This window comes from Amborella trichopoda, chromosome 7 (assembly GCF_054954075.1).
Source record: "Amborella trichopoda isolate Santa Cruz 75 chromosome 7, AtrichopodaSantaCruz75HAP2 v2.0, whole genome shotgun sequence".
Classification (NCBI taxonomy): Eukaryota; Viridiplantae; Streptophyta; class Magnoliopsida; order Amborellales; family Amborellaceae; genus Amborella; species Amborella trichopoda.
The window spans coordinates 30151034-30210711 of NC_142342.1; the positions used below are offsets into that span (position 1 = coordinate 30151034).

The 59678-nt window shown below is 37.6% G+C and overlaps 1 protein-coding gene and 2 long non-coding RNA genes across 6 annotated transcripts; all 3 read left to right on the forward strand.

The window, feature by feature from the left end:
- The first annotated feature begins 12549 nt into the window (after positions 1-12549).
- Positions 12550-51627, forward strand: LOC18438653 (transcription factor-like protein DPB). 4 transcript variants are annotated; one of them, XM_006848837.4, is made up of 10 exons: positions 12550-12757; positions 26254-26509; positions 26662-26741; positions 30544-30587; positions 36544-36606; positions 36739-36885; positions 37068-37136; positions 37306-37404; positions 50759-50829; positions 50953-51627. In XM_006848837.4, the coding sequence occupies exons 2-10, from the start codon at positions 26256-26258 to the stop codon at positions 51209-51211; spliced, it is 1086 nt and encodes a 361-aa protein (XP_006848900.1). In that variant the 5' UTR covers positions 12550-12757; positions 26254-26255; the 3' UTR covers positions 51212-51627. The 4 variants fall into 4 exon arrangements, with proteins under 4 accessions (XP_006848900.1, XP_088728353.1, XP_088728354.1 ...); XM_088872228.1 differs by having other exon boundaries at positions 12683-12757; positions 36441-36606; XM_088872227.1 differs by lacking the exon at positions 36544-36606 and having other exon boundaries at positions 12551-12757.
- Positions 34028-34246, forward strand: LOC148781324 (uncharacterized). The gene is made up of 2 exons (XR_016059404.1): positions 34028-34126; positions 34210-34246. It is a non-coding gene; the product is annotated as an uncharacterized LOC148781324 (long non-coding RNA).
- LOC148781325 (uncharacterized) lies at positions 40802-41588 on the forward strand. The gene is made up of 2 exons (XR_016059403.1): positions 40802-40920; positions 41014-41588. It is a non-coding gene; the product is annotated as an uncharacterized LOC148781325 (long non-coding RNA).
- Positions 51628-59678: the final 8051 nt, after the last annotated feature.

Below are 59678 nucleotides of genomic sequence, written 5' to 3' on the forward strand. Positions count from 1 at the left end.
TTTTTTCAGGTTCTGGAACGGGATCTAACCCAAATATCTCTTTACAATATCTAAAAACAATTTCTTTTTTATCAAAATAACCAAGTTCTATAAAAAATGACGTCATTTATTGAGAAAGAGATATTTAAAGGAGATATATCTCATAAAATTGACAAAGATGATATGGAAAAGAGATAAAATTGAGAGAAAATCAAAAGGGGAATTGAGATAATATGAAAATTGAGATATTTTAGGAGAAAAACGAGAGGGAGCTCACATATGAAATAGACATACTCAGAAAATTTCAAATAGTTATCTTAGAGAAAATCAATGGCATATCACAGTTGAGATTGAGAAGTTTTAGAAAACCTGATTTCTCTCTCTCTTACCTCTCTCTTTACAAAATCATCTCTCTCTCTTTCTCTGTCTCTTCTCCACCGACCTCCCACCTTAAAAAAATATTTAATTTTTATTTCTCTCCCTAGTTTAAGATAATAATAGGGCCCTAATATTTATTTGAACTACTATATATCTCTATTACTCTAAATCTTATTCCATCATATAGAGGGTTGTATGAAACAAGCAGTGGAAGATACATCTCTGTCCCAACCCACCCAAACAACCATCTTCAACCTTTTCTCTTCTGTCTTCTATACTTTCTCCCCAACTGCACCCCACCACCTTCCTCGAATCCTTTATCTCTCATCGCTATTTTAAATTCCTCACCAAATCCGACCTGCTCTTGATTCCTCAATTCCTTAACCAAACACCATAGCACACACGTTGGCCACAAACACCTACCCATGGATGCACCCATAAAAGCATGGTCTTGGCGAGTTAGATCAATCAAGATATATTATAGCTTTTTCTTTAGTTTTTTGTTTTTTCTTTAGTTTTTTTTCTAAGGTATCTAATCCGCATGCAAGGGTGAATAAAGTTTTTCATAAGAATGCGCTAGGGGGTACTTGGAACATGCAATGCCTGTATATAGAATGATAGACATTGTCATCTCTCAATTGATCAAACTTTTAAATTCCTTGCAAGAGACATATGTCTCGAGAAAGGCGGGTGATGAGGTGGTCTGGGAGGAGGAAAGTGATGGAGTCTTTTCGGTTAAATGAGTATATAGACCGTTATTCTATGATCGGTTAAGATGGAATGAAAGGAGACTTCATAAGATTTGGAGATAGGCTATTCCTAATAAGGTCAAGATTTTTCTTTGCATCTTATGTCAAGGCAAAACTCTTACTATGGATAATCTACGAAGAAGGGGTAAAATTGTGAGGAATATTTGCTTGTTGTGCAAAAATAATGTGGAAATTAGGGATTATCTTTTCCTACATTGACCTCTCACTAGTAGACTATGGACATGGGCTTTTTCTTTAATAGGACATCATTTGATTTTACCACAAGGCTATATGCTTATCCTAGAACATCTGTGTATTTCAAGAGTTCCAAAGAGCTGGCAAGTTATTTGGAAACTTTTTGGAGGAGCCTTGCTTTGGGAGGTATGGTTGGATTGAAATAGAACTTTTAAAGGAAAAGCATTACCTATTCAACAAATCCAAGATAATATTATGCATTTAGTGTGGTCATGATTCTCAATAACAAAGGAGGATGATGGAGTGTCAAAGGTTGATTAATAGAAACCAGAGGTTTAAAAAACGGATCGGTGCCCTAGATAGGGCACCTCAAATACCCATCCGGATCAGTGAATCAGCGATTGAGATCGGGAATCAGTCGAATTTAGCCTTAAAAAAATTCAAAAAAAATTATTAAAATTCATTCTAATTGTTGTTTTTCATAATCTAATAAGAAATTGGGGTACTCCATTAAGAACTTTCATTTTTTTGCATCAATATGCGAATATTGAGATGTTATTTCCATGTATGAACTACTGTTAACCATTAAAGTTACATCACACAAAAGGAGAAGGCATAGAATTATCATGAATGAAGTATATCATCATACATGGACAAAAGTATACAATTCGTAAAATACAACCTAATATCAAATGAAAGACGATGTCGTTCTTCATCTTGCTTATGCTGGTGCCATTAATTAAATTCGCATGACAATTCATTGATTCGTTCGATGAACGACTCATCCAAATTAATGGGTACCTGACATATCCAAATCCCTTAGTGTTAGTGTTTTGTTGTGCTCCTAATCCATAATCCCCAAAGCTTGTCCATTCTTCATGTTCACCTACACTGTCGTGCTCGCCCTTACCCTCTTGTTGTTAGCTTGCTGTTGGGACTCGGTATGTGAATAATTTGGTTAGGATATGGTGGCCTTAGAATCATCATCTCTCTTATTTTCCCTCATACCCCCTTCTTACTCTCCCTCATTAGGTACAACACCACCGACATCTTTAACGAATTGTGGATATGTTGGCAGGCTGCTTCTTCTTTCATGCTGCTCATCACATTATTCACAACCTTCCTCATTGATAGCCTCAATGAACGCTCTTTTATGCAATACTGGCTCACCTTCCTCTACTACCCATTGTTCTGTTGTATTTGTGACAAATACTATGTCCAAGTCTATTGACTCATAATCTTCAAGCTTCATTCTTATTTGTCCCTTTCGGAGGTCTAAGTTGTAATGAACATAGATTATCTTATGACGCCTCTCCAAAACGAGTCGATTCCTCCTAATCGTATGCAACTATTGGAACATATTCCAGTTTTGTTCACACCCAGTAGCAGAACATGTTTGGAAGTGCACTTTGATTACTATCCTCCTTAGGTGAGATACATCAAAACCATATATCTCCCACCATTTTGCTGGATTAAATGCAAAAAACATTGTAAGGGCAAGAATAATTAATAAGATTAAAGATATGAAAGAACCAAATATTAATTAGGGGTTAACCTGGATCCATCATAGTTTGAGAATTCCTAGCAAATCTAGTTTCGAAGGGTCCTATAATATCCCTATACATAGAAAGCTAAAACAAAATATTTCATTTTAGTGCATTAGTTCATCATAAATATAGCAACTCAATGAAGATCTTACCCAAATATTAAATCTTACCTCATGTATTGTCGCTACCTTGTTTCGATGGCTTCTCTCCAGCCTAGCAATAATGTATATGGCCCTTTCCAAAACAAAATATTTCATTTTAGTGCATTAGTTCATCATAAATATAGCAACTCAATGAAGATCTTACCCAAATATTAAATCTTACCTCATGTATTGTCGCTACCTTGTTTCGATGGCTTCTCTCCAGCCTAGCAATAATGTATATGGCCCTTTCCATAATCTTATTGGGATGTTCAAGTGTCAAATAGAAAAAATTTGGATTTAAATAGTAACCTAGAAAATACATAGATAGAGAAAGGTCATTTATATACACATTAAACATATATTTTGGAATTAAACATTCTAAAGATATAAATATATATGTGCCTGCATAATGAATTGGGCGGGCCAATTTGGTGTTCCACCTTCTTTCTATAATTTCGATCACTTTACTAGCCAAACTACACTTCTCGCCTATAGCTGATTTGACCCTCTCAATACCTTTGTAAAAGATGCCCATAATAGCTTTCTTATCAACATCCATTATTCTTAACACTATAACCAAAAGGGCAGTGACCTCTATGCCCTCTACTTTTAGCCCATTTTTGGACTTCGAAAGGCGATCTTTTGACCACTTTTCGTTGGTAAACAATCTTTTCAATACAGCTTGAGATTCCCAAATGGAATCCACAACCAAGTAATCTATCGCAAAGTGGGTTATAGCAGGCCTAATTATCTTTTTTTTTTTTATATATAAAATTGTTCCCTTAACAAAAATAAGATTAAATATTCACATGAACCTCACTGCCTCCAAAGTCTTCTTCACAATTTTGATTTCGTTGATCTCCTCTAACATAACATCGATGCTATGTGCAGGACACGGGATCCATACTAGATGCTTCATCTTATCCATCAAGTTGCCGCCCGTAGAAACACAAGCACTCACATTGTCTATAATAAACTAGACCATATGCTTATCGCCTGCCTCCTCCACTATCTGGTCATATAGTCACCAAGAAGTTTGCATCCTTCTTTTACCTTGAAATATCTCTACTTAGACAAAAAGGCTATACCTTTTGGGTAATAGGCCAAGAAATTAAGATATTCCTTTTTGCTAACTTTATTCAACCAAACATCTCTCATGAGAGTAATGCTTATTCTTGGCCAATCATGTTTACATTATTCAATTCACTTCCTAACTTCTTCCACCTCTTTATCCAATATCGACCCGTTAAGCTCATATGCAGTCATGGGCTTTACCTCGGGCTCGGCTTTCTGGATTGTATTGACCATAGGCGGGAAATATAGGCTATTGGATACATCAAATGGGATCTTTTTATCATAGAACTATTTACCAATATATATGGCCAACATGTTCCTTGTACATTTCACCATGTATTTTAGGGTCATTTGTTGTGACTTGGGCTTTGAGAGAAATGAGTCTATGTGACCATGACCTGCAATACTAGTGCTTCTATATAAACCATAAATAATTTTCTCAATGTCAGGTGCCTCTAGATACATATGACCACCAACCCCTCCATACATATTCGAGCTGGGCTCATCTTGTATGCTCGAGCTAGACCTGCCATGCATGCTCATGCTGGACTAGCCATGCATGTTCAAGCTGAGCTTGCCATGCATGCCCATGCCCTAACCACTAGGCATTTGAACCCACTTTCTCTCTGGTACTTTTCGTGCAAGTTTATTCTTGTGGCCATCTCCAAGTCATGATTATATTGCTCTTCTGAATCCATCCCGCTCGATGGCATATATATGCTAGTTATCTCTTCATTCAACATCTACTTTGCGACTTTTTTACCCTTTATAGCCTTGAGAATGACAGTCATCTGCTTCTTACATTGCTAGGGACACTATTGCATATAAAAACATCTCCCATAAGCCCTGTCACATGTTGCTTAAACTTATATACCCCACTACTAATCACTTTTTTGCAGTAATTACAAATAATTTTATCTTTTTTGTTGGAATCAAGTCTCACCCCATATTGCCATGCATAGTCTTCCCTGGAATTTGTCATGGTTCAACTGTTTTATGATGTAAATGGTTAAAAAGGAACCTCACAATTCAACATGAAAAATAATCACCATATGTAGTGATATGTGTAGGGGTAGTTCATAAAGTTATATTTGTTGTTCATGCAAAATATTTCCACTGACAAAAATATTTTAGTTCCTATTGGTAAAAATATTTTATTTATGCAACATTATTGATAAAAATAGTCTATATCTGCCAAACCTAGAATCAAGAAATATTTTTTTTTACAATGATATAGTCATTTATAATGCCACTACATGTAGACTCGCCACATATCTTCTTATTAACGATAATATTAAAACATACAAGTTTTTATTGCGTGATAATTATACATTCATGACATACAATTGAATCATAGATTATAATTAGAAGAAAATAGAAAAAAAATATTCTTATACTGAGAGAAAACAAGAACATACAATCATTTGATGTATCAATCAAAATTTAATACATATATAGATTCAAGAAGATACGTTTTAGTGCATAAAAAAAAAAAAACTGACGGTAAAATTAAAAACAAAAAGTTTTTATTGCATGATAAAAATATATTTGATGTATGATAAAAATACATTCATGACATAGAATTGGATCATTTGATTATAATTACAAGAAAATAGAGAAAGAAAAAACCTATTCTTATACTGAGAGAAATAAGAACATATATACATTTGATATATTAAGGAAATTTAATTATGATTATAATCACAAGAAAATAGAAAAAAATCTATTCTTATACTGAGAGAATTAAGAACATACATGAATTTGATATATCAGGGAAATTTAATTACGTACCTAGATTCAAGAAAATTCATACACAGAGCATTTTCAACAAGGAAATATATTTTTACATATAACATTTTCAACAAGGAAATTCATATAAAAAAAAAAAACCAAACGATAAATCATGATGCTAATAAATATCCACATTGAAATAATGAGGATCATAACAAATATCTCGATTTGAATCGATTTATATTAATTGAAATTTTTGATTCAAAATTTAGGGTTCTTCGGGTATGCTTTAATCAATCACGATTTCTTCAAATATTGATGAACAAAACTTTCTTAATAAAGTAAATAACTCACACAATAATTTGAAGAACATCATGAGCTTAAAAAACCCTTTAATTTCATCTAAAATGGTGCCCAATTTGTGCTGAAATCAACACTTCGACAGATCAAAATTTTTAAAACTTGTTATCAAAGCACGATTTCATCAAAAATCGAGCAAAGTAGGTGCTTAATCACAAAAAATATAACTACAATAATCTGAATAACATTTTAATCTTCAAGACCTCTCTAATTTTGACCACAAAAACTAGTTTGTTTGCCTAAAATTAATCAAATGGCGGAAATTATCTGAAAATTAGGGTTCTTCATTAATCAGTCACGATTTCTTTATAAATTGATGAACAAAAATTTGTTAATAACAAAAATAACTTATACAATGACCTGAAGAACATGAAGAGCTTCAAAAACCCTAAGATATCACGCAATATGGTGTCTAATTTAAGCAGAAATCATCACTTTGGCGGATTGTACTCAGAAACATTACCGGAGCTTGATTTCTTCAAAAATCAAGCAAAATAATTGTTGAATCAGAAAAAATCCTCTGAATACCACTTAAAGCTTCAAAACCCCTCTGAAAACTAGTTATTTCGCTTAAAATTAATCAAATAATAGAAATTATGAAAATTAGGGTTATTCATGAATCAGTCACGATTTCTTCATAAAGTGATGAACAAAAATTTGTTAATAACAAAAATAGTTTACACAATGACCTGAAGAGCATCAAGAGCTTCAAAAACCTAAGATATCACCCAATATGGTGCCCAATTTCAGCAGAAATCATCACTTTGGTGGATCGAACTCCGAAAGGTTGCTGGAGCTCGATTTATTTAAAAATCGAGCAAAATAATTGTTGAATCAACAAAAATATGTCTATAATCCTCTCAATAACACTTTGAACTTTAAAAACTCTTTGGATTTGATCCAAAAAACTCTCTAATTCACCTGTAACTCATCAAAAGGCATAAACTTTTAGAACTCAATTTTTTTTTTTCAAAACCGTGAATCCAATCCACTATTTTATAACATTTTGATGCATTATTGTGAGCAATAATGCTCTACAAAGCCTGTCATGGTTCAATAATGCAATAAAAGTGAAAATCTCGTGATTTTTTCACTGTTCATGTAAGGAATCGGTGAGACTCACCCCAAAAGACTCGATGATTTTTTCGTCTGACTCGGACGAATCCCCTTTTTTTTTACAGAATCCGAAACATTATCAACGATTCCCAATCTGGATTGCTTGGTTCTGGATAGGATCTCCTATTTTTTTTATCCCTGATAGAAACACAATCCAACAATAGGAAAGTGTATATTACAATATAAGAAAGAGATATTGCTCTTTCCTTTTGAGAGGAGAATGTAACATGATAGGAAAGTGTATATTGTATGTAACAAAATAAGAAAATAACAATTATATATTCAATGAAAGAACCACCACAATAGAGTTGGGGTTGTGGTGGTAGCACTATTTAGTTCCCCCGCTAAAGTCTAAGCTTTCATTCTCACCTAATGTATTAAAAAGGCACTAATGATTTCAAAAAATGGGCAGGGGCTCGTCATTCCCATTGAACTACCCAAAAAAGAAAGAAGGAAAGAACCACCACAAGAAAATTATGGGGCATAAATATTTTCTCAAATAGTTCTTCTCTCTCTCTCTAAGTTTTTCTTCATGGTATCAGCGCAAACATTAATCCTAATCTTAATTTTTAAGTTGTTCGTCAATCCAAAGTAAGTTTCTCATTCTCCTTTCATTACATGTTTAGTTTTGGAAATTGTCTTGAAAAATTTCGTTCAAAAGTTTTTCTCTACAGTTGGATTTGATCTTGCATCTTTACATCCATAGCTCATCGTTTTGCATCCCTTTCCCTCACTACTTTGCCTTTTGCATCATCCTTTTGTGCATCCTTGCATCCATCGTTAGCTCGCTTTTCTTTTTCCACTTTACCAATGTCTTCATGTCACTCATCCATGACATCTATATAATCCCAATTCGTATACATCCATGTCATAAACCCATTGTCTATATCTTCTTACACCATAACATCATTCCACAAGCATCCTCTCTCTAAATTTAAGCATTGAATCTCATTCGCAAGTTTTCTTTTTTCAAAATGTCCAACACCCTCTTCTTTACCTTTTTGGCTATCTTCTCTTCACAAATATTTTTCCAAACCCCAACTCACATATTTCATTATGCCACATTATTTCTCACGTTTATTTAAACCAACCCTTTCTCAGTCAATCCATCTTTCCTCAAACTACATTTTTATTCTAATGAATAGTTCATCCTCACCAAACAAATATCCCTATCCCTCCATCCTTGATATATGAAACTTAGTGTCTATTAAGTTACCATAGAACAACTATCTATTATGAGAAATTCAAATGCCATATCTCACTGAGAGTTAGGAACCTGTTGGATTCATTAATGGTGATTACCCTGCACCAAGTCAAAAGATTTCTTCTCCTGATTGTAAGAGTGAAATCGAAAACCCATACTACAAATCATGGCTAAAGTCTGACTGGCTTCTTAAAGGCTGGATCACAGGGACATTATCAGAAGAGTATCTTAGCCTCGTTGTTAGCCTTAAGACATCTGCAGAAGTTTGGAAATGTCTGAAGAATGCCTATACAGATAATTTTTAAGCTAAAGAGTTTCAACTTACCCATCAACTCCAACTCTGCAAGAAAGGGAATTCAACCCTATCAAAATATATATGTAAACAAGAGTATTTGTGATGATTTGGCAGCTATTGGAAAACTTGTACCTGATGAAAATAAAAGGTTTTTGGCTCTTTAATGGACTTGATCCAAAATATAAGAGTTTTTCCACCACTATGCTTAATCTCCTATTCCTTCATATTTTGAAATTATACCTCTTCTTTAAGCCATGAGATTAGAAATTAGCCTCATGTTTCTAAAGAATACTCATATCCAAATAAAAATATGGCATTTGTTAGAATAATTGTTCATTTCCCAACTTGAAAGGGAATTTGTAATGAAACATCTTGGACCCCTTCACTACTTTCTTGGCATAGAGGTATCTTATTTTTCAGGTGGGATTTTTCTCTCACAAAATAAATATGCTCGGTACCTTCTTGATCGTGCTTAGATGCTCGGTGCCAAACCTATTTCAACACCAATGACAATGAAGAATAATATTTATGGGAATTCTGATCCATCTCTTTATTGGAGCATTGCTAATGCGTTCCAATACATTACCATAACACGGCCTGACCTTTCCCATATTGTTAAAACAATGTGCCAATTCATGTATGCCCCTACTATTGCACATTTTTAGGCAGTTAAGCAGATTCTTTGCTGTCTCAATGGTACACAATCTTGGGGTATAAGAATGTTATCTTTTAGTTTGCTTGAGTTATATGTCTTCTCTGATGCAGACTGGGCTGGGTGTTCAACCACTCGTCATTCCACCACTAGCTTTTGCACCTTTATTGGTTCCAATTTTATATTTTAGAGTGCTAAGAAAAAGTCGACTGTGGCTCATTCCAATGCTGAAGCAGAATAATGATCTATGGCATCTATTGCTGTAGAATTGACATGGCTTTCTTTTATTTTTCGAAGCATAGGGTTGCCACTTCCTCAACCACCAACACTTTTTTATGACAATATTAGTGCTATCTACATGGCTGTTAATCTTGTTTTTCATGCATGGACAAAGCATATTGAGTTAGACTATTATTTTGTGCGTGAAAAATGTTGCTCTTAGATTGCTTGTCACTCGTTTTGTTTCTTCTCGCAATTAAGTAACTGATATTTTCACCAAGCCTTTGCCACGAGATGTTTTCGAGATCTTTGCTTCAAACTTGGGTTTCAAATGCCTCCCCTGCCGAGTTTGAGGGGGAGTAATAGAAACACAATCCAATAATAGGAATGTGTATATTGCAAGATAGGAAAGAGATATCGCTTTTTCCTTTTGAGAGAGAATGTAACATGGTAGGAAATTGTATTTTATATGTAACAAAATAAGAAAGTGACAATTATATATACAATGAAAGGACTACCACAATAAAATTGTAAGGAATAATTATTTTATCAAAGAGTTCCTCTCTCGTTCTCTAAATTTTTCTTCAAATATTATCTTAAATGTGAAAGAGATTATATGGCAATCTAACTCTTTTCCTACCATATGGGATTCAAAAAACAGATATTGCTCTTATGCTTGGAAGGAGATTTAAATAAGATAATCTTATCTCAGACACAATATCATAGGGAATCGGACATTGGATTTCTAAGCAGATCCTACGTTATTAGAAAAGTCTATTTAGGAGTCATATGATGCATTGGTTCATGAAGATCTCGATGTTCTTATTGAACCTAAAGTTGCTGATTAGTTGCACAATTCCCCTTGGACATGGTCGCTCCCTTCTACTTCTGATCCTTTGATTAGAATTTGTACTTCTGGTCCTTTGATTAGAATTTGGAAGAAGATTGAAGCCTTTGTAACTCCGTTACAACCACAACGATACTTCCAGGTGTTGATCCGTTATTCTAATGGACCATTCTTTATTAAGGAGATGTGAAATTTTATTTGGAACAAATGCTCCATTCAACTAATTTTCAAAGCTTTATGTTATTGAAAGTGCCATCCCAAGGCCATCATCGACTTCCCACCTTCTCTCTTTTACAACAAAGAGGCTATCTATGGATTTTGTTGCCCCCTTTTGCCATTCTAATGATGGTAATATTTGCTATTTGCTTTTCCATTATGTTTTCTCACAGTGTATTTGGAGATTTGTTGCATAGAGACGCGGTAAAAGAATTATCTTAAGCACATGTATTTCAAACTTACTCATGACCTGTATTGCTTTCAGATTCAAGTCAGAAGATCTTTAGATGTTTGGCTATTGTTTTTTACCATATTCTGGATGTTATTAGAGAAATGAAATCATCGAGTTCTTCAAGGGCAGGTTTTTAAACGGGAGCACTTGCTAAGGAGGACTACCTCTCATGTTAGTGAATTGGCGGATGCTAAAGCCTGTTCCTTTCATTTATCAGATAAAGCAATCATTGATAACTTCCATATTACATGACGACAACATAAAATCAAGCAGTACATATCGATTGCATCTTTCCTTCTCCTAATCATTTCAAATGGAATTTTGATGGTGCTTCACTTCAAAACCCTGGGCTGGTGGAGGTGTTACTAGAAGTGATGATGGATCATTTATTACAATATTTGACAATGACTTAGTATTGCATCAAATAATTATATAGGGTTTCTAGCCTTGCAAGCTCGTGTTGACCTGGATATCTAGCTCAAATGTTTCCTCTTGCAGATCGAGAACGACTCCGAATCATTAGTTAATGCAATTTATGATCGATGCAAAGCTCCATGGGTGTTAAATATTGTTGCTGCTAACTGTTGATATAAGCTTTGTTGTCATGCTTTGGTCGCTTACGTACATTTATCATAAGGTTCACATAGTGGCTGATTTACTTGCCGAGAAAGCCACCGCTTTCTCAGATGCCACTGTTTAGTGATCTAGACCATTGGATTTTCTATCTTGCACTACTTCATGATATGGCATAACTTTGTTATTCTAGGGTTGTAAAATTATGAGCTATAATTTTCTTTATTATTAATGAAAATCGGGTAGGGGGCCTTCTCCTGTACAAACTTACCAAAAAAAAAAAAACTCTTTGTCTGGACCTAAGGGAAGATGGTAGCCACCACTACAATGTCCAAAGCTCAACTTTGATGGGAGTTCGATGGGGAACACTGGCCCAACAAGTTTTTGGGGAGTGTCAAGAGATCATGAAGGTAATATTCTGATGCGTTATTATGGCCCCTGTGGAGTAGCAACAACAAATAGCATTACACTTAATGTTTTATTTTATGGCATTCAGTTAGTGAAAGAGACATGTGCGGGCTTGTATTGTGTCGTTGAGGACAACTCCCTTTTGTTGTTATCTGGTGTAAAAAGATATGGAAACAACCATGGCACTTAAGGTCTCTATAGCTACATGTGGTGGATTAAGCTTATGGTTTAGATATAGATTTTTGCCATGTCAATAGGGAGGTGAATGATATTGCTGAGTTTTTGGCAAATATAGGTGTTAGTGCTTCTTGTAACTGGCAATTCCTTTCCCATATGACTGCTGTAATTTGTTACCTTATTAATGCAAGCTTATAACCTTGTCAAAATAAAAAACTAAAATAAAAAATCTGCCTTCAAATTTCACTAAAAAAAGCAATTTTTGCATTAGAAAACACCTAAATTGATTATGCCGATCTTAACAATTAGATGTGAAAAGAATTTGTAGTCCTAAATATTCATTTGAAAAGCAAAAACAGTCAAGCCATCGTAAAAATTTCCGACGGAAACAGACCCGAGAACTAGGGTCAATTTAGAGGTGCGGCTTTAAACTTTCTTAACGAGGCCTAAACCACATCATTTAAAAGACTTTTGCCAGAAGGTACAATAAATGACAAAAATATCCCCTGATCCCTGCACTGATTTGGCGGGGTATTTCCGTCCAAATTAACTGGCTCTTTTCTCCCTCATTACCACGCTCGTATACCAACCCCCCACGGTTACCTTCTCATTATTTCGTTCATTGCTCTCATGAATCACACAGCGTCCATTTTCGCTAAAAGGTATGAAAATCACTGTTTTATTAAGAAACTTGTCTCATCTGCATTTCTTTTTGTCTGTTTAGATCTTTCTTGCTCGTTTTATGGTAGTTTGGGTTCTCCCACTCTTGCTTTTTGAATCTGCATTTGTTTATGGTTTGCTGAAATTGGTTGTCTATGTCTCAGTATTTGTAGTTTGAAGAATTTTATGTGCTGTTTGAACTGCCATGGTTCTTCATTTTGGGGGTTATGTGAATTTGAGATTTCCATGCTTTAGTGTTTTGGTTTTATGGTACTTTACTGGTCTTCTCTCCCAGTATGCATCTAGGGCTTGTTGGTAGAGGACCGAGGAGGTTCTCTTGCATTTTTCGCTGTATATTTTGGATTTTACCTTTTGATTTTATTTTTCCACACTTTTGACTGTGGGGGGAGATTACAAAGGATTTGCATCGTTGATGACAGGTGCATTTAGAGTGAATTTGAAAGTTACAATATGTAGCCTTCTGGTGTACTTTTGGTATACGAATCAGTTGTAGGCAAATGAGAGATTCAATATTTATGATTACACTATTTATTGAGCGAGCCAATTTGAGATTTGTAGTGTGAAATTGATTGACAATGATAATCACAATAAAACTGAGGTGAAAGAGTAAATGTTTTTCTGGAGAGATCTCATAAGGTTCTTAGGTTGAAGGACTTGCATCATTTACATGTTTCTTCTAATCGTCATTCTGTTTATTGGGTTCATGAACCCATTAGTGTGGTTCTCCTGCTTGTCCACAGATATACTTCATATTGTGTGAAGTGATCATTTACTTTCTACAACTTTAAATTGCTACTTTATTTACTAGGGTCCTTAATTTGAAGGTTTTTGGTAATGTAGCTACGCTTCATGTTTGCATGTTTTTTAGAGAGAAGTGAAAGGGCATCAGACTTAATTTATGTAATTTTCATTTTATGGCCTGAGGATGAGTGTAGCATCATATGATTATTCAATTTATTGGTGTTGGGTCTCAGAGCTGTGAAGATATTCAAGCTAAGGCAGATTCACCATGTGAATTCATTCTCTTGGACGAGCATCTTGTGGCCTTATCATCTGATTGACATGTGGACTACTGGTGCATTGGAAAAGTGCATTTATTATAAACAAATTCAAAAGGAATATACATGATTATGATGTTTCAATTGATTCTTAGGAGTAGAAAGAGACTTATGACACATTATATGAATCATGAAACCTTAATGATGTGAACAATTGAGAGAAAAGCAAAGTTATTGCGCCTACTAAGGCTATTTATAATCAAGCCATTGAAGCCTGTTTGTCCTGGTGTCCTCAATGTTATAATATCAAATGGATTTATGATTAGTGCAGCTTTGGCATGCACCACATTACGCTTGGTCATAGGATTGATGACTTTGATGGTCATTTCTGTTCATTTCCAAGGTTATTATTTCTGAGGCTGAAATTGCCTTCAATATTCAAGGCCCACAAGATCCAAAGTTAAATGGACATTGGTAGGAGGATGATGTTTAATGTCTCTAAGGTGCTACTAATTGCCCTAAATATGCAATATGACGAGCTGTGTCCATACATTCTATTATTTGAAATAAAATATATATTTATACAGTAAATTCGCTTGATTTATTCATATACGAATGCTTGGTGTAATGGTAGAGTAGATGGCTTCTATGCAAAGTTCCCCAAGTTCACGCTCCACAAAGGGCATTTTTATTATTTTAATTCACAATAAGTCTCGACATGTTGAAATATGTCCAAGTGTCGATGCATGGTGCCAGCTCTTATTTGGAGTGTCGAGGTACCCTTGACAAGAGCGTGTAATGCTTCAATGTTTGCCAAGTATAGAGTGAATTAATAGGTGCGCGTGACTATTGTAATGCCTCAATGTTTGCCAAGTGTAGACTGAATTAATAGGTGCTTATGACTATTGAATGGTTCCTCACTTCATATTGCAAATGAAATTTGGTGCTTTGTGACCTCCATCGAATAATCCCTTAGGCTTCAGCTTAGTGGTAGACATATGGATTTGGGTGAGGGAGGTCAAGGGGTTGAACACTTGAAGTTTGTCCTAGTAAAGCCCAAACAATCTACTCTTAAGTCTCATATATTTGAAAGGCTTTTTTTTGCCTTTTTCTGGAGAACAATTTACTGTGTTGTAGTAATAAGGTATTACATGAGTGTGTCCCCTATAAAAATTAGGAGAGAATGTAAAAGAATATAAACCAAAGGTGTGCATCATAACAAAAACACTACTGAGTTTAAAACAAAATTTTGGGCTTCAACCCTTTTCTGGGCTAGCATATCTATAGTGGCATTAGCTTCCCTTCACACATGCTTACAATGGATTTCATAGAATTTGTCAATGCATTGTCTTGATTGAAGGTATGCTCAAGTCTCTGGGGATAGAAAAAGTTTCGTAAGCCCATGAGATGACATTCTATTAATCCCCCTCCACAAGGAGAGGGAGGCTCCAATCTTGGTCAAAGCATTTTATAAATTCTGGAGGGCCACAACTTCGGGCTGTAGCAGATTTCGTTGGTTTGGTTAGGCCCAAAAAAGGGAGTTTGAGAAAAACGATCTCAGAAAATGCTGCATTTGCAAGGGAAGATCAAGTTCAGTTTGATTAAACACGTTTGAAGGTTTTGGAGGGGCTCTAAAACTAGGATCTCAAGATTCTCAACACCATAAAATCAAGGATGACTAGTTAGTTCAACATGAGTCTTCTCCGGACCCACAACTAAACTCCTTGTGGTTTTATGCCCGAAAGTTCTTATTGGAAGTAATGCCATGTTCCACTTCAAAATGAAATTTATAAATCCCTTTACCAGGACATCTGAAATACATAAATATTGGATAAGGTGCTTTGATGATGGTAATCCTACCTAGTCTTCCAAGCAGCAAGGCGCTACTCAATTTGTTTGACCACCACATACCATTGTGCTTTGTGAGGCTTGTCTATGAGCAATGCCACTCCCAAGTACTTTGGTTGGCAAGGAATCAGTTCCACACTACAATTACTTAACCAGCTTTGAAACAACTTTGAGGTTCTAGTAAATCCCAAACAAAGAAATCTTTACCATGTTGATCTTGAAGCTCGATGCGACTTTGAAGCATCTGAAGAACAACCGAAGGGAGTCGACCTTTTGGAGATTGGCATTGCAAAAGATTAGCATGTCATTTGCATAATGTAATTAGGAGATGTACGGACCACTTTCAGAGGATCTAAAGCCCAGCAGTATATTATTAGCCTTGTAGTAAGTTATTTGGAAACAACTTTGAGATGGACTTACTAAACATTTCCTCCATGATGGTGAAAAGTATGAGGGACATGGATCTCCTTGACAAAGTCCTATAGATGCAAGGAAGAGGCCCTTTGGTGAGCCATTTAATATGACAAAAAACCAAGGGAGGCAGTGGGTCCCCTAATCTAGCTTCTTTCTATACTATCAATGCTCATTTAGAACATCATTTTACCTGTTATATCTCAGTACATGTGGTCATAAGCTTTATCCTAGTTAAGTTTGAGGACGATATCAGCAGACCCAGACTAATACCTATTGTGGATGCATTCATGAGCAATTAAAGCTCCATCTAGAAGTTGGTGACCTTGGACAAAAGCACTGTACAGTGGTGCAATACAAGCAATCGAAGGTGCAAAGGCAACACTTGTAGCATCTAGTTATCGGAACCGTCCACTATAAGTAGCGATTTTGGTTTAGAATTGCGATTTCACGTTTCCCTCAGGGGATCACCGCCAGATCTTGATTCCTAGAAGTTAAAATTTACAATTCCACATTTTTTAAATCTCGTTCTAATGCCTTTGGAATCTAAATTCTACTTCACCAATTTTTGTGTTATAAGTGCACAAGACAAGAAAGGATGGAGTTTGGAATGAATACATTCAAGGGAACTTAGGGGTATCTCCAACAGGCGATAAGATGAGGGAAAGTAGACCTAGGTGGTCCAACCATGAGCAACGTCGACCTAGAACAACACTCATTAGGAGGGTTGATTTGGTTCAAGTGGAAGGCTCTAAAAGGGCACGGAGAAGGCCCAAAAGGACATGGATGGAAGTAGTTAGAAGAGATATGGTGACTTATGATCTGACTGAGGGTATGACCCTTGATAGAGCGGATGGCAGAACATGATTCGTGAAGCTGACCCTACATAATTAGGATAAGTCTTGGATTATAATGATGAGGTGCATAAGCAATGTTGGAGAACAAGCTAGGCGGCGGCTAGGCGATGAGGGGCCTAGGCTCCCTAGGAGGCTCTAGGCGGGAGCCCAGAGACATGGGCACCCTAATGTCATAATTGTTTAAGGGTTTCATTAAATACCAAACCCCTTGGATAGTATATCAAAAAGTGCTAGGCGGGTCCTAGGCGGCTTGGAGGGTTTAGGCCGCCCAGCGCTTAGGCGGGCGCCTAGAACCTGGGTAGCTGCCCAGTTGAAAAAATATACCATTATACCATATTACCAATATACAATATTCCAAATCCAAGTTAAAAAAAAGAAAAGAAGATAAACGTCGAGAAGACAATTTTAATAATCCATATTGTTAAAATAGTGAACTATAAAACCATACAAGTGTGTAGGATATAAAAGTCAACACTCAACACAACAGAAATATACAGAAATTTAGAAAATATACAGTCTAACAAAAGTCAACACTCATGACTCAACACAGCAGTCAACAGTCAACACTCAGCACCAAGAGGCAAGAGTCTTCAGTCGTCATCATCATTCATCATCATCATCATCATCAGAAGGAATATCAATAGCGCAAGCCTCATCATATGCATCAGAGTCGAGACTATCATCATCAGAGTCATCTCCCTCTTCAATATAACGCTCGTCCTCCTCTGTTTCTTTTGAATGTGCCTGTTCCTCCTCGTCTTCTTCTACCTTCCTCTTACTAGTGTGTGCAGTCTGTGCAGATGAGGCCCTAGGAGTCTTGGCTGCTCTACCCTTTTCTTTGTGCTTCTTTGAACTCAAATATTGTATAATTTTCTCCCTGATAGCCTCTGGAACATTTTTACACGGGGCAACATCCCCTTTAATACCGGTAAGGTGTTTTTCTAAACTGGTAAATGTTGCCATTAGTATCTTTTTCACAATAATTACATTTAATACGATTTTTATCACGGGTTATAACCATACTTCCAACCCGGATTATCACTATGACTAGAACTCGGAGAAGATACTTCAATAGAATAAGGCTTATTTTCATCATTTTCTGGTTCTTCTAAATTCAAAGGATGTCTAATCTCATCCCCGAACTGCATCTGGAACCTTTGTACAGGAAGAAACATTACCTCTAACACCAGCAAGGTGTTTTTTGAATCGGCTAATACCCCCATTGGTATCTTTTTCACAAAAATTACTCCTTATACAATTTTTATCATTCGGTTTTGGGTTGTATCCATACTTCTAACCCGGATCACTTCTTCTAGACGTAGCAGAAATAGAGCTATGACAAGGATTTTGTTCTTGTTTTTGTTCTATAGAACTTATATATTGCTTAATCTTCTCTCTGATAGCTTCAGGAACATTTTTATAAGGGGCAACATCCCCTTTAATATCGGCAAGATGTTTCTTAAACCAGTTTATGACTCCCTTTGTATCTTTTTTACAAAAATTGCATCTAATGCAATTTTTGTCATTTGGATTCGGGTTGTATCCATATTTCCAACCCGGCTCTCCACTCTGACTAACTTCTGAAGAAGACATCTCAAAATAAAACGAGCAATCTAAAAAATAAAGCTTTGCACTTACTTTGGTTGCTCGAACTCCAAACTTTGAGAAGCACTTCAATCTAATGAAATGTAGTTTTTTGGATGTTTCAGTCTCTCTAAAAGGGGTTCTTGTGGGTTACGAGTAATCTAAAAAATAAAGCTTTGCACTTACTTTGGTTGCTCGAACTCCAAACTTTAAGAAACACTTCGGCCCAATGAAATGTAGTTTTTTGGAGGTTTCTTTCTATCTAAAAGGGGTTCTTGTGGATTTAGATTTCAAATGAACCTAAAACCCATCGTTCTAAACTTTTATATATTGGAAAAAACGAAAAACAAAAAAAAAAGAAAAAACGAAAACAACAAAAAAAATTTACTTTTTCGCCTCTGAGCGGCTGCTTAGGGCTGGGCGCTAGGTGGTCGTCTAGACGGGTTTCGTACCGCCTAGGTGGCCGCCCAGGGACCACTGCTCAGTTTGGCTGCCTAGGTCTGGGCGATGCGCCCACTTCTGGACCACCTAGGCGCTGGGTGGTTCGTTTTTTTGAACAATGTGAGCAAGAGAGGAGTAGAGAGAGAGAGGGTGGCGTGCCACCTATGAGAGGGATAGACAGAGAGAGCTCAAGACTATGGTGTGTAGAGATGACCCCCTATTAATATATTTTATAGTAGTGAGGCTAGAATTAGGGTTTAGCCATCCTTATGGAGATTCCATCTAGACCATTGATCATAGGTGACCTATGGGATGAGAGATCTTAGCCATATAATCCATAGATCAGCCATCATGATCTAATGAAAGGCGCTAGAACCTTATCCCTCAGCTTTCTTAACGTAAAATTTCATTACATGCTCTCATAAGGCCTTTAGATGGACACAGAATCCCAACAATAACATCCACCATGATTTAATAGAAAACCAACACAAACATCTTACAAAGGAATCACATAACTGGATATTTATGCAAACAAAAAACTAACTGCATGATATAATCAAATGAAACTTTATTCACCCTGTGAAAGACAACAAAATAACAAGATGCAGCAAGATGATTCAAGTGCAAACCAGGAATTAATCAAAATATACTTGGAACATACCAAAATAGTTCAAATATCATTAGATTGAAACAAATAAAATCAATCCCTAACATCCACAGATAAAATAAAGGCATACCCCAAATCAACTATATAAAATGCGGACATAAACTAACTAACGACATATCTTAACAAGAACGAGTAAAACCACCATGTAAAACCACCATCCAAATTAAATTTCACATTTACATAAATAACAAGAGAATTACATCAAGAAGGCACTAGCATTTGAAAATCCTTGGAACTTCATAAAGTACCTAGGGATGTAAAGAATAGACCATGGGTACTGGGATCTTCTGAGGGGTCGCTTCCTCTCCTGAATCTCATTCCAGTGTGCCAGAACACAAGATCTTGATTGCAAGCAATTCCTTGATATCAAGGATATCAATCGGGGAAATCAGCGATCTCAATCCTATCTTAATGGGACACATATCCCTATGCCAAAAATCATTGTTTCTTGAGTAAGCAGAACCGTGATTCCACCAACATGAAATTGAGATTCCTATTCTTTTTGGGTGTGAGTTTCAATGGTACATTTTTTTGGTTCATATACAATGCAGCATGGAACTCCACCTTGGCCGGCCCCATGCTGGTCATACCGGTGCTTGGGTAAAGGAGGAGGGTTATGCTAGGTAGGCAACCAACGAAACTTGGCTACATCTTTTTGTGAATCTTAAACCTATGTTATTGGCAGAACAAGATTCGTGTAGCCGATCCAAATAGTTGGGATAAGGGTCGGATGACGATGATGATCATAATACAATGGAGTGTGGATCTCAATTTTTTTATGACCTACAAACCTACAAACTTTCTAAATGTTATGATTTCCTATATATTTTACAGTTGACAACTTTACACACCTTGTGAATTGTGACTTGTGTCTAGTTTCAAAGAAGGCAACAAGAAAGGGCAAGGAGAGAGAAGGACGAAGTTGGGATGAGTTACAAAGCATAGTTGCGTTGTGGTTCTATTGAGGAATGAGGTCATGAAGAATAAGCTAAAACTTCCTTGGGGCTAGTTCATTGGGTCTGTCCAGCGTCAGAAGGGCTTGTAGCGCTTGATTGTTGGTTAACTAAATTGCTTCACACACGGTGTTGCCTTGTGGGTGATGGAATAACATGTATGCTTCGAAATGTGAGGCCTCTCTTGTGTATAGGTCATTGAGCCACTAGCAATCTTTGATAGAGAAGAGCTATTTGAAATTTTATTTGGCAAATGTCTTACCATTTTTCTTGTTTTGCAAAAGAGAAGTTAGCTATTGGCTACGTTTATTTTTTAGATATAATTTATGGCAACATTCTTAAATTACAAGGTTTTAGGACTAAATTGAAGTTCAATGTTCGAACCTATTCCCCCCCCCAAAAACAAAAAAAATTTAGTTCAGAACTCTAAGCTCCGATACAAGAGCATTTTGGAAAGAACAAATAAGTTCACAAAAGAGGGATAGTGGCGTAAAATACAAAACGTGAGACATTTTCTGATCACCTCATTAAAAAAAAAGATATTAATGAAAGTTTTCCAAATTCTAAATCAATTATTTAATTTCAAGTTGAAAAAGATTCCTTTGACTATATTTTTTGTTGGAGGGAGCAATAAATGGTAGTGTGCTACACAACAAAATTACTTAGTTCTTGTATTGTGCGCCATCAGATACACTCATACGTAAAGCATTTATAATCGAATTTGTTTTACCGGTCTTCTTTTCCCAACAAGAAATTCATCAAACTACACCTAAGATTTGAAAAGACTAGCACTTTACTCTTATTTGTTTTTTATAGGTCTTTTCTCAATGACATGATTCTAATTTACATTGATACTCGGGTTTATGAATTTGGAAAAAGTTAAAAATACTATTAAATGGAACTCACTCCTAGATTGCAAATATAGTGGATAATTGAATGTTGGGAACTTCAATCTTAACAATGTGAAACATGATCCCATCTTGTGAGCGATTCGCCTGTTTACAGATATGGAACTCGATCCCTAAATGTTAGGGATCTCGAAGGCTACATTTGCCCATGTACAGAACTTATTCCCTCAATCATGGAACTTCACAACTAGTATTTAAAAAAGCGTTAGGCGGTCCTAGGCGGCCTGGGGGGTACAAGCCTTCCAACACCTAGGCCGACGCCCAGTAGGAAGAAAAATATCTCTATTGTCTAACAATATAAGTATAAATGTGTAAAATATAAGAATTAGGGATTTAGGGCACATCACAAGTATAGTACACAACACATAGCACACACTCCTCCATACTCCATAAGACCATAACCATAAGTCCATATCCAATTATCCATAGTCTGATAGTCCACACTCCACAGTCCACACATAAAACTTAAAATTTACCAACCAAATTACCAAAGTTACCAAACCAGTGGAACCACAAATCCACAATGCACAACCAAGAGGAGGAAGACAAAAATGAAAGAAATACTTGAAGACTCAAAAGAATCTTCAATCATCATTCATCATAAAAAAAATAGGGTTAGCTGCATCTGCATCATATCCATTGGAGTCAATGGCATCATCATCTTCATGATCTCCCTCCTCGACGTAATGGTGGTTGTCCTCCTTTGTCTCTTCTGAATTTGCATTTGCTTCCTCCTCTTCCTCCTCCCTCATCCTCTGTGAAGAAGATCTAGTGGCCTTAGGAGGGTTTGCTGATAGCCCTGAAGCATCCATGACCATGTCCCATGTCAATCCTTCATGCCCCTCGACCTTATCATCATCAACTAACCACTCCATAACATTGTCCATATTTTTTGATCTGAGGGCGTCTCTCTTATCTCTCTTAACACACCTGTCTTTCAAGAATCGATTATACTTGACATAGACTAGGTCATTGAGCCTCTTTGATTCAAGCTTGTTCTTTTTCTTTGTATGAATCTAAACAAATCAAATGAAACTAATAAATATAAATAATTAAATATATAATAGTAATAGTACAAAACTAATAACTACTAAAGTACTAATACAAATGACCATCTCAAAAGTACTCCAATTTTGCTCACAACCGGACAAGGTAGTGGTTAGGTTTAAGTTCCAAATGGCGAACTTTTGTAAATTTGGAGCACTACACCCATGCTGCACTAATTGGCTGCAATGATATAGAATAAATAAATAATAGAATTATAGAAATGAAACTTGATTACTTGAACTTGATGAACTTAATAATATTATTACCTGGATCAATTTTGGTCCTTTGCCTCATTGCCATTGGACTCTCAAAAGACTTTAATGCGCACTTGTAATTTATCAGCTCATCAGCACATATAATATCCTGGATATCCGGATCAGGGCATCTACACACTTATTAAATCTAGTCATAATTGTGTCATCTGTGTGTATATCCTTATTAAAAGCTAGGTTCAAATAATAACGAATTACATGCAATTGTCGATGTAACTGCCTATCCCTCTTCTCATCAATAATCTCCCAAATAGGCTTATAGCGGCTCTCATCATCATCTAAATTTTGGGCTATCTCTCTCTTGCATCTCTCCATGTCTTCATATATGTAACCCATAGAAGCCTTGTCACTATCAACCATGCGAATGACTTTGACAAGAGGAAAAAATACCTTAAGAGCTCTCTTCACTCCTCGCCAAAAAGCCTTAGAAAGGATAATATCTCTCACCTTCTTCCCAACGTGGTCCTTGGACCACTTGATACTCTCCACTCATTCGAGGTAAACATCTACCTCAATTGGACTCTTCTTGAATGTATGCTATCTAAGCATAATTACCAAGTCGCAAATCTTGTGACCCCAGGCCTCACAATCTCTTTCTTCTTTGTAAATCTACGCATTATGCTGAGGGTGAGATGGTGGCTATAAATGAAATTTGTAACTGACTTTGCCTTCTTCACTGCACCTGATATCTCAGTTAAACCGCCAAGAGCCTCAAGCATGAGGTCTATATAATGTGCTGCACATGGTGTCTAAAAGATTCCTGGGTAATTTATGCATAACAAATTAGCAGCGACAACATTAGGAGCAGTATTATCGGTGACAACCTGTATAATAAACTGCTCCCCAACCTCATTGATTCCCTTCTGCATAATTAGGAATATGTAATGGGCGTCATGGCTATGATCAGAGGCATCAATAGACCTAAAAATAACAGCCCTTAAAGGACAATTCACCAGCAATTCATCTGACTTCTTCTCTTCCTATCACTCCAAGCATTAGTCATAATAGAAACTCCATACTGAGCCCATGCATCTTTCTGAACTTCATCAGCATCCTTCATGACACCGCTTTTTTCAAAAGAGGCTCTGAAAGCTCATATGGGGTTGGGGGTTTCATCCCAGGTCGAAATTGGCTAATTACCTCTACTAAGGCATAGAAGTTGTTTAGGCGAGCGATATTGAAAAGAATGCTCGTCTCATAAAACCATGTAGCAATATAAAAAACTGCTCTATCTTTCTCTTCCTTCTTGATTCTATTTTTAATGGTGGTTTGCTTCTTTGTTTTTTCTCTTGCAACCTCAGGGTCAGACCGGGGCAAAAAACTATCCATAGGGCCTCTAACCCGAGGCTTCTTAGGCCCTGAACTCCCAGAAGTGATTACAACTCCCTTTCCATTTCCCTTAATCATGGATTGTTGTTGTTTTACCTCTTGACATCCCTCCCTCTCCTAATCACTGTCATCATCATAACTGACCTGAACCCCAGACCTCATGTCTGCTATGGATGCATGTCTCTCATCTTTTTCATTTTTACAAGACTCAAAAAATTGTTTATTTCATCTTTAACAACATTAGGAGTTTTTTACATGGGGCAACATCCTCTCTGATACCTGTAAGATGTTTCTTGAATTGGTTTGTGTCCCCTTTTGTATCCTTTTCACAAAACTTGCATCTTATGCATATTTTATCCAAACGATTTGGGTTGTAGCTATATTTCCAATTTGGATCACCACTTCGATTAGATCCCGAAGAAGACATCTCAAAATAATACAACTTATACAAGCAATAAAAAAAATCACTAACTTTGATTGCTCGATCTCCAAACTTCCACCTCTAAGATGTTTCTAAGGACTCAAAATCTATTAAAAAACCCTCTAATAGGTTTATAAAACATCCAGAATTAAATCTAATATCAATAGGTGATGCTTAGATCAATTTTTCATAACTTTGAGAAACTCTTCAATCCTATGGAAATCACGAGAAACGAGTTTTTTGGGCCTTTTTTTTTCTCTCTAAAATAGGCTCTAATGGGTTTTAGGTTTTAAATGGAAAAACCCACAATTTTGCCCTTTAGTATTAAAAAAATACCCTCAACGAGTAGCATTTCCATCCCTTGGCGGGGTGTAGGTCCTGGGCGGTCGCCCAGGGTTGGCTACTGGGCACCCGCCTTGGCAGGTTCCCTGGCGCCTAGGAATATCCACCTATTTTGGCCGCCTAGGCTTGGGTGATGCGCCCAGGCCTTCTAGACCGCCTAGGCACTGGGCAATCCGCTTTTTAAAACACTGTTCGCAGCTACCTTGCTTCGCGCTTTCGCTGTCTATCCTGAAGCTTTTTTCGCTTTCACCCCAAGGAACTATTGACTGGGCCATTGAGACAAGAGAGCACAAACAATTGAATTGAAGAACCAATTAGAGCCTAATAAAGATTAATGCCATACAAATGGGGAAGATCTTTTGTCTCATATGAAAACAAAGTTGCTGTCCATCGGTCTAAAAGATGAAAACCTACATAGCAAGGCTAGATAAAGAGAAACTAGGATGGATCAAGCACATTAAGTGCAAGCTGCAAACCCCAAGACATCAACCATAAAACCCCAAACTATTCATGCAAATGCCATAGATAGAATACCTTAAAACTTGAGAGAAAATAGAATCCGAGCGAGAGAGAGAGAGAGAGAGAGAGAGAGAGAGAGAGAGAGAGAGAGGTGTGTGGGTTTTAGGGGGAGAAAAAGAGAGGAGAGAGACGATCCAGGCTAGGTATGAGGGAAGGGAGGGAGTGGGTAGAGAGTGTGTGGAAGTGTGAGGAGAGAAATGATAGGCTATTTTAGGCTTTCTCCGTCTTTCTTGAGAGTCACGGAGTGGTTTGTGACTTTCCCCATCTTTCCCTGTTGACAGGGAAAGATGGGGAAAATATTCACTTTAGCTTTTACTCAAACAAATTAGCAAAATAGATAAGAGATTAGGAAAGGAGGAAAAAGTATGAAGGTTTCCCCTCTTTTCCTGATTACCAAATAGGGCCTTATTTTCTTCTGCATTGGACTTCATAATTATATGAATGTGACTGTTCTATTTAGGGCACGCATTGGCTATGCAGAGTTTTACTTTCTTATCATGTTATTGGTTGCTTATTTTGATCGTATTTTATTCTTCCCAAACATTGCTATGATTTGAAATGATTATCACTTTTTTGCCATAAAGTGCTTATATTTTCTTTGCAATGTCTTTTAATGTTGGCTTAGCATTTCTGGTCTTCCACAGGAATCACTTTGCAGATTAGAAAAACCATTTTGCTTGAGCATCTGCTGATGCTTTGCTAACGTTTCATCAAATTGACTTTGTATTTGGATGATTCTAAATTGTGTCAAGTTTTCTTGAAATTTATGCCACTCTGTAAGGCAAATTTTTGTCTGATATACTTTGCTTGCCTCTATTCAATAAGAAAGAAAAGAAGAAAGAGAACTTGTTTTGATGTATTCAATTTCTCATGGTTGCAGGAATGGCAACTTGTGGCAACAATTCGTTGGATGAGGATAATATGGGGAAAGTCCCAGTTACATATCCAAGGGGATCTAGGTCTTGGGGATCAATTTCAGGTGGTCATGGCCAATCACTTTCAACCAGTGGTAGTGTAGGTTCTCCATCCAATCGAAGTGAACCAGCAACAACCACAGCTGCAACTGAAAGCACATTTGTTAGGTTAAACCATCTGGATTTTCATGATGATGATGCTGGGTCTCCTGTGCCCTCAGGGTTTGCTTATTTTACTGATCTTTTATTTTTTTGCTGTTTGTTACCTTCAAGTAGTTAATGGATTTTCATGAATAAATAAGCAAGCATCACAATGCTCACTATTGTATCTGCTATTCACTTTGGTGGTTAAGACACTATTTTCATATGAATAGGGGAAAGAAGAAAAAGCGAGGCATGAGACCTGTAGGTGCTGATAAAACTGGGAGGGGACTTCGCCAATTCAGCCTGAAAGGTAATGTGACCATTTAATTTCCGATTCTTGAGAGCATTGTCAGTGTCATCAACTACAGGATGCAGATTCGATGCGGTTGGGGGTCCGATGCAGGATGTGGCTTGAGGGGGCACATATAGGCGATGTAGTCATTGATTTAAAAAAAATTAGAAAAATTATAAAAATTATAAAAAATATAAGAATGGATAAAAAAACACAAATATGTCATTTATGTGATATAAGAAATTTTTAACTAGTAGTTTTCTCTAATAGACTAGCTGTCTGAGTCCCTTGATAGCCTGATAGTCTAATAAAGAGTAACATAGAAATGTAATCCATTCCATCCGAATAGACAATTAACACTTTAATATCACATCCAATACCAAAAATACTTCACAATCACAAGTTTACAATCACAACCTTGCATTCACAACCTAAACGTAACTTAAACTCCAATGGCCAAAAGTTCATAACATATGATATATAAAATATTAGAGATAGACACTCAACCTTAGTAAATCATTGTGCCAACTCTGAACTCTCAAGTTTCAGATAAGTCATGGGATCCATCATGTACATCTCCCCCATTCGAACCCTCCTCCACATACACTTCTTCCTCCAATGTTTCCTACGAGTCAACCTCCTCCTCCTCGATCTCTGGAACCAATGACGATGTGGATATTCTTCCTTGTGATCTAGTGCCAGGCCATACTTATTCAAATGCAATTGGGTGAACGGTCATGCACTTCAAATACCTCTCCCATAGGCGTTCAATGTATCGGACATAAACGAGATCATTCAAACTTTTGCTGCTCTGGCTGTTCCTTGGTTTGGGATGGAGTTGTGGCACAAAGCATGAATACAATCAATGAGTCAATGAAGAAAAGATGTTACTTAATCTTACCATTTCCTAATGCATTTCTATTTTATTACAATTAGATTCTATTAAATTTGAAACTAAGGAAAAAAAGTACTAACATGCTCCAATGCTCTCTAGTTGCACTTGCAACCAGATGAGCTACATGTGAGGCTCAACACTTGAATATTATACATTTGGATATTTGGTGTCTCGCTTCCATAAAAGGCCAACACTCAGCTGCATATTAGTTTAGATACTCGAGTTTAATACAACTATAACAAAGAAAAAAAGAGGCAATAAAAGTTAGCAAATTTTAGTGAAATTCAAAATTTCAAACTTCAAATTTTAAAGTTTGCATTTTTTTCGTTTACTTGGTTGTGTGGTATCCTTGTTCCGAATTGTGATATCGTGTCCAAAGTTCCCAAGTGCACACTTGAACTTGATCAACTCATAACTTTGGATTTCATCTTGTGTAGAAGGTCCAGGGACCAAATTCTTGAGTACAACTTAGAACCCTCCATTTATTTTAAGATTCGATTCAATGAAGGGTACTTGTAATGAAGAGATGGATTAAAAAAGAACCCAATTGCATGGAGGATCCAATCTCCTATCTACAATCTTAATTATGGGTTTGTATTTGGTCTCATAAATTTTCATTTTTATCTTTTCTTTCACCTAATCATGGCCTGATGTATGTAGCTTACTAGCTCGTGGCGGGCTTGCATCTCCATTCATCAATCGATCTGCTTTCACTAAAGGGTGAGAAATGTCCAAGGAATAGTAGCATTGGTTCTAAATGGATGTCCTAAGAACAATTTTGTTTTCTTTTCTCCCATCTTGATGCCTTGACCACTTATTTCTGTTGCACTTCTCTGAAGTGAACATGCTCCTCAGGCTATCTTTTTGCTTACATAGGCTCTAAAGGGTGAGAAATGTTGTGGTGAATCTAGTGACTCCTGTTTTCACTATCTCTCTCTTTTTTTGTAAACTCTCTCATCATGCTTAAGACTATGGTATGCTTATAATAAAACTAATGACAAACTTAGCTTTGGTGATTGGCCCTTTAACTATATACGTCTTCCCTATGTCCTCAAACATGAGATCAAGACAATGAGTTGCACAAGGAGTCCAAAACATATGCATAATCTTCAAAGTCAATAGATGCCTAACTGCGGAGTAATTGACAACATTGTTGGTGATAATTTATGTCACATTTTCTTCCCCAACAAAATCTAGAATTTCATCCATCGAACTGCATAAGTAAGCTGCATCATGTGACCTACCGATACATAAATAGACTTCTCATAAAGAGTACCTAAGGGACAATTGACCAAAAAGTTTATAAGTGTACGTGACTTTCCATCGGACCACCAATCACACATGATGGTCACCCCGTACTTCTCTTGCCCTTTTTTGAGAACTCAAAATGTTTTTCACATCGTTCACTGCATCCTTCAAGAGAGCCCCCTTGAGCTCATGAATGAAAGGGAATTTTGAGCCTGGGTCCATATTGCCCAATTGTCTTGACCATAACCTTGAAGAAAGTGAGGTGCACGATATTGAAAGGAATACCAGGTTAATAAAACCACTTGGCAATGTATTGACAAATATTATGCTTATGTTCTTTCTTGTATCTATTTTCAAGTGTGGTTTGTTTTGTTTTTTTCCTCTGATGCTCTACCACAACTTCGGGATTCGGAGTACAAAAGAATTCCTTGGCCCCTTAGTGAGAGGCCTTTCATACCCTACTTTTCCACCAATATTTATAACCATCTCGCTTATAATTCTATGTCCACTTCTAACTTCAGAGTCTTCATCTTCTTCATCATCATCGCACGTGAATTTCATCTGAAATTCTTCTTGTTTCATTGCTTTCTTTTCTTTTTATTTTTTGAGGTTATCCAAATATGCCTTAATCTCTCTTCTAGTCTCATTTGTTGCTTAAGGGCATGCCTTCACATTCTTGGTAATTCTGGCAGGATGTTTTTGCCAAAAAATACACGCCATATATGTTTTCTCACATAGCATACTGACAAAAAACACTATTTCAATCCTTTGGATTGTTTAATCTAAAATATTTCCATGGCGTCTCTTTGTTGCTTGATGAAGAAGAAGACATTGTCCCCCTAAATAAAGGTAATATAGGAAATAAAACTCACCGAAAATGATCATATGAGGTTCTAGAACATCTGATTCCAAAACCCAAATCAAAAGAAATTTTGATTTCTTGGATTTAATCTCCAAGGCCTTGAATCGTTTGAATACTCGTTGAATTTTCATTGTAAAACCTTCAAAATGAAGTCTTAAGATGATATCGAACAATCCACCCTAGAGTCAAGAAGAAACCCCAATTTGTTTTTCAAAAGTTTTGGGAGCACACAAATTTTTACCCCTTTTTTTCTTTCAATCCCCTTAGAACCATGGAGGCATGGTCTTAATGGTTTTTGGGGATTTTATATAGGGTTTATATACAACACCCCTCCCCCAAACAACACAACCCCATCCTCTCAAAACAAAAAAAAAAAAAATCCCTTTTCGGTTGGAAATTATTGTTCTGCTCCTGCTCATGGGCAAAATTTCTGCTCATGAGTAGGGGTGCATATGCGGCACATTGGCCCTTGTGCGATGTGGCCACATTATGCAGTCGATGAGCCACATCTTGATATACTGCATATGTGGCCGCATTTGATAACACTGGCACTTATTATATTTTGCTTTCTTGGTACAAAGTTATTTCTAGAATGGTTGGCTGATCGTTACCTAATAGTCACCTTGTTTATATATTAATACCGGATAGGGTGCTGTCTGGCAGGTGCATACTATTCATTGATGAATTATTTAAAAGTGAAGTCTCATGCTCAATAATGTTGTATAGTCTGTTAATTGTTTTTGTTTTTCTTCTCCATTTAACAATGAGTCTAATCTTTTCATTATCGCACCATTTCCTTTTTTTTTTTTTCTTAGTTTGTGAGAAGGTAGAGAGCAAAGGCAGAACCACCTACAATGAGGTAAAATATTTTACTGTTTTTTACTCTAATGGTGTTCTGTATTTCATTCAAATCTATTTGTATGAAATCTTTTTACCATTAATTACTTTTAGGAAGTTGAATCAAGTCTGGATGGAATTACGAAGATGTGTGCACTTTATTCAAATGTGTATGTCAATAAATCAAAGGCAGTTCAATTGGTGCTGTAAAAGTCTCAGGTTGGACTTAGAATTGCAAAGAAAAATAGTGCACAGATCTGGCGGTGGATGTCTGTATGCATATGAAATCAGTTTAATGAATTTGCACATTTTTTGGAAGTAGTAGACACAGGTGGCACACTGATTTTTAGTCATGCATCATAGGTAACAACCATACAAAACATGTCTATTTATTACCATGGGTGCCTTTATAGCGATGTTATTAACCCTGAGCTTGAACAATTGTTGAAAATTTGGTTATCATCTATGACCCACCCGATGGGGTTGAGTGGTTGCTCTAACTCAGTCACTTCATTCTGTAATTTTCACCTTTCTTGAGGTGAGAATGAGAATTTGATTAGAACTGGTGCAGTATCCTTTACAAACCATGAGTGTTTTAAGTCAAATTACATAATTTAATGGAAATTTCGTGGTAATTTGAAGATATTTTACCATCATTGAGATTATACATTTTAATCTTTGTTTATATACTCATATTTTTTAAATTGCAAATACTATTTTTAGAAGCTGCCGGAAGTAGGCCGAACCTTTGAACTGGTTGGTCTAAAGCTTGACTGGAATCCTCATTGATTTCAAATCCGTTCTAATTTGGAATGTATACTCAGACATGAGGATGTGTACTCAGATTAGAACTTGTGGCATATTCTTCTGACAATTGGGGTTATAGAGGCTCGCACTTTGGTCTGAGTCCAAAAGATAATTTCAAACATTGTAGCGGTACACTTTTATGGCCTAAAGAAGCTCAGGATTCCCCTTTACAGATGAATTCAAAATATAAAAAAAGTCCCTTTACTCAAATCTATTGTTTAAATGGATTTGAAGTTACCCCTTGTTTAAGAAGATTTGAAGTACCACTGCCTTTTAATTATGTACCTCATACCCATGTCTGCAGCTAGTTGATCCACTTTGAGAACTTTCGTGGCATTTGAGTAAATATAAGCATTATATGTTGTTCCATAGCAAGCATATCATTGACAAACCACTGGTCAGGCAGACACCCATTTAAAACCTCTGTCGCAGCTTGTTTACAATTCAAGGAGCTTAACTGTGATAAGGAAAGGAGAAAGTTCGCCTACTTGAAATTTGTGGAGCCAGTGATTCAGAAATCCGAAAGGCCTAGGCGCATCGCCCAGGCGGCCAATCTAAGCGGTCGACCCTGGGTGGCCGCCTAGGTGATACGGAACCTGCCTAGGCGAGCGCCCAACGCGCAGCCCTGAGCGGCCGCCCAGGGGAGGAAATAAATTTCGGTGGGGGCAATTTTGGTCATTTTTTTTGTATTAAAGTGCCAACAATTAGTGTTTTAGGTTCATTTGAAACTTAAAACTTATTGGAGCCAATTTTAGAGAGAGAAAGCCCCAAAAAAACTAAGTTTTGGTGAATTTTTTAGGATCAAAGTTTTTCTCAAAGTTAACAAAATTGATCAAAACATCACCCACATCACCCATTGATCTTAGATTTACGTTTTGATGTTTTTGCAAAGTTATTAGGGGTTGAGTATTTTGAGGTGGAAGTTTGAAGATTGAGTAATCAAATTCAAAGTAAGTGATTTTTTTTTTATTGCTTTAGTAAATTGCATTATTTTTGAGATGTCTTCTTCGGGATCTAATAGGAGTGGTTATCCCAGTTGGAAATATGGCTATAACCAGATCCTAATGATAAGTTTTGCACAAGATGATAGTTTTGTGATAAGGAAACAAAAGGGGGCATAAACCGGTTCAAAAAATATCTTGTCGGTATCAGGGGGGTGTTGCACCATGTGAAAAGACTCCTGATGCTGTTAAAGAGGAAATAAACAATTTTTTGAACATGGTAAAAATGAAAAAAGATGAGAGATTTGCCTTTATAACAGAGATTAGGTCTGGAGTTCGAGTCAATTATGATGATGATGATAGTGATGAGGAAAAGATTGGGGAGGGATATCAAGAGGTTGAACAATCCATTAGTTAAGGGAAGGGGAAGGGAGTTGTAATTGCTTCTGGTTCTGGGACTAAGAAGCCTCGGGTTAAAGGCCCTATGGATAGTTTTTTACCTCGGCCTGACCTTGAGGTTGTAGGAGAGAAAACAAAGAAGCAAACCATCATTGAAAATAGAATCAAGAAGAGTGAGATAGAGCTGCGTTTTATCTTGCTACATGGTTTTATGAGGCTGGCATTCCTTTCAATACCGCTTGCTTAAGCAGCTTCTATGCTGCGGTAGAGGCAATTGGCCAATTTGGCCTTGAGTTGAAGCCCCCAACCCCATATGAGCTTTCAGAGCATTTTTTAAAAAAGGCAGTGAGTGTCACGAAGGAAACTGTAGAACTTAAGAAGGATGCATGGGCTTAGTATGGGGTTTCTATTATGACTGATGCTTGGAGTGATAGGACGAGAAGAAGTCAGATGAATTTGCTTGTGAATTGTCCTGTGGGGACTTTTTTTTTGAGGTCTATTGATGCCTCTGATCATATCCATGATGCCCATTACATATTTCAAGTTATAAAAGCATCTTGTTGTACAGGTTTTCACAGACAATGTTGCTCCTAATGTTGCTGCATCTAATTTGTGGTGCATAGCCTATCCTAGAATCTTTTGGACACAATGTGCAGCGCATTGTATAGACCTCATGCTTGAGGTTCTTGGCGGTGCAGTGAAGAAGGTCAAGTTAGTTACAAATTTTATTTATAGCCACCATCTCATCCTCAGCATGATGCGTGCCTTTACAAAGAAGAAAGAGATTGCGAGGCCTGGGGTCACGAGATTTGTGACCTGGTACTTATGCCTAGATAGCATACATTTGATGAGAGTGCAGTTGAGGCAAATGTTTACCTCGGATGATTGGAGAGCATGCAAGTGTCTGACCAACCTAATGGTTGCCTAGGATTAGGTTGAGAAGAAGGTGAGAGATATTATCCTTTCTAAAGCTTTTTGGCGAGGGGTGAAGGACGCTCTTAAGGTATTTTTTCCTCTTATCAAAGTCCTTCACATGGTTGATAGTGACAAGCCTTCTATGGGCTACATATATGATGCTATGGAGAAACGCAAAAGAGACATAGCCCAAAATTTAAAAGATGACGAAACCCGCTACAAGCCTGTTTGAGAGATTATTGATGAGAAGTGGGATAGACAAATACATTGGCCATTGCATGTAGTTGGTTATTATTTGAACCCAATTTTTTTTATATTGAGAAGGATATGCAAACAAATGGCACAATTATGAATGGATTTAATGAGTGTGTAGATGTGCTAGTCTCTGATCCTGATATGCAGGATGTTATATGTGCTGATGAGCTGATAAATTACAAGTGCGCATTAAAGTTTTTTGGGAGTCTAATGGCTATGAGGCAAAGGACTAAAATTAATCCAGGTATTAATAATATTAAGTTCATCAAGTTCAAGTAATCAAGTGATTCTATTATTTATTTATGATTTTTTTCTATATCTTTGCAGCCCATTGGTGGAGCCAACATGGGTGTAGTTCTCAAAATTTACAAAAGTTGGCCATTCGGATCTTAAACCTAACCATTTCTTCATCCAGTTGTGAGTGCAATTCGAATACTTTCGAAGGGGTAAGGTCGAAACTAAGGGTAATTTATATAATTTTATAAATAATACATAAAATAGTGATATTAGATTTTAATTAGTTTCATTTGATTTTGTTAGATTCATACAAAGAAAAGGAACATGTTTGAATCAAAGAGGCTCAATGACCTAGTCTATGTTAAGTACAATCGATTCTTGAAGGACAGGTTTGTTAAGAGAGATAAGAGAGACCCCATTAGATAAAAAAATATGGACCATGCTATAGAGTGGTTAGTTGATGATGATGAGGTCGAGGGGCATGAAGGATTGACATGGGACATGGTCATGGATGCTTCAGGGACATCAGCAGACCCTCATAGGGCCACTAGATCTTCTGCACAGAGAACAAGAGTGGAGGAAGAAGAGGCTGATTCAGAAGAGATGGAGGAGGACGAGGACGACCAATATGTCGAGGAGGGTGACGACTCTGTCGACTCCGATGAATATGATGCCAATGCAACTGACCCAAGATTTTCTGATGATGAATGAATGATGAATGTTGAATAATTATTAAACTTTGAAGTTTGAACTTTGATTGAAGTATTGAACTATTGAACTATTCAAGATTCTTTTGAGTCGTCAAGTATTACTTTCATAGTTTCATAATTCAATTTTCTTTTCTTCCTCATGGTTGTGTACTGCAGTATTGGTTTGATACTATTTGGTAACTTGGTTTGATAATTTGGTTGGTTGGAAAGTTTTAAGTTTTAATTGGATATGGAGTATGAACCGACTTATCGATTATGGTTATGCTTATGGAGTGTGTGCTAAATGCTAATATGTAGTATAATTTGAATTATGTACTGCAATACATATAACTGATACTGACATAACTGCAAAATCCTTTTTGGATTCAACTGGGCCGCCCAGGTTCTAGGCGCTTGCCTGGGCGCCCGCCTAGGCCGCTGGGCCGCTTGGACCGCCCAAGCCTCCTAGGACCCGGCTAGCGCTTTTTGAAACACTGCGTGTAGCTTAATCATGACCAAGGCTCCGGGTATTGGATGGAAGTTTCAATATTCATCATTTATTGACTTTCTGTGCCTGTTTCTATTATCAAATGTTCCAAACTTTCCTAGTAAACCATAATCCAATTCTATATTAATCTCATAAAAAACACTCAGTGTAATAGTTTAGTCCTCTGAGGTTGGGCATCTTATAAGCCATTAGTATCATCTTTAAAATTTGGGAACAATTGGTTTGGTCATGTCAAAAAGCTTATACCTACTTCGGCATCTAAGGAAGTATCTAAATATCAGCTTTACATGACCTACCCACTATTCTGATAGACTATTGTCACTATTGCTCTTCAACCTCTGTCTCTTAGGAATTAAAGAAAATACGAGGCATTCACCAAATTTCTAGGGTGGGGGCTTTATTTATAGCCATACTAAAACAGCCTCACAAGCCCTTTGCTTTTTTCCCAAGAATCACGGCTCAAAAGAAGTAGCCCAACTAGGAGAGATGCAAAATCAATACCATCTAGGTAAGATTATGGGACATTTTCTGCTGCATATTACTCTTTATAAATAAGAGAATGATGGTGTGCTCACCTCGGATTTAGCTGCTTGTGCTGCCTCACCTCAAAATCGACTTTCACAATGGCCCTAAAAGACTTCAAATGACTTTCAGATCATTCTCTAACCAATATTTAATTTGGAGCTCTGAAAAGCTTCCAAACCAGCTAGATCCATCATTCAAATTTATGATCCATAGGTTTTGGGGAGGTGGTGGTTTGGAGGCATTCTTGGAGCTCCAAATCATTTTAGATTAGCTATGTATCTATGACTAATATTCTATATTTTTATTTAAAATTTCTATTTTTGTTATATACTAATTACACCGGCAATCTCGAACCAGGGAGCTTCTGGCAAGGGGTGATCCCCTCCTTCTACTCCTGCTTCGGGAGCCGGACCCACTTGCTCCTGGTACCATGTATTGGATGAAAGATCATGTGACACTTTCTTTTCCATTGCTTTTATTGTATAATCAATGAGATATCGGAGATTTATTCCACAGTCATGAATTGCTCATTGTTGCGGGCCCTTTTGTTCTTTATACTGGTGGTCATCATGTCCATTTAGGTTTACTTTTCTAAACAGCTTTCTGCTGGGAGTGGTGGATTTTGTGAAGATATACGTTGTATTACCTCCGGAAATCGTGTTCTGGCAATATTAGCCTATGTTGGTAAATGGCTTTTCACAGGTTGCCGATGAACTGGTAGCTGAATTTGCAAATCCTAGTGCTAATCTTGGAACTCCGGACCAGGTTAGATGCATTATGATTTGACTGGAAACTGCTGGGGTCTTGGCTATGGGAATTAGTTTTGGATTAGGTGGCAATCTTTATTTTGAAAATTTTCTGTTTTTTGGTTGGCTCATTGAAAATTTTCTTTAACAGCAACAATATGATGAAAAAAATATTCGGAGGAGGGTGTACGATGCCTTAAATGTTCTCATGGCAATGGATATTATATCAAAGGATAAGAAAGAGATACAATGGAAAGGGTTGCCACGCACCAGCCTGAATGATATGGAAGAGCTAAAGGTTTGAATTGATGATACCTTTGCTTGTTGACATCTAGTGTGCTTGATTCCCTAAGCTTAAACATGGACCAAGTGTGCAGGTTCCTTATACATACTGGAAAATTGTCAGACATTAATTGTGTCTTTTGAATCTACACTCATTTTTAACTTTAAAATCTGAAATGTATTTTGATATCCTGGCAGCAAGAACGCATTGCAATACGAAGCAGAATAGAAAGGAAGGCTTCTTATTTGCAGGAACTAGATGAACAAGTGAGACTGTTTTCGCCCCGTCTTTCCTATCCAATTGTTGGAATTTGGAAATTCTTATATGATTGTGTGTACGCTTCTTTCATACTGGTACTCATGGGCAGACTGACTCTTATCATTCTCAAATGAAGTTTTACTTAACCACACCTTGATGTTTGATCATGTCTTAAAGATAGTAGGCCTTCAAAATTTGGTTCGGAGGAATGAACAGTTATATAGCTCAGGAAGCACTCCTTCAGGTGGAGTGGCCTTACCATTTATCTTGGTTCAGGTAATCTCGCTCTGTTCAATTTGTAATATTCTCTCATCTACTTTGCCTGTTTTGAGGTTTGCACATTATTTTTATGTTGCAAGCCTTTGATAAGTTGTATAACCTGATTATGTCATACTCCTTTTTATGCACACACACATGGATGATAATGCTGCATTCTTTGGTGGATTCCTGACTTAACCATCACCATAATCCCTTCCCCTTTTTCACTCCCTCCGTCATCCTAGAAAAAAAATAGAAAGAAAAATAAAATAACAAAAATATTGCCATCATTCATAGAATAAGAGAGGATTAATGCAAAAATCAGATCCAAAAATCAAAGAAGTTTGTTATCTGTAACCCTTAGGTGCCCAGGATGTTGCTGTTGCAGCTGCAGCACCATACTGTTGGTTAATGTACTTAAATGTTTCTGGTAGATTTTATATATTCTTGTGGTAGTTCTTGTGTTGATTTTCGTCTTATAAATATTTTTCTTTTTTATAAGCCCTTCTAGTCAGACTGTATTCTCCATTCTGTCAACACGCAAACACTCACTTTTAAGAGAAAACAGTGTTTTTCCTTTTACTACTCTGGGGATTTGAAGGGTCAAACCTTCTGAAATCCACTTCTAACAAAAAGCATTCACGTTTTTTTGGAAGGGGTTGGGGTTGGGGGTGGGTGGGGTAGGTTAATGGGAAAACATGATATCAAGAGAAGGCTATTGACAAGCTGGTCCTGCAGTTGGTTGGAACTGTAAAAATTTCATTTCTAAGCATAAGACATCCACATCCATTTGTCAAGCTTTACTCTAAAGGAAAAGGGAATATAAAGGACGAGACTGATCTTGATTTGGCAGAAGACGTCTTCAAAGAACTGGTTTACACTGGAAGGGATTCATCTTAATTTGGCTCAAGATAGCTTGCAGGTATGTTTAGTGGAAGAAATGGAGTGTACCTATTTAGGTTACATGGATTGATATTAATATCACGTCCTATTAATGCTGGATGCTGCTTGCTTTTCATATTCCACCATGCATCCATAAGGAAGTCACTCTCAGCTCATACGCCTCACTGATAAGATGATGTTAGGCACCATCACGATGGATTTGGATAAGGGCCCTTGCCATTAATGGATTGGATATAGTTCTTGCAGAACCGGTGGTTGCCAGGTATTATTTGGAGAACCAGGTGATTCATCTTACTGTAGTTGATTTGAGTAACATTAGTTAACAATTTATTTTTGAAGCCTTGAGTAGGCTGCTTTAACAACAACAGTGGCCAACAGGGTGTTGCATTTTTTCAACATGCAGTTCTTTGGGAGTAGACCTTTTAAACTGATACAATGGATGCATCATATCAGTGTTTTAAAATGCGGCCGCATCATGCGGGATGCGCTCGCATCTGCATCGCAAACTGGCACATATGCACTTTTGACAGATGCGGCCGCATCAGGCCGCATCCCGCATCGCACCGCATTAGACCGCATCGCGTCGCATCTGTTCTGCAGAAAAAGTTTTCGATTTTGCCCCTCGGGGAGGGGCAAAATGGTCTTTTTGTAGTTCCAAAGTTTAGGGAAACTGTTTGGGGGGTTATTATACCCCTTAATCGAAGATTTCCAGCCACTTTTGTGGCTTTTTTTGCATCAAATTGAAGGAAAAAAAAAATTTGGCGAAAATTTTTTTTTCATCCAAATCTTCGATTTGGCAGTTGTTTGATATTTTGATGTTCATTTGATGCCTTTGATTGTTGATTTGGGGATGTTAAGGTGAATTTGTGATTAGAAATTGGGGATTTCAGAGGTCGTGAAGAAATCGAGCACTACTTCACAGAGTCGGTAACTTTTTATTCCTTCTTGTACAATAATACTGTTATACTTATTTTTGGGGCAATGTCTTCTTCCCAATCTGCTAGTAACAAGGATCCGGCTTGAAAATATGCTAAACTAAACAATCCGAAAGATAGAAATTGTGTGATATGCTTGCTCTGTAGAAATACTTATATGAGTGGTATTTTTTGACAAAAAGAGCATTTAGCCGGAATTTCTGGGAATGTAAGAGCATGCCCACAAGCTATAGATGATATAAAAAAGGAGATTAGAGAATATTTGGATAGATTGAAAAAAGATAAAGAGAAAAAAGAAAAGAAAAGAAAGGAATTACTTTATGCAATTATTTGATTATGTTGATGATGATGATGATGATGATATGTCTGAAGTTGCTGTGAGGCAAAGGGGTACTCATACTCCAACCTCAAGAGAGAGGTATGGGGCCACTATTATGTGTGATGGTTGGTCCGATGGGAAATCAAGGGCATTCATTAATTTTTTGGTTAACTGTCCAACGGGTACTTTTTTCGTTAAGTCTATTGATGCATCAGACAAGTCACATGATGGTACATACTTATCTGACTTGATGGATGAGTTGTCGATTTTGTTGGGGAGCAAAATGTAGTACAAATTATCACTGACAATGGTGCCAACTATACTGCAGTTGGGCATTTCTTGACTTTGAAAAGGAAGCATATGTTTTGGACTCCTTGTGCAGCTCACTGTGTTAATCTTATGCTTAAGGAAATGGGTATAACATCTTTATTTAGTGGGGTGATTTCAAGAGCTATGTTTGTTGTTGGATTTATTTACAATCACACCATAGTCCTTAGCATGATGAGGTTTTTTACAAAGAAGAGAGAATTAGTGAGACCGGGTATCACTAGATTTGCCACGTCATTTCTCACTCTTCGAAGCCTAGCCAAGCAAAAAAGTGCCTTGAGGACCATGTTTGCTTCAGAGCAATGGAGTCAAAGCAAATGGTCAAAGCATAAGGATGGGAGAAAGGCTGAAAAATTATTTTGATTACATCTTTTTGGAGTCAAATAATTATTGCATTGGAGGTGGCTCGCCCTTTAGTGAGAGTGCTTTGACTGGTTGATGGTGATGCGAAGCCCGCCATGGGCTACATACATGAGGCAATGACTAGGGCAAGAACTGAAATAAAAGATGTTTTAAAGGATGAAGAAAATATGTGCAAGGCTATACTTGAAATTATTGATAAGAGATGGGATACCCAGCTTCAGAGGCACCTTCATTCAGCCGGTTATTTTCTAAACCCATCTCTTCACTACAAGCACCCATCCATTGAATCAGATCGTGTAATAAATGGTGGGTTTTTAGATGTGCTAGAGAGGTTGGTGCCAGACAAAGATATCCAGGATGAGATCAGAGTCATGAATTGATTAAGTTCAAGTTAGCCTTGGAAAACTTTGGGAGAGATATTGCCACTCGAAATAGGGACACTACAGATCCAGGTAAAGGCCAAAAGCCCAAAAATAATCTTACTTATCTCTAACTTTATTTATAGTTCCATTGTTTATTTTATACTCTTAATTTTTAACTATATTCTAAATTGTAAAATATTATACAGCTGCATGGTAGGCATTATATGGAAGCGAGACACCAAATCTACAACGTCTCGCTATTCGAGTGTTGAATCTCACATGTAGCTCATGTGGTTGTGAGCGCAATTAGAGTGCATTTGAGCATGTAAGTCCTTTACTCATTCCTTACTCCTTATTTATTGAATTTCAATTTTCTAATCTAAAATCTAAGTTATCTGATTTCAAATTTCTACCATAGCTCCATACAAACAAAAGAAATAGGTTGGAGCAGAAAAAGTTGAATGATTTGGTTTATGTGCGGTATAACGAGCGGCTTAGGGAGAGGTATGAAAAGCGCACGAAGCTCAACCCTATTCAATTATATGAAGCTGATGGTGATTCCATAAGTGAGTGGACCATGGATCCAAGACAAGAGCGTGTGTTTGAGGGTGAGAATCTTACATGGCTTGATGTCGAGCTAGCAACAGGGGCTAATGAAGAAGATCGATCTAATACTAGAGCACAAAGGAGTAGAGGAGCTGCTGGGTCTAGTCGCACTCGCACATTAGCTTCAGAGGTCGAGGAGGAAGCTGACTCAGAGGAGACCGATGAAGAAGAATACATGGAGGCCGTCGAGGATGATATTGATGATGCGCATGACGACTCTCAAGATGACTTGTCTGATTGATATTTGAAAAAATGAAGTTCAAATTTCAAAATTGACTCTCAAAATGGATAATTGTATTCAGTTATTATTTATTAACTATTAACTCTTCTTGAGCTTGACTTTTGATTTGTATTTTGTAATATCATTATTTTGTGCTTATGGTTGTACTTATGGTTGTTGATGGTTGTGTTTAATTATAGTTGTGCTTATGGTGCAAATTTGTGCTGATGGTTGTTGATTGTTGAATGCTTTATGAAGCTGGTTTCAAGTTTCTAGTTTCTATCAGGGGATAGTGGATAACTGGATACAGAATCTCTAACAGCTAATAGTTTTGAAGTTAATCATTAAACTAAAATACCTACTATCACATATATCACCTTCATATTTTTTTCTATGTATTAACTTATTTTTTTAGATTTTTTAGAATTTTTTTATATTTATTGATCGCATCATTGCGATGCACCCGCATCCGGGCCACATCGAGCCACATCGGCCCCCCACCGCATCAGGGCCGCATCCCTCATTTTAAAACACTGCATCATATTAAACATATGCGTCATCATACTTTCCGATATATTATCATTTTAACATGGAAACTATTTATATAGGATCAGCATGCACGAAAAAGCACCCATCACCCTGAGACCTCACACCGAGCGCATAGTTACCTCAAACCCACCACCTCAAACCCACCACCACATGAAAGATAAAAAACAAAGAGACCCTCATAATAAAGACTTTGACCCCCTTCCCCTCAAGTTGGTTCATTGATATCCGCTATTTTAATCTTGCCAATGATGTAATGAAGCAGGCTCTTGCAAGCAGTTCTAATAAGGGTGTCAATAACTTCATGGTCTTAATACGTGATGTTTGAATCACCTTGGATCTCACCTCTCATAAAGTGGAAACCCATTTCTATGCGCTTCCAGTAGTAGTGAAGAGGGGGTTAGAAGCGATGCAAATAATTGCGAAGTTATCAAGATGCAAAGTTAGCTTGCATTTAGTGTAAACCATTTCTACTCTACCTCTCACTAGAACTAGATCACGCCATTATGCTTTGGTTTTTACTCATTTATTTAGGTTTTCCTAAGCATAGTGTATTTCTTTCCATTTGCACCCTGCACAGTAAGCATATGAGAAAGCCTTCCCCTAGACAGTGGTTCTTCGTCATCAAAGATGCCATTTCCTGGTGAGGATTTCAAGTACCATAATGGTTTGGTTTACAGCTCAATATGACTTGCACCTCCAAATGCATAAATTGGCTTAGCAGACATGCTGTCTGGAGTATCCATGAGAGATAAGTCTGACTATTAAGTTCTTTGATGCCAAGATTTTCCATTTCTTTTCCATCTCGGCATGAGGGAAGAATTTAGTCGCACCTCTCTAGGGATGTTTTAATAGTTTTGATAGCCATTGTTTCTTGCATCCTTTCAAGATATTCAATGCGTAGTATGAGTGTCTAATCAATTTTATGGAAATAAGTGTCCCCATGTCTTTGATGTCAAATATCTTTTGGAGGCAGCACTTCTTTAGATCTGAAATGGCTTCTAAGTCATCACTGTACTAATGATTTCATTCACATCTACCATGGGGAACATGGTTGCTTGGCTACTTTTTACGAACAGGGAGGTCACTGTCTCTTCTCCTGAAACTGATGGCCACTGCAGTGTTGCTGAATTTGTTGAATTAGTTTCTAGAATACTGCTTGAGGCCATAGATGATCTTCCTCAACTTCTCTGCCATGTTGCCAGAGTATCATGTACAGTTCCTCTCCTAAGTCATCATGTTGTAACGAATTTCATTCATGGCAATTTGGTCTACTGGTTATGGATTTCAATAGTCATGTTACCAATCTTGATGACAATCGCAAATGCTTCTTTTCCATCTTTGCAGAACCTGTGGTCACCAGCCTTTCCTTATGCTTTCAATTCTTCCATCAGGTTTAGTTCAGTGGCATTGTAGAGACCTCTTCCCTTCGGGAAGTGGCAGAAGACCATGTCCATAGGACAATTTTTTTTTCAAATCACATGCCTATAGGACAACTCTGCAATGTTTTGTTTTAAGTAGATTTTATTTTTGAAACTCTTAACTTCTGTATTATAGAAAAGGTGTCCAAGTTCAAAATGATCACTCGCAGACCGGGAGAAGTATACCAAAACCCCTAGGGGTGGGTTATACAAAAATGAACACGAGCTATACATGCTCGGCCAAAACATAATGGAACCAATGCTAAAAAAAAGTGCAAAAGAGGTTCTGGTAAGGTCTTCAACTCCACTTGTTCCTTCTTTAGTGAGTTTGTCTGCTGCTACGTTTGCTTCGCACCATGTATGTTGCCATAGGACGTGCATAAACCTGCAAATATGGGTTATTTCATTAAAAAAGTGTGCTAACCTTGCACGGAGCCTGAAGCCCATGAGATGATGTTTTTGGAGTCTCCCTCCACAATCAAAGAATTTCTCACCTTGGATCGAAGTTCTTGAGAACTTGTAAAATGGTGAGGGTCTCTGAAGTGTTAGAATCAGCGTAGAAGGTCAGTCCTTCATGGTCCTAGAAGATGCTCCCAATTCCGGCTGGGCCTAGGTTGCCTAGGGAGCAACTATTGAAGTTGAGTTTTGTATGGCCCGGATTGGGGGTTCTCCACATGGAGGCATGAGGTATGCCGGTGAGTTTGAGATAAAGCATGGCTTGCCAGTTCTGGTGGAAGTCCCTATGCAAGAAATGTTTAAAGGTGGTGTTGTTTAAGACCCAAAAAATGACGGACACCTTGATCCTGCTCTTCAAGGTATCGAGTGTGGCATATTCTCATCTGAAGGTTCTGCTGTTCTGCTCAGTCCTATGACCCACAGGGCGGCAGCAATGGACGCCTCCAGAGGAGGATTCCCGATTTCGCCCAAGGGAAAGGGTGTAGGGAGCTGAAAATATGGGGGAAAGTCCTTGGAGTGACCTAGGACCAGTTGAAGAGCTGTCGGAGGTCCCCTCATAGGTCTCTGGCTCAACTGCAGTGGATGAAGAGGTGGGTGTTGGTGTCCTCTTCAGCTAGACACATAACACACCTATTCGGGATAGGCACACCCCTTCATTGGAGTTGGTCAACAGTAAGAGCCCTTTCAACAAGGGCAATCCAACTGAAAACTTGGATTTTTGGGGGAATAAAAGGGAACCATGCTCTTGAAGGGATGGAAGGAGGTGGGGCGGGGAGTGTGGGTCCCAATTGAAGCTTTTGTTTTGGTCGATACACATTTAGTGTGTTCAAAGAATTTTTGCTTTTTTGCAAATGGGGTGGCAAATAGCATCGTCAGTTTCTATTTCAGACATAAAAGGACATCAGCTTTTGAATGCTTGCACAACTGAATGGGGGTCTAGAGTGGCATCAAACGGAACTCCTGAACTATATTGTGGCCATCGCCTGGAATGTTCCTGATTAGGACCGAAATATTTTTTGGGGTACTATCCAGATGACGCCTTAATGAATGGAAAAAACTACATTAGGGACTAAATAGAGCATGACATGACACGACAATGTTTTGAATGACCTGATTATTATTATTATTAATTTTCCTTAAAACAACTGGTAAGTGGGTCAAATTAGTAGGAGAATACAAACTTGAGTCATCGAAGCATCTTTGTTTGGCAGTGTTGGTCCTTGAGATTGTGGTCCTTTAACTTTTGTCATTATCATGGCTTCCAAATGTTTTGGCTAGCACTTCGTTATCATTTGGTCTCCCTGGCTGTGCATTCTGAGTTTAATCACAATAACCATCTTGGGTTGGGTTAGCTGTGGGATTCCAAACTGAGCGGGTGACAAGTGAAAATGCACTACTTTCTGCGTTGGCTATCTTACTCCCCATGTCCTCTGCAAGGGATAATGCAGTGTTTGAGAAGTAAGAAACAAAATTGCACTATGTTGTACTATTGGCAGAAGCATGATGGAAAGCTAGCACCTTGAATAGCAGAGGACAATTCAAGTGAATGAGCAAATCAGCACTGATTGGTCCATGAACTTTGTTCAAGAGCCACCTATGCACACATATTAATTAAATTGTCTTGGTTTGCACAATGAAAAATTTAAAAAGGTTTTACAGCCATGTGCTAGTGATGCGGCTAAACTAAGGAGACAACAACTTAGTGAGAGAAGCAATCACAAAGAGAGAATATAGAGAGAGAAAATTGGTGGAAGCCAAGCTCTACCACAAAGCCCAATTCCCTTTACTCTCTCTTACTCAATGCAAGACTTTGAAACCAGTTTTACACCTATTCAATGCTTTGGGAACTAGTAGTCCAAGTTGGACTTTTGGGTCTTGTGTTGACTTGCATCTTGTGTTGACTTGCATCATCCTCCCCTGGTTTGAAAGAACTTGCACTCGAGTTTGTATTTGAGACACCGTAATATTCGGTGAGATCTTACACATTGAAGGTGGGGTGAGTATGGATATTTGGTGGAAGTTCAATCTTATAGGAGTTGTCATTGATCCGCTCGAGTATGCGATATGGTCTAGTTCTTTTCTTTGAGCTTGTTGTGGGAACTAGACAAAATCTCCTTGAAGACCTTTTTCCGTCAATGTGTATCAGCCATTTCTTTGTATTTTGCATTACTCATTTTGAGCCTTTGGTGAACATCTTTATGGACTTTAATGTTTGGCTGAGCTGAATCAGACAAATGAACAAGATTGAGGTAGTGAGATGGAATGTACCATAAACCACCTCAAAGGGACTCTTTCTGGTCGATCGATTCACCATTGAGAGTTAAGCAAATTCAGCTTGAGGAAGTACTAGATCCCATTTTCTTGGTCTCTTTCCCGACAAGTTTCGAAGTAGATTACCAATGTCTGGTTCATAACTTGAGTTTGACCATCCGTTTGAAGATGGTATGCACTGCAGAGTATAAATCGCTTCAAAGTCTTTTCCATAGGGCTCCCCAAAAGTCGCTGCGAAATTTGGTGTCATGGTCCGAAGTAATCGATTTGGGATTTCCATGATGCTTAATGACTTCTCGGAAGTAGAGATTAGCAACATATGAGCCATCCATTGTTTTCTTGCATGGGATGAAATGGGCCATTTTAGAGAACATATCAACAACCACAAAAATTGAATCCAGGTCTCTTTGAGTCCTTGGTAAACCAAACACAAAATCCATGCTTACATTGTCCTGTGGAGATTTTGGAATTGTTAAGGGAGAGTAGAGGCCGGTATTTTGAGCGTGTCCCTTTGACACTTGGCAAGTTCGCCATCGCCTCACATAGTGATTCACTTCTTGATGAATTCTTGGCCAATAAAACTTGTCCTCAACTAATGCAATGGTTTTGTCACGACCAAACTGTCCACCTACACCTTTGGCATGCAACTCATTGATGATACCCTCTTGTAGAGAGCACTTGGGTATACACAAGTGAACCCCATTAAAGAGGAATCCGTCATGGAGGAGGACGTTCCCTTGCTTACCTTCCTTACATGATCTCCACGCCTTTCCAAAATGTGGGTTATCTTTATATGGCCCTTTTATTTCCTCAAAGCCAAGGACATGCGCACCCATAGTGTTTAACAGCATAGCACGTCTACTAAGTGCATCCGCTACTTGATTAAGTCGCCCACTTGTGTGCTTTAACACTAAACTCAATTCTTGCAAGAAGCCACCAGCTTGGCATGCTTTCGGCTATGGCAACTTTGATTATTGATGTACTTGAGTTGAGTGCCTCATGGTCTGAGTTCAAGATGAATTCCTTTTGAATAAGATAGTGTCGCCAATGCCTAAGGCTTGTACAATGGAATAAAATTCCAGGTCATATGTTGAGTAAATCCTCTTAGCTTCATTGAGTTTTTTGCTAAAAAAGGCTATCGGATGCCATTCTTGATTGAGTACTCTACCAATACCAACTTTTGAAGCAACAATCTAACTCAAATACCTTTTCAAAGTTGGGCGGCACGAGCGCACTTGAGAGATGGTCTTTAACAAGTTGAAAGCTCTTCTCGGCAGGTGATGACCATTTGAATTCTCCCTTCATGCAATCAGTCAGGCATGCTGAGACGGTGCTGAAATTCTTGATAAATCTCTGATAAAATGGTGCCAATCCATGAAAACTTTGCACATCATGGATGCTTTGAGGTTTAGGCAATTCTTGGATAGCCTTTATTTTACTTTTATCCACCTGTACACCTGTAGAGGACAAACCAAAGCCTAGGAAAACTAGCAATTTCTCATGAAAGAACACTTTTTAAGATGGATATAAAGCTTTTCATTCCTTAATGAGGTTAACACATCCCTTAAGTGTTCAATGTGCTCTCTTGGGTCATGATTATACACAAGGATATCATCATAGTAGACAACAATGAATTTGCCAATATATAGACGAAGAACCTGGTTCATCATATGCATGAAAGTACTAGTAGCATTGGTAAGACCGAATGGCATAACAAGCCACTCATATAGACCCTCACACGTCTTGAACTTAGTTTTCCATTCATCATCTGGCTTAATTGGAATTTGGTGGTACCCACTTCTTAGATCACTTTTAGAAAACACTTGGGGCACCCCCCCAACATATGTAACGTATCATCGAACCTTGGTAAAGCAGTATTTGATAGTGATCCGGTTGATAGCACGACTATCAATGCACGTTGGCCATGTGCCATCATTCTTTGGGGTTAGCAATGCTGGCACCGCGCATAGACTCATGCTTTCCTATATAAACTATGTGTTGATTAGGTCTACAACTAGCCGATAAAGTTCCTCATGCTCTTTTAGGCTCATATGGTAGTGGGCCTTGTTCGGCAAGCTAGCACCAGGTAATAAATCAATTTGGTATTGAATATCCGTTTATCAGGGTAGTCCACTTGGTACATCATCAAGTGTGATGTCCTTGAACTCCTCTAAAATGGGTTTCAACTCAAAAGGTACACTCCTACATTTTACCTATTCTTTAATAACCAATGCAAACATGACTCCACTCTCATCTTCTTTCGCAAGCTTAGACAAGGTAAGAAAGTTTCTGCCCTCCTCTAGTATAGATTTGGGTGCGCTTTCTTCCTTGCTAGGCAAGAGCACGACCTCCACATTACCCATTCGGAATGTGTAGGTGTTCTTGCGGCCATATGTATGTTTCATCTATCAAACTACCATGGTCTCCCAAGCAGAGCATGTGATGTATGTCCATAAGAATGATATCACACCAATCTTCATCTTTGTAATTTTTTTCCCATGGAAAAGAAACTAAGTAGCATTTAGTCACTTTAACATCACTTCCTTTGTTGAACCATGCAATTCGATAGGGTTTTGGGTGCGGTTCAGTTTTCAGCTTGAGTTTGTCTACGATGTCTTGTGAGACAATGTTCTCACAAAGGTCCGTCATCAATAACAATGGTGCGCACCTTGCCGCCTGATTTGCAAGGAGTTTTGAAGTTGTTGGATCTGAGCCAATTCTCACCGGGTTCCACTTTTGGAGTGGTTAAAGCTCGATGAATCACCAAGCGTGGTTAAAGATCGATGAATCACCAAGCTTTCTCAGTCTCGGGTTCAATCTCTTCTTGCACCAAATTTGTTTCATTATCATAGATGGGTTTTTATCACCACATACTCTTCCTCATCCCTCTCTTCGACGATATTGACCCGAGTGTCAACATGTCGCCAGGGACACTCACTTTCTGTGTTCAATTTGGCCACATTTTAAGCAAGTAAGAGGCCGGTTAACTTGCCTCGACTACCTTCCCACTTGGGCCGACCACTTGGGCCTGTTGTGGTGGTCTTTGGAAGATCTTTACTGGTGTTTCCTCCTTTGGAGGTTTCATCCTTTGAAGGTGGGTTGAAATTGTGCACTTCCTCATACTTCCGTGCATCGCAACAGGAAAGTTTCGCCTCAACTTTCTAAGCTAGTTGATATGCATCATTAATCTTCCATATATATGGTGCATCTCTACTTCCATCACTGATTGCCAACTGCAATTCACCAAGGTATCTTGAAATAAGTTTGTTCCTTGGTTTCTTGGATGTCATGTTGTGTCATTAGTTTGTAAAACTCTTCGGTGTATTCAGCCACACTCTGTCTTTTATCAAAGTTAATTGAATTGTTAAAAGAATATCTGGGTATAAATCAACCGGTAGGAATTTCTCCTTCAACCTCAATTTCATTTTTCCCAAGATGAAATCTTTGGTTCTCCTTTTCGTTGGCTCATCTGTTGCACTTTGTCCCACCATGCCTAAGGATATCCGTGAAGCGTAGTTGCAATAAGCTTCAAATGGAGCTCCTTCAGTGTTTCCTTATAATCAAAGTACTTCTCGATGGCATTCAGCCAATCAAGAAACTCTTCCGGGTGTAGCTGGCTATGGAACTTTGTAGTTCAAATTTGATGGAGTCCTTCACGAGCCTGAGCCTGGTTTCACGGTCATCCTTTTGTCAGCGCCGATTAGCAAATGGATTAACATCCGAAACATCAGTTGAATAATCCTGATGGCATGCAAAAGTGGAAGTGTTGGCAGCATCATGTAAGGAGTGTCATCCTTTGTTCTAATGCTGTGCGATAGGATTTGCAGTATAAAGTTTCATACTTTGTTCTAATGGATGGTTGATACAATTCCAAAGGTTTGTTCTTCCCTCTGGTTTTCTAAGTTTCAGAAACAATTGAAGTCTATGTTTTTTTGTTGGCTACATAACAATTGAAGTCTCTGGATGCTTAAGTAATTGGAAGGACTTGCATTTTCTTTTGTTTTGCATATAAGGTGATGGGAGTACTCGTTGAACTAGGTTGTGGATTTTGATGGGAGCAAGAAATTCAGGAACTGTAATTGTGTGGCTACTTTTTTTGGAATTCAGGAAAAATCTCACAATGGCAAAGGTGCTCATCCAATTCAGATGAGATTTTAAGGGAAACCCTCTAGGGATCATGTGTACATGTACAAACCAGCATACTTAGTTATTTGAAAATAAGTCTCCTCTATTTTGCATGCATTCCCACCTAATCTTGATGGCCCCTCATTGTTTATATGTGGATCTCCAGTATTTCATTCAGCATGTTTTTTCATTTTTATACGTTATTAGTGTTTTTTTCCTTATCGGGTTTGTTTATGGCATTCAACATACCTGCACATGTTAACTTTCCTAAATCTGGCATTGGGATGTGTTTTTTTCCTGTATCATTAGCTTTTGCTTTTTTTAATGTCAATTGAATTTAATCATGGAACTTTAAGGCATGAAATACAAGTAAAGTAAAAAAGATGGGCTTGGTACCATGAGTTAGTGCAGCTAAATCTATACTATTTGTTTTAAGCCACATGTTCCTGTAGATCAAACACTAATTTCAATCTTTTCTGTCTCTTGCATTTCTTAAATGTATGACATGGGCATCACAGACACGGCCCCATGCTACTGTTGAGGTTGAAATATCAGAAGATATGCAGCTGGTACACTTGGACTTCAACAGGTAATAAGAATTTATCATCATCTCACCATGTGTGGTGTGTGTGCGTGCGTGCATGTGCACACGTATTATCTTTTCAAGAGAGGTATCCTAGTGCAATTCTTCACTAAAACATGATCATTGTAGCACACCTTTCGAGCTGCACGATGATACTTATGTTCTCAAGGCAATGAGATTCTGTGAGACCCAGCATGGTGATGCCGCCCAGGAGGCCACTAGAGTTTCAAATGGTGGTGAAAGTTCTAGCATGCATCATCATGGTATTTATCCGCATTTGATGCCTCAGCCATCGAGGCCAAGCGCCTCTGGTAGGCTAATCACATTACCTCCGGTCCCTGGAATCCTAAAAGGGCGTGTCAAGCATGAGCATCACATGCAACCTTAGCCCTTGGCCTTGTGTATAGTATATAGTATATTTTGTTCTCTTTTTGTAAAATGTATGAGTCTTAGAGATGATAGCTACAGTTTTTTAGCGGGCTTTTTCCTAACAGATGTATGATTATGCAATATGATTCATTTCAACATGGTTGATGGAAACTGGTGCTGTTTAGGAAGGCTTGGTTTAAATTAGAATAGCCTGAGATTGGTTGTGACAATACAAGTGAGCAGCCTAGTTAGAAGAAAGGAGAAAATGAAACTGGACCATGTTGGTAAAGGTTTTTGAGTTGCGGCCATGACTTTTTTCATAAGGCCTAGGCCTTATATAAACTTTTTCTTATATTAGAAAACTTGCAAATTGATGCCCAAACGTTGGCCATCTTGTAACACATTATTAGATAGTCCATTTCAAGTGTTCACATATCTCCTTGATCTACATTGCTTTTGGAGCTTCAAATTTTGTGATTAAGGAAGAAACTAGATTTTTAAGGTATATGGGTTCTGGTGTGACCGTATTTTTTTTTGAGAAAATATCTTCATATACCATCCTTTTAAGTTTCATTTCTCAATAGATCCAGGTTTTCAAAATATATCTAGCTGCATAAAGATCTTATCTATTATATCTTCAGACCCTTTGAACCAACTTTACTATTTTTAGTCCAAACAAAATAAGAAAAAACCTCATTTTTTATTCTTTTCTAAACCTCTCCCCAAACGGAAACCTCTCTCTCTCCTCCCGTGATTCTTCAAACACCTCTCTCTCTCTCTCTTTGTATTTCTCCCAACCCTCTCTTTCCCGATGTTTTTTCCAAATATCTCTTTCTAACCTCCCCATGTTTAACCTCTTATTTGGGTTCAGCGTTTGACATTGTGGCTACTGAAAAATGGAGAATAAAACTGACAGTTTGTTTGAGATTACAACTCTCGACTTTTAGCGGTCGCCATTATCTTAGCCATCACCTTCTGTATTTGTTACAGGTTTAAACCCATTAACAACCATGAAACTGATTATGATTCTTCTCTCTCGGTCTAAAACATTGGTATTTTCTTAGAGGATTCCATTTCCTAGTACCATGGCCAAAATGAACCTCTGCTCTCATCATCTCTTCCAAATTGATGTCCCAATATCTGTTTGTCATTTCTGCCCATATTTCCTCTTTTTTTCTTTTTTTAAGAATGAGGTACCTTGAAATCTGAGATATAGAATTGCTTTTACAGAGCCTTCTACCGGGGATGGACCGTTGATATATTGTCCCAACTATTCACTCCTTTCTATTCCTTATTAAATTAAAATTAAATTAAATTCATTATCACTCTAACCTCTTAACATCTTTTTCATTCATCTCCAATCAATATCTCTTATTTAACCTTACGCCCTTGAGAATTCTGCTTCTAATTCCTTTCTCTCTAACCCATAAACATCTCTTTAACCCATGAAATTTTTCATAATTTTGGGTTTATCTCATAGCATCTCTCTAGTTCATCTTAACCCATTTCCATCTCTAATTGGGGTTAAAACAAGTGAATTTTTTTATAAATGGTGATTCTAGACTTCTTCTAACACACTCTCTACAGTACTAAAGAGAGCTCGAGAACATGCTCGCACATATTGTTTGTAGTGTTTATCAAAATTAAGGGGTCTTGCAAAGGTGACTCCAAGAATTTTACGGACACCCAAAATCCATCAAAAGAAGGGAGTTGCTTCCCTTATGGTGCAACAAGTGTCTAAAATGGAGCGGCAATTATTGACTTCAGCAACATAGGTTATGATGCAGTCTCTACAATGGCAAAGGAGGTGAAGGACCCTGCTAAAGATATACCAATTGGGGTGTTTTGGTTAGATTGTTCTTGTTACGGTGCTCTACTCTTTAATGGCTGCTGTTATGGCCAAGCTAGTCCCCTATGATGAGATTTTACCAATTGGGATGTCTGGTTTGGTTGTTCTCGTTACCGTGCTCTACTCTTTAATGGCTGTTGCCATGGCCAAGCTAGTCCAATATGATGCGGTAAAATCTCTAACTTTGTAGTGGGTTTGAGAAAAACAGGGAAGCTATGGCCAAGCTAGTCCCCTACGCTGCGGTAAAATCTCTAACTTGCGGTAGGTTTGGGGGAAACAGGGGAGAGAGAGGTTTTGAGTAAACATCTGAGAGAGAGAAAAAGAGGGGTTGGGGGAATCGCAGGGGAGAGAGAGAGTTGGGGTTTAGAAAAAAAAAAAAAAAAAAATTTGGTTTTTTTGTTTTTTGTTTGAGCTAAATAAATAGAGTAAAAAATGTTAAAATTGGTCTAGGTGGTTAGAAGATATAATATATCGGATTTTAATGTTATGGGATATGTTTTAAAACATTGGGCTCTTGAGAAATAAAACTTAAAAAGAGGGTATATATATATATATATATATATATATATTATTTTATTTATTTATTTTTCTCATAAGCCTAGGTCTTTATGAACCACATTCATAGATACATCATAAAAGAAATGGGAAAATGACATATACCTTGTAATCAAAATCTCAAATAAACCCACGCGTTTAGAAAAGTCTATGGACCCTCTCCAAGTTTTAAAAAGAGGACATCGATCCCTTTCCTACCTTTTCATTGTTGAAATCACAATATCTATCCCCCACCTCTTTTCTTTTCTCATGATACTGTTATCTAAATCATAAACTCTCTCTCTCTCTCTCTCTCTCTCATCTCACAATTGGCTTAAACATTGCATCCCGAATTTTATTTGGGTGACCGTCATTACAGAAAAGGATAAAAATATTGTAATTTGGACAATGAAGAAAATAAAGAGGAGGTTAAATGTTATTTTCTAACTTGGAAGGGTCTATTGGCTTTTTATGGATCAAACGGTTTATTTACAATAACAATTATAAAGAAGGAGGTATGTGTCCCCCCCCCCCCCCCCACCCGCAAAGAATTTCAAAATATAATGAATGAAAGTTAAAAAAAATAAAAATAAAAATAAAAATTTTCTATAATTAAAAAAATGAGTTAGTTAGTATTCTTTTATTTTTCAAAATGATATTTTTTAAACTTTACGAGAAATAATAATATGAATGATATATGCTAAATATCTTTGATAGTTGTGTTGGTAGAACTATTAATTCAAGTTTATAACTTACCAAGTCTTATTCATATTTTAGAATAGGGAAAGTATACAATGAGACCGTTTACATTTTGTATAAGGTAGTCACAATTAATCTTGATCATTGGATGTGAAATTGGGTGGCTACATTTATTCCAATGACCAAGCTCAATATTCAAAGGAAAATTTCTCGAACTTTGTAATACATCCAAACTATCAAATTTCACATCGGATGGTTAAAGTAATTGTGACCTCCTTATACAATAGGTAAATGGTCTCATTGTATACAGTCTTTTTATAATATAAAATATTTAGTATACTAATTTGGACAGTAAGATATAAGTGTTAAAAAAACTCGAGACTTTTTTTATTTTTTATTTTTTAAATCTTGGTGGCGGTGGATCATCCCAAGCAATTCTTTTGCTTGAGGGAGCAAAATAGTGTTAAGTATGCTTTCCCTTGAGATGGTATATGCCCTATGTAAAATATATGCATAAACATTTAAAGGGATTTTTTTTTATTTTAGTTCCGTGTCATTCTTTTTAGATACTTAAGAAAAATATCAAAAAGAGGGATTGAAATTCCTTCTAATATCACTAAAAGGGTTAAAAAAAATTAACAAATTGCAATTGAAAATACGTTTTTAAGGTTTCTATATTGGATTGGTACATCCTCGAAAAAATTATTTTTTTTTTTCAAATTGCCCTGTTTAGTTTTTGAGATACAGAAAATTTAGGGGTATTTTTATCATTTTTCATGGGCAAGGTATTGGTAGCAATGTTTAAAAATTTGACAATCCGGATCAAAATCGTACTATCCAAATCGTGAATTGTCCTGATTGTTTTTGATCCCGTAATATATAAGGATCCGGTTGTGTCCCCACACTTTCAGTCGATCCAGATCGACCCGTATCGATCCTTGATGAAACTTACCAATCCTGTCAAAAAGCCACCACGTGTTGGAAAAATTTAAATTACAATTTTACAATATTTTTTTTAAAAAAATGAGATCTTTCCAAGAACTTATCATCAAACTTTGTAGAAAGCCGTGGGCACAAATTCACCACTAACATCACCTAACAGCTCATCATCTCTGACCTCACGCACGTATCTCTCCCCCTCTCTCTCGCCACGTGTTAGAGGTATTTGAATTGCAATTTTAAAATGTTGTTTTAGTAGAAGTAAGAGAGCTTTCGAAGAGAGCGTCATCAAACTTCGTAGAAAGCCGTGAGTAGAGCGTCATTAAACTTCGTAGAAAGCCGTGAGTACAAGTCACCACTCACGGCAGCAAACAGTTCATATCCTCCGACGTCATGCAGGTGTCACCGATGTTGTACGGATGCGTTTTATAAACTCTTATGCAACTGCTAAATCCCCGATGTGGGTTTTTTTTCCGTTTTGCTTCTTGTCAACTGCTAAATACACGCACGAACATTGGCGTCTCTTTTTTCCCAAATTTAATGCCTCTCTCTCTCACTCTTTACTTTTCTTTTTGCCTCTTATCAACTACTAAATTCGCACACTAACACGTCTCTCTCTCTCTTCCCCCACATTTGGTGCCTCTCTCTATCACTCTCTATTAAACTCTAGCTCTCTCACTACTTAGGCGTTTCCCCCCCCTCCCCCTTTCCCCATCAACTTTGGTATCTCGTGTCAGAAGGCTGTCATGTGTTAGAGGTTTTTGGCCACTTGTTCGAGGCTTTTGAATTGCAATTCTAAAATATTTTTTTTTAAAAAATGTTAAACTTTTTAAAAACTTGTCATCAAACTTTGTAAAAAGCCGTGAACACAACTCACCGCTTACTTCATCCAATAGCTCATCACCTCCGACCTCACGCACGTATTTCCAATGCTATGTAGATGGTTTTTATAAACTCTTATGCAACTGCTAAATACCTGAAGTGGGTCTTTTTTTTCTTTTTGCTTCTTATCAACGGCTAAATACGTGCATTAACATTGGTGCCTCTCTCTCTCTCCCCCCCCCCCCCCCCCCCCCCCCCCCCCCCCCCCCCAAATTTCGTGCCCCTCTCCGGATGTCTCACGTCAAGAGGATGCCACATGTTAGAGGTGTTTTTACCATGTATTAAAGGTTTTTGAATTGTAATTTTAAAATATTTTTTTTTAAAAAATTCGGACTTTCTAAAAACTTATCATCAAACTTTATACGAAGCCGTGAGTACAACTCACCACGTACGTTACCAACGGCTTATTATACTTCGTACCTCACGCACGTGTTTTCAATGCGATGTGGATAGCTTTTATAGACTCCAATATGCAACTTTCAATGCGGTGTGGATGACTTTTATAAACTCTAATGTGGGGAGAACAACTCCACGATTTGCGTCACCCAATATCTCATCATCTTCAACCTCACACTCGCATTTCTAACGTTGTGTGGATGGCTTTTATAAACTCTTATGCAACTGCTAAATCCATGATGTGGGTCTTTTTTTATTTTTGCTTCTGATTAATTACTAAATACGCCTACTAACGTTGACATCTCTCTCCCTCCCCCCAAATTTGGTGCCTCTTTCTCTCTCTATTAACAACTCTCTCTCTCTCACGAACATTGGCATCCTGCCCCCCTACCCCGAGCAACTTTGGTGTCTCGTGTCAGAAGGCCGCTATGTGTTAGAGGTTTTTGGCTACATATTAGAGGTTTTTGAATTGAAATTTTAAAATATTTTTTAGAAGAAATGAGAATTTTATAGGAACTTGTCATCAAACTTTGTAGGAAGGCGTGAGCACAGCTCACCACTTACAGGCTGTGAGCACAGCTCACCACTTACGTCACCCGACGGGTCTTTCTTTTTTGCTTTTTTTATCGTTATCAATTGCTGAATACGCGTACTAACATTGACGTCTCTCTCGCCCCCCAAATTTTACGTCTCTCTCTCTCTCTAGCTACTAACAACTTTCTTTATATCTCTCTCTCTCCCCCCAAAGTTTACGCCTCTCTCTCTCCTAACACTACTTTCTCTATATCTCTCTCTTAGGAAGAAGTAAGAACTTTTTAGGAAATTGTCAACCAACTCTGTAAATAATCGTTAATACAGCTCACCACGAACGTCACCCAACAAACTCATCACCTCTGACCTTACGACGCATGTATTTCCAATATTGCGTGGATGGATTTTATAAACTCTTATGCAACTACTAAATCCTTGACGGACGCGGGTCTTTTTATCCTCCTTGATGTGGGTCTTTTTATCCTTTCGCTTCTTATCAACTGCTAAATATGCGCAATAACATTGGCATCTCTCTCTCTCTGCCCCCAAATTTGGTTGTGCCTCTCTTTCTCTCATTACCTGTGGTTGTGCCTCTCTTTCTCTCATTACCTGGGCATCCCAACCCAACCCAACCCACATTTGGTTTATTGTGTCAGAAGGCCACCACGTGTTAGAGGTTTTTGGCTATATGTTAGCGGTTTTTGAATTGCAATTTTAAATTTTTTTTAAGAAGAAGTGAGAACTTTCTAAAAACTTGTCATCAGACTTTTTAGAGAGCATGAGCACAACTTATGCGCACTAACATTGACATCTCTCTCTCTAACAAAATTTGGCATCTCTCTCTACTTACGACTCTCTCTCTTTCTCTCTCACTATCCTTGGTATCCCCCTCTGCCCGCAACTTTTGTGTCTCGCGTCCGAACGCCACCACGTGTTAAAAGTTTTTGGCCATGTGTTATAGGTTTTTGAACTGTAATTTTATAATATTTTAAAAGAAAAAGTGAGAACTTTATAGGAACTTGTCATCAAACTGCTGTAACTACAACTCTCCACTTCCGTCACTCAACAACGCATCACCTTCGACCTCACGCACGTATTTCCAATGCGGTGTGGATGATTTTTATAAACTCTTATGCAACTGCTAAATCCCCGATGTGTCTCTTTTCTTTTTGACTGCTAAATACGCACACTAACATTTGATGTCTTTCTCTCTCGCCCCCTAAATTTGGCGCCTCTCTCTCACTAACCTTGGCATCCCCCCTTGCAACTTTGGTATAATTTTAAAATATTTTTATAGGAGTGGGAACTTTCTAGAAACTTTTCATCAAACTTTGTAAGAAGCCTTGTGCACCACTCACCACATACGTCACCCAATACCTCATCACCTCCGACCTCAAGCACCTACTTCCAATGTTGTGGATGGGTTTTATGGAGTCTTTCTGCTAAATCCCTAATGTGGTTTTTTTTCTTTTTGCTTCTTATGAACAGCTAAATACGCGTACTAAACATTGACGTCTCTCTCTCTACTAACAACTCTCTGTCTCTCTCTCACTAACCTTGACGTCTCTCTGTCTTTCTCTCCCCCCCCCCCCCCCCCCCCAACACCACCTCCTTGGGCAACTTTGGTGTCTCCTGTCTGCCACGTGTTAGAGGTCTTTAAATGTTGGAAGTCTTTGAATTGTAATTTTAAAATATTTTTTAATGGGAGGCGAGAACTTTCTAGGAACTTGTCATCAAACTATGTAGAGAGTCGTGAGCACAGCTTACCACTTACGTCACCCAACATCTCTCTCTCGCTCACTAACCTTGGCGTCCCCCTCGGCAACTTTGGTGTCTTGTGTCAAAAGGCCACCACATGTTGGAGGTTTTTTTGCCATGTTTGAGAGGTTTTTGAACTGCAGTTTTAAAATATTTTTAAAGAAAAAGTGAGAACTTTCTAGGAACTTGTCATGAAATTTGTAGAAAGCCGTGAGCACAACTGACCACTTACATCACCTCCGACTTCGCGCACGTAATTCCAATGCTGTGTCGATGGCCTTTCTAAAAACTTGTTATCATACTTCGTAGAAAGCTGTGAATACAACTCTCATCACATACGTCGCCCTTCAGCTCATCTCATCTTACCCATACTCGTATTTCCAATACTGTGGATTGGTTTTATAAACTCTTTTGTAACTACTTAATCCCCGATTGTAACTACTTAATCCCCGATGTGGGTCTTTGTTTCCTTTTTGCTTCTCATCAACTGCTAAATACGCCCACTAACATTGACGTCTCTCTCCTCCAAATTTGACACCTCTCTCACTCTCTATTGACAACTCTCTCTAGTAATAAGCTCTGTCTCTCTCTCTCTCTAAACAAAAATGATATAATTTCTCACTTATGAAACACTATCTCCATTATTGTGTCACATTCATTGATCTCATTTTTTGGCATTGGTTTTCTTTGCTTACAAGTTCATTGTTCTTATAAAATCATCCCAAATTTACTAAACTTTGAGGAATTTTCTCCACATGTGCTCCAAATGGATGTATCTGAAATTAAATTTCTCTAACTCCAGTGTGAACTATGCCATAAATGAGAGGCATTACTGTTGTATTTTGAAGGAAATAACGAGATAAAGCTCTATTATAGTTTTAATAAGAAAATATACTCT

What these genes read in the sequence shown, in the direction of transcription:
- LOC18438653 (XM_006848837.4), top strand. Translation starts at nt 26,256, where the DNA reads ATGGCAACTTGTGGCAACAATTCGTTGGATGAGGATAATATGGGGAAA. An exon ending in GGGTCTCCTGTGCCCTCAGG is followed by an intron (nt 26,510 to 26,661) that starts GTTTGCTTATTT and finishes TCATATGAATAG; the next exon opens with GGGAAAGAAGAAAAAGCGAG. An exon ending in TACCATTTATCTTGGTTCAG is followed by an intron (nt 37,405 to 50,758) that starts GTAATCTCGCTC and finishes TGGGCATCACAG; the next exon opens with ACACGGCCCCATGCTACTGT.